This window comes from Salvelinus namaycush, chromosome 26 (assembly GCF_016432855.1).
Source record: "Salvelinus namaycush isolate Seneca chromosome 26, SaNama_1.0, whole genome shotgun sequence".
In the NCBI taxonomy this organism is placed as follows: Eukaryota; Metazoa; Chordata; class Actinopteri; order Salmoniformes; family Salmonidae; genus Salvelinus; species Salvelinus namaycush.
Window position 1 is genome coordinate 22,590,518 of NC_052332.1, and position 59,398 is coordinate 22,649,915.

General features: G+C 44.2%; 1 protein-coding gene across 4 annotated transcripts; it reads left to right on the top strand.

The window, feature by feature from the left end:
- The first annotated feature begins 652 nt into the window (after nucleotides 1-652).
- Nucleotides 653-44,489, top strand: LOC120021260 (protein PRRC2B-like). Of its 4 annotated transcripts, none has more exons than XM_038964930.1 (30): nucleotides 653-829; nucleotides 13,125-13,301; nucleotides 18,311-18,488; nucleotides 27,181-27,283; nucleotides 27,392-27,455; nucleotides 27,655-27,798; nucleotides 28,015-28,337; nucleotides 28,436-28,572; nucleotides 28,745-28,914; nucleotides 29,048-29,135; nucleotides 29,252-29,411; nucleotides 30,900-31,245; nucleotides 31,581-31,726; nucleotides 33,552-33,756; nucleotides 34,120-36,469; nucleotides 36,644-36,807; nucleotides 36,971-37,116; nucleotides 37,587-37,728; nucleotides 37,899-38,254; nucleotides 38,431-38,532; nucleotides 38,726-38,909; nucleotides 39,044-39,141; nucleotides 39,314-39,679; nucleotides 39,819-39,986; nucleotides 40,189-40,227; nucleotides 40,358-40,437; nucleotides 40,748-40,811; nucleotides 41,087-41,218; nucleotides 41,558-41,791; nucleotides 43,653-44,489. In XM_038964930.1, the coding sequence occupies exons 2-29, from the start codon at nucleotides 13,187-13,189 to the stop codon at nucleotides 41,783-41,785; spliced, it is 6,798 nt and encodes a 2,265-aa protein (XP_038820858.1). In that variant the 5' UTR covers nucleotides 653-829; nucleotides 13,125-13,186; the 3' UTR covers nucleotides 41,786-41,791; nucleotides 43,653-44,489. The 4 variants fall into 4 exon arrangements, with proteins under 4 accessions (XP_038820858.1, XP_038820860.1, XP_038820859.1 ...); XM_038964932.1 differs by having other exon boundaries at nucleotides 37,004-37,116; XM_038964931.1 differs by having other exon boundaries at nucleotides 18,314-18,488.
- The last annotated feature ends 14,909 nt before the right edge of the window (nucleotides 44,490-59,398 follow it).

Genomic DNA, 59,398 nt, shown 5'->3' on the forward strand with positions numbered 1-59,398 from the left:
ATATTTGTGTCATTCTCAAAACTTTTGTCCACGACTGTACTGTAAGTGAATGTCTATAATTCTCAAAGTCGGTCTAACGCTGTTAAATATATGGCTCTGGACACCAGGTATCGCTGTTACATTCGTCACGTCATATCCGTGTACAGCCACACCAGAGTCGACGAGAGCAAGGACGAAGATGTTTATAACTAACCCAAGACAGTTAATCTGTGTCGTTTATAGTGGGAGCAAATGAAGCATAGTGGGTTGAACAAGCAAGGAGGTGGCCAAAGCCATGCACAAGCTAGTTAGATCCTATTGGCGCGTTGTAGGATATATTTGCATATTTCGGTTAGGGAACGTCTACTCTGTGAAGTGCGCGTGTGCACAAACTCAATTCGACCTTGCACTCCTTCTGAACAAAAAGTGTGAAGTCTATACCTAGTGCCCTGTATTCATAACACATTCTAGTTTTGAGAACAGAAAATCTATTGAGAGCAAATGTTTTATCGATTAGAAAATTAGCAGAATGTCGTTCCAGTTTCAACTAGTTCCGCCCTCTCCCACTACCCGCGACTGCACTTCCTCTCACTACCATATTTGGTGATGAGAAAACGTTCTAAACGGATGCTTCAGCTTTATAGCCCCTGTGGCGTGTCTGGGTTACCGCTTCTGTCTGTGGCAAGGAATTTCATTTTCAGGCCGGGTAGGTTGCCCACCAACAACATAAGTAAACGGGAAAATAGAATAAGAATAGGCAGCACAATCGCCAGCCATCCTTTGAAGCAACGTAATCTTTCGGAAATAAATCGCCATTATTGATCACAATAAATAATAACAAGTAAAATCGGTGAGTTATGAATGTATGTGTGAACTGTTTTGCAGGGACTTTACCAACTGCCCAGTTTTATTGTTGCTTTGTTCTGTGCAGCAGCCATTTTTAATCGCCTTGTTCTGTAGTCATCGCCGCCTTCCGTGGTTCTGAAATTTGGCAAACTGCTAAAATAATGTTTCGTTTGTGCACTACTGTCACCTGAAAGTGAAGGGTTTCGTGTGTTCTCTAAAACGCCAAATTGCTGCTTTTTCTGGGATTTGTTTTTGGAATTCCAGACAGGAACTTCAGTTGATTGGCCGTCTCGAAATCTTAGCTAGCTAACGTTAGTTGCTAGACTAGCTAACTTGACATCTAGCTAAACCAGTTTAGTCTCAATGTTATTATTTAGACTAAAATGTGAGTTATTATATCAATACTTAATCATGGTGGTTTTGATTAAGAACTAATGGCCATTTCAATTTGGCCGTGAACTCGCAGACAAAATACGCAATCAATGTTTACATACTCAGTGATACTAGGCAGACTACCAAGCGGGTACTATTAGCTAGCTAATTCAGCAGAGATGGCTACTGTCAATGACTTGTCCGTGGTTTAAAACCCTCTGAACTAATATTGCGTAGGTAACGTGTATCAACGAGGTTTTGCAATAGCTAGTTAGAATACGCAGAAAATGGTTAGCTAGCAAACGAATAATGGTTAGCCAGTTAACACAGAAAACAGGCCTTTGTGGTTAGGTAGCTGTGTTCCTACGTTTTTATTCTTAAATTCTGTTGCGATTAACCCGTTTGTTTCTAATTTATTTTTATTCCCTTTAAAATATTTGACTGCTAGCTCTTCTTGCACAACCACTTTAGTGCACAAACAACAGCTAGCTAGCAGCTAGGCTATAGAAATGTCTGTCTGTTTGTAGGCTAACTCAGGGGTTCTCCAACTTTCTGGGATCGGGGACACCTTTTGTGATAACAAATTCATCCAATACCCCCTCATAATCAAGTTGATAGAAAAATAGCATACAATAAGGAACATTTTTAAGGCCAGCCACTTGAGTCTTGGCATTAGAGAATGTTGCTGTTTTCAAGCGAAGTTCCTGCAATTAAAAAATAATAATAATCATGGGGCAGGTTGTTATTGTTGCCGTTTCTAAGTTAATATCCGGCAATACTACACATTTTGTCATGGGGCAGAGGGATTCTTTGTTGCAGCTTTAAAGCGAATATCCTGCAATACTACACATTTTGCTACGAGGTAGAGAACCTTTAACTTAAATTACACTGCATTTATGTGAAGAGGGGGGTATTGAGTTGAAAAACTGAATTGGTGGAGTACTGTAGATACCAATATCCCTGTAATCCTACCAAGCCCATGTTGTCCAGGGTTAAGAAATTGGAGATTCATATTAGGGGCGTTTCACCAATTCTGTGCCCTTTTCAGAAGTGTAACTTGCTATAAAAAAAAACAACAACCTGCATTTCACTTAATTTTAACATTCTTTCATGAAGAGCATGTTCAACTTAATAAACGTGTTCCTACATAGAGGTTATTTAAAATAAAAAACACTATAGTAAGTGCCAAATAAAATAACAGGGTTGATTTCTTAAATCAGCCATAGATCATCTTGTGACAGGGGGAATGGAAGTTTTTGTGCAACAGGGAGTGGTGGCAATTGAATGGAAGCTACACAAAAAAGTTAAATTAAAACATTTCTAGTCTGTCTATGGGTAACAGGGTTGACTTATGCTCGACCTGCTCATTTTTCCTCCGCAGCAATTTTTTTTTTAACAAAGTTCAGGTGTCCCGACTAAAAATCTTTGTCCACCAAGAGTCGTCTGTTCTTTTGACCAATCTAGCACCCGTTGTATCTCTCTCCTCCCTGCTGCAGCGACCACCACAGAACATCAGTGTTTATCGTCCTGACCGTGTTGCTAAAGCTGCAACATAATTACAGCCATTTCTGACTGAAAAGTCTTGCTACCGAAATCCCTAATTTGTTTCTGAAAAACTTCCCCTATTCCCTCAACACTTGCTCTCATCGCATGCACGTGACCAAAGACCTATTCGCACGGGACTAGAGAACGCTGGTTATGTAATTATTACTAAAATGTCCATTAAGGGCCTCCCGGGTGGCGCAGTGGTCTAGGGCACTGCATCGCAGTGCTAACTGCGCCACCAGAGTCTCTGGGTTCGCGCCCAGGCTCTGTCGCAGCCGGCCGCGACCGGGAGGTCCGTGGGGCGACGCACAATTGGCATAGCGTCGTCCGGGTTAGGGAGGGTTTGACCGGTAGGGATATCCTTGTCTCATCGCGCTCCAGCGACTCCTGTGGCGGGCCGGGCGCAGTGCGCGCTAACCAAGGGGGCCAGGTACACGGTGTTTCCTCCGACACATTGGTGCGGCTGGCTTCCGGGTTGGAGGCGCGCTGTGTTAAGAAGCAGTGCGGCTTGGTTGGGTTGTGCTTCGGAGGACGCATGGCTTTCGACCTTCGTCTCTCCCGAGCCCGTACGGGAGTTGTAGCGATGAGACAAGATAGTAATTACTAGCGATTGGATACCACGAAAATTGGGGAGAAAAGGGGGTAAAATAAAATAAAAAATATATATAAAAAAAAGTCCATTATTCCAGAAGATGTTTCGGGTGGGATTAGGTTTATCCAAACTGCCCGCTGTAATTCTTATTTTTGTTCAATAAATTTACAGTTATGACAGAAGGTTTTTATTCTAGGTGTGAAGATACAGTATTTCAACATGTCCAGGTGATAGGGCCACTGATAAGTCGAGCTTGGTTTCGTTGCCATTATATTTTAATTGAGGTAGTGTGATCCGCAGTACGTCCTAAATGCCCCCCAGCCTTCAAATGTCAGCTAAACAGTGCAGTTGCGCTTGAGATGCGTTTTAAGACTTATAATTGCCAAAGGTTTATGCTTTCGACTCTGTCAATCACCACATCCTCATCGTCAGACTCGATAGCCTTGGTTTCTCAAATGACTGCCTAGCCTGGTTCACCAACTACTTCTCTGATAGAGTTCAGTGTGTCAAATCGGAGGGCCTGTTGTCCGGGCCTCTGGCAGTCTCTATGGGGGTGCCACAGGGTTCAATTCTTGGGCCGACTTTTCTCTGTATACATCAATGATGTCGCTCTTGCTGCTGGTGAGTCTCTGATCCACCTCTACGCAGACGACACCATTCTGTATACTTCTGGCCCTTCTTTGGACACTGTGTTAACAACCCTCCAGACGAGCTTCAATGCCATACAACTCTCATTCCGTGGCCTCCAACTACTCTTAAATACAAGTAAAACTAAATGCATGCTATTCAACCGATCGCTGCCTGCCTGTCCATCACTACTCTGGACGGTTCTGACTTAGAATATGTCGACAACTACAAATACCTAGGTGTCTGGTTAGACTGTAAACTCTCCTTCCAGACTCACATCAAACATCTCCAATCCAAAGTTAAATCTAGAATTGGCTTCCTATTTCGCAACAAAGCATCCTTCACTCATGCTGCCAAACATACCCTCGTAAAACTGACCATCCTACCGATCCTCGACTTCGGCGATGTCATTTACAAAATAGCCTCCAACACCCTACTCAATAAATTGGATGCAGTCTATCACAGTGCCATCTGTTTTATCACCAAAGCCCCATATACTACTCACCACTGCGACCTGTACGCTCTCATTGGCTGGCCCTCGCTTCATACTCGTCGACAAGCCCACTGGCTCCAGGTCATCTACAAGACCATGCTAGGTAAAGTCCCCCCTTATCTCAGCTCGCTGGTCACCATAGCAGCACCCACCTGTAGCACGCGCTCCAGCAGGTATATCTCTCTGGTCACCCCCAAAACCAATTCCTCTTTTGGCCGCCTCTCCTTCCAGTTCTCTGCTGCCAATGACTGGAACGAACTACAAAAATCTCTGAAACTGGAAACACTTTTCTCCCTCACCAGCTTTAAGCACCAGCTGTCAGAGCAGCTCACAGATTACTGCACCTGTACATAGCCTATCTATAATTTAGCCCAAACAACTACCTCTTCCCCTACTGTATTTATTTATTTATTTATTTTGCACCCCATTATTTCTACTTTGCACATTCTTCCACTGCAAATCTACCATTCCAGTGTTTTACTTGCTATATTGTATTTACTTCGCCACCATGGCCTCACGTCATTTGCTCACATTGTATATAGACTTATTTTTTTACTGTATTATTGACTGTATGTTTGTTTTACTCCATGTGTAACTGTGTTGTTGTATGTGTCGAACTGCTTTGCTTTATCTTGGCCAGGTCGCATTTGTAATTGAGAACTTGTTCTCAACTTGCCTACCTGGTTAAATAAAGGTAAAATAAATAAAGGTCAGTTGTATGCTGCTTTGCGATCTATTAACAGCAAGGGTTGCATTAAATAGGCTCAATATTTTTTACTGATGTATTTGGCAATATTCAATTCATACGCACAAAACATGTAAACAAAAGCATTCACTGAAAGTTGATAAGCTACATGTAGACCATTCATATAGCTTATGTGCAGCATTTAGTTCAATTTATCGAATCAGTTATTCTTGCGCAAACCACAAGCAACACCTGTCAAATGTATACATAATCTCTCAAAACAGGGATGTCGATTTAGCAAAGGACTAGTTTTATCAGAGGACCTTGGAGTTCACCAAAAAAACGTAGGTTATTCTGGCTGGAATTGTTACTCTCCTGCCGTGTAAAAATTACAGATGTGGTGTTTTGTGCTTGTGCACAGAATTACATTACTCGACCTCCCCCAGTGAAACTAATCCTGTCCAAATAGGGCCTGACCTATAGCATATCATAGTCACATCGACAAACTCTGAACACCGTGACAGCAAAATGGATGCAGAGGATGTGACAAATAAACCCAAAACGGGGGGCTGTTTACTGGTAAAGGGAAATTTAGATGAGTGGAATAAATGTGACTAGTTGTGGGAAATACTAGGGATCAAGAAAAGGAACGTAAGGGACATGCGCTGCGTGCATATTATGTGTGCCAAACAGGTGCTGAAAAGATTACAATAACATTTCTGACCGTTTGGAACAATGTAAAAAATGCAATGAATTATGAGTGTACCAGAGAGTCTGGTAAAGTTTTTTGTTAAGCCTTTGTTACACCAATAACTAAAAACAGTCGCTTTCATTCGGGAATACAATTTCTGTAATGGAATGGTTTATTTGTTTCAGCTAATTATTCAAGGCTCGCTTTACTTTTATTTAAAAACTAAAATGCTTGATTGCATTTCAAATAATGAGTGACTCGTGTGATGACATGAACGAATTAATGATACAGTAGCCTATATAAGTATTGAAATATAGGCCTGATTTAAGTTGCGGTATTAAGACTTAAAAAGCTCTTACGGGCTCTTATGCCTACACCTCAATGGTGGTTATACAAGGCTGCTAATGATAGCCTACTAATGATAATGACATTACTTATGATCATAACAGTAAAATAACAATAAGGAGATCAAGAAAAAGGAGCATTATTAAAAATAGTTTTCTGAATTTGGAAGTGTAAACAGCACACAAATGTATAATAGCAGAGAGGCAGTTCCAATGGGGGGAAAAAAAGTGTAATGCATTTTTTACAGCAAAGCAAAGATTTTTAAAACACCGGAATTTGTGAAATTGTTTACTTGATATGTTGCGTCAGGCTTGGTGCTCACGAAATCAGTAGGCCATTAACTTCTCTGGGATATGTGGGACGGTAGCGTCCCACTTGGCCAAAAGCCAGAAAAAATGTAGCGTGCCAAATTCAAATATATTACTATAAAAATCTATCTTTCATGAAATCACACATGAAAGACACCAAATTAAAGCTACACATGTTGTGAATCCAGCCAACATGTCTGATTTCAAAAAGGTTTTACAGGGAAAGCACACCAAACAATTATGTTAGCTCAGTACATAGCCACAGAAAAACAGCCATTTTCCCAGCAAAAGATAGTAGTCACAAAAAGCAGAAATAGAGATAAAATTAATCACTAACCTTTGATGATCTTCATCAGATGACACTCATAGGACATCATGTTACACAATACATTTATGTTTTGTTCGATAATGTGCATATTTATATCCACAAATCTCGGTTTACATTGGCGCCATGTTCAGAAATGCCTCCAAAATATCTGGAGGAATTGCAGAGAGCCACGTCAAATAACAGAAATACTCATAAACTTTGATGAAAGATACATGTTTTACATATAATTAAAGATACACTTGTTCTTAATGCAACTGCTATGTCAGATTTCGAAAACTTTACATAAAAAGCACACCATGCAATAATCTGAGACGGCGCTCAGATAAAAACAACATTTCTCCGCAATGTTGGAGTCAACAGAAATACGAAATTACATCATAAATATTCCCTTACCTTTGATCATCTTCATCAGAATGCACTCCCAGGAATCCTAGTTCCACAATAAGTTGTTGTTTTGTTCGATAATGTCCATTACTTATGTCTAAGTAGCTACTTTTGCTAGCATGTTTAGTGCACATGTCCAAACGCTTGCGCAGATGCAGGAGAACTCGGACGAAAACTTCAAAAAGTTATATAATAGGTCGAATAAACTGGTCAAACTAAGTAGAGACTCAATCTTCAGGATGTTGTTATCATATATATCCAATAACGTTCCAACCGGAGCATTCCTTCATGTCTGTAGAAGTTATGGAACGCAAGGCGATATCATGAGGAAAGCGCGTGACCAGGAACTGGCATTCTGCCAGACCAATGACTGAAACGCCTCCCATCCGGCCCCACATCACACTAGAGGCTTCATTCCAGACTGTTGACGTTCTACAGACTGTTGACATCTAGTGGAAGGCGTAGGAAGTGCAAACAGATCCATATCTTACAGGGAATTGAATCGGTGATGAGTTGAACATTGACCAGTCTCAGAATTCTTACTTCCTGTTTGGATTTTTTCTCAGGATTTTGCCTGCCATATGAGTTCTGTTATACTCACAGACATCATTCAGACATCATTCAAACAGTTTTAGAAACTAATAATAATACACATATATTAGCATCTGGGACAGAGTAGGAGGCAGTTCACTATGGGCACGCAATTCATCCAAAAGTGAAAATGCTGCCCCTATCATAAAGAAGTTAAACAAAACTCAAACAGGCAACAGAAACAGGATCTGTCTTATTTCTGTAAATACAGTGCCTTCGGAAAGTATTCAGACCCCTTTAACTTTTTCAGATTTTTTTTGTTGTTGGAGTTACAGCCTAATTCTAAAATGGATTAAATAAAAACAATTTGACAGCAATCTATGCACTACCCCATAACGACAAAATGAAAAACAGGTTTTTGCAAAGTTATTAAAAATGAAAAACATAATAGTAAGAATAATAAAAATAAGTATTCAGGCCCTTTGCTTGGAGACTCGAAATTGAGCTCAGGTGCATACTGTTTCCATTGATCATCCTTGAGAGATGTTTCTACAACTTGATTGGAGTCCACTTGTGGTAATTTCAATTGATTGGACATTATTTTGAAAGGCACACGCCTGTCTATATAAGGTCCCACAGTTGACACTGCATGTCAGAGCAAAAACCAAGCCATCAGGTCGAAGGAATTGTTCGTAGTGCTCTGAGACAGGGTTGGCACAGATCTGGGGAAGGGTACAAATCATATTTTCTTAGTCACATGCGCCGAATACAACAGGTGTAGACCTTACAGTGAAATGCTTACTTACGAGCCCCTAACCGACAGTGCAGTTTCAAAAAATACAGATAAGAATAAGAGAGAAAAGTAACAAGTAATTAAAGAGCAGCAGTAAAAAATAACTATATATACAGGGGGGTGCCGGTACAGAGTCAATGTGCGGGGGCACCCGTTAGTTGAGGTAGTATGTACATGTAGGTAGAGTTAATTAAAGTGACTATGCATAGATGACAACAGAGAGTGGCAGTGGTGTGGGGGGGCAGGCAGGCAATGCGAGTAGTCTGGATAGCCATTTGACTAGATGTTCAGGAGTCTTATTGCTTGGGGGTAGAAGCTGTTTAGAAGTCTCTTGGACCTAGACTTAGCGCCCCAGTACCGCTTGCCATGTGGTAGCAAAGAGAACAGTCTACGACTAGGGTGGCTAGAGTCTTTGACAGTTTTTAGGGCCTTCCTCTGACACCACCTGGTATAGAGGTTCTGGATGGCAGGAAGCTTGGCCCCAGTGATGTACTGTGCGGTCAGGCCGAGCAGTTGCCATACCAGGCAGTGATGCAACCAGTCAGGATGCTCTCGATAGTGCAACTGTAGAACCTTTTGAGGATCTGAGGACCCATACCAAATCTTTTCAGTCTTCTGAGGGGGAATAGGTTTGGTCGTGCCCGCTTCACGACTGTCATGGTGTGCTTGGACTATGTTAGTTCGTTGGTGATGTGGACACCAAGGAACTTGAAGCCCTCAACCTGCTCCACTGCAACCCCCGGGTGTGCTCAGTCCTTTTTTTCCTGTAGTCCACAATCATCACCTTTGTCTTGATCAGGGTTAGGGAGAGGTTGTTGTCCTGGCACCACACGGCCAGGTCTCTGACCTCCTCCCTATAGGCTGTCTCGTTGTTGTCGTTAATCAGGCCTACCACTGTTGTCATCGGCAAATTTAATGGTGGTGTTGGAGTCATGACTGGCCGTGCAGTCATGAGTGAACATGGAGTACAGGAGGCGGCTGAGCACGCACCCCTGAGGGGCCCTTGTGTTGAGGATCAGCGTGGCAGATGTGTTGTTACCTACCCTTACCACCTGGGGGTGGCCCGTCAGGATCCAGTTGCAGAGGGAGGTGTTTAGTCTCATGGTCCTTAGCTTATTGATGAGCTTTGAGGGAACTATGGTGTTGAACACTGAGCTGTAGTCAATGAATAGCCTTCTCACGTAGGTGTTCCTTTTGTTCAGGTGTGAAAGGGCAGTGTGGAGTGCAATAGAGATGGCATCATCTGTGGCTCTGTTGGGGCAGTATGCCAATTGGAGTGGGTCTAGGGTTTCTGGGATGATGGTGTTGATGTGAGCCATGACCAGCCTTTCAAAGCACTTCATGGCTACAGATGTGAGTGCTACGGGTCGGTAGTCATTTAGGCCGGTTACCTTAGTGTTCTTGTGCACAGGCACTATGGTGGTCTGCTATAAACATGTTGGTATTACAGACTCGGACAGGGAGAGGTTGAAAATGTCAGTGAAGACACTTGCTAGTTGGTTAGTGCATGATTGCAGTACACGTCCTAGTAATCCATCTGGCCCTGCGGCCTTGTAAATGTTGACCTGTCTGAAGATCTTATTCACATCAGCTGCGGAGAACGTGATCACACAGTCTTCCTGTACAGCTGGTGCTCTCATGCATGTTTTAGTGTTATTTGCCTCGAAGCGAGCATATAAGTAGTTTAGCTTGTCTGGTAGGCTCGTGTCACTGGGCAGCTCTTGGCTGTGCTTCCCTTTGTAGTCTGTAATGGTTTGCAGGCCCTGCCACATCCGACAAGCGTCGGAGCCAGTGTAGTACGACTCGATCTTAGGCCTGTATTGATGTTTTGCCTGTTTGATGGTTCTTCAGAGGGCATAGCGGGATTTCTTATAAGCTTCCGGGTTAGAGTCCTGCTCCTTGAAAGCGGCAGCTCTAGGTTTTTAGCTTATTGCAGATGCTGCCTGTAATCCAGGTCTTCTGGTTGGGGTATGTACATACGGTCACTGGCGGGGTGTCATCAATGCACATATTGATGAAGCCAATGACAGATGTGGTGTACTCCTCAATGCCATTGGAGGATTCCCGGAACATTTTCCAGTCTGTGCTAGCAAAACAATCCTGTAGCTTAGCATCTGCTTCATCTGACCAGTTTTTTTTATTGATCTGGTCACTGGTGCTTCCTGCTTTAATTTTTGCTTGTAAGCAGGAATCAGGAGGATGGAATTATGGTCAGATTTGCCAAATGGAGGGCGAGGGAGAGGTTTGAATGCATCTCTGTGTGTAGAGTATAGGTGGTCCAGAGTTCTTTTCCCTCTGGTTGCACATTTTAACATTTATGCAGTATTGAAGGTACCCAAGAACACAGTGGCCTCCATCATTCTTAAATGGAAGAAGTTTGGAACTACCAAGACTTTTCCTAGAGCTGGTTGCCTGGCCAAACTGAGCAATCTTGGGGAGAAGGGCCTTGGTCAGGGAGGTGACCAAGAACCCGATAGTCACTCTGGTAGAGCTCTGGAGTTGCTCTGTGGAGATGGGAGAACCTTCCAGAAGGACAACCTTCTCTGCATTATTCAGGCTTTTATGGTAGTGGCCAGGCAGAAGCCACTCCTCAGTAAAAGGCACAAGAAAGCCCGCTTGGAGTTTGCCAAAAGGCACCTAAAGACTCTCAGTCAATGAGAAACAATATTATCTGGTCTGATGAAACCAATATTGAACTCTTTGGCCTGGATGCCATGTGTCAACGTCTGGAGGAAACCTGGCACCATCCCTACGGTGAAGCATGGTGGTGGCAGAATCATGCTGTGGCGATGTTTTTCAGCAGCAGGGACTAGGAGACTAGTCAGGATCGAGGCAAAGATGCGCAGAGTACAGAGATCCTTGATGAAAACCTGCTCCAGAGCTCTCAGGAACTCAGACTGGGACGAAGGTTCACCTTCCAACAGGACAACGACCCTAAGCACACCGCCAAGACAACACAGGCGTGGCTTCGGGACAAGTCTCAATGTCCTTGAGTGGCCCAGACTTAAACCTGATCGAACATCTCTGGGGAGACCTGAAAATAGCTGTGCAGCAATGCTCTCCATCCAACCTGACGGCTTGAGAGGATCTGCAGAGAACAATGGGAGAAACTCCCCAAATACAGGTGTGCCAAGCTTGTAGCGTCATTCCCAAGAAGACTTGAGGCTTTAATCGCTCCCAAAGGTGCTTCAACAAAGTACTGAGTGAAGAGTCTGAATACTTATGTAAATGTCATGTTCCAGTTTATTTTTAATAAATTTGCAAAAATGTCTAAACCTGTTTTTGCTTTGTCTTTATGGGGTAATCCATTTTAGAACAAGGCTTTAACCTAACATGTGGAGAAAGTCAAGGTGGTCTGAATACTTTGATTTATAAAGCCAGGCACATTTTCCAGTTAGGCTATTGATTATAGGCCTAATTAGGTTGGTTTCCTCTCTCCTTGCTTTTCTTAGACAATAGGGCAAGGGTGGTTTTCTCATCTCTTCATTCTGCTGCTGCCTCGGTGCATTGTTCTCAACACAAGGTTAACTTTGTTTCTGAACAGCACACATTGACCACTATCCAACACGGGAGAAACACTCTTGTTATAAAAGATATATGTTTATTAGTGTTGCTTCATTGTTCTTATGTAATATAACCATATACAATTTCAGTAGCATATGTCTTAGACTGATGGACTGTGCCTCCATAATGGATCAGTCAACTCAGACCAAAGCCAATCAGACGGGTGTCTTGTACACCATGATACTTTTTAGTATTTAAAAAAATATATAAAAAAATTAGCTACTCCTCGGCTAAAGAAATCTTGGTCGACCAAACAATCGACCAGTCAACTAATGGGTCAGCCCTTGTAGGAAGGAATGGGGTAGATCAGACACATTTCTCAAATGTTCAGAAAATGTTAGCTATGTCCGCTCATTGCAAAAATGTCACCGTAAATGCAGTGCACTCGTTGAGCACTGTATTGAGATGATGTGACGTCAGTGTTTTCCCTATATTCATTTAGCAGCTGCAAAAAATATGTATTTTAAGACCCTAGTAGCAATGCTGAATCCTGAAGTGGGATTCATGTAATGTTAAGCCTACTAAGTTACTTTTAATAAGAGGTAGTAGCATCAATGTCTGGTTCATCAGTCAGACCACTCAGCAGGCCTACCGGTATCTATTTTTGTAGATTCATGTTCTTTCACATCGGGTAACACAGTTTCCAGATCACAATTTACAATAGGCCTCATCACAGTTAGGGCCAGCGATACTCGTTAGTATCGTGTCAAGGAAACAACAAAGGGGATTTGGCTTCTTTCAGGGGGGAAAAAAGCCAGAAGACTGCTAAACAACTAAACTGATCAAATTTCCACCTTACTATTTGCATTGAACCCCCCCCCTTTGTTTTTATACTGCTGCTACTCGCTGTTTATCTATGCATAGATACTTTACAAATTACCTCGATTAACCTAAACATTGCATTTGGGTAATTGAATTAAGATTGGTATGTTGACTTTTTTGTCACACTTTAGAATAGATTGAATAGTAATATATTACGTTCTTTCCAATTCTAAGCTGGTGTGGCTTGTGCGCTAACAGTTTCCTCTTTTCTCTCTTCAGTAAAAGAAGGCACAGCAAGAGGCGCATAGAAACATTTCCATACTCGATGACATTACATCGCAATGTCCGATCGTTTGGGGCAAATAACCAAGTCCAAGGATGGGAAAAGCAAGTATTCCTCACTCAGCCTATTTGATAAGTACAAGGGAAAGTCTATAGAAACTCAGAAAACCGCAGGTAAGTCATTGTCCATTCTTTTTCAAGTACTTGTGTGCAGACCTGGGTTCAAATATTTCTTACTTAAAGGCCCCCATCATAGGGCAATGCCTCCTCTATTTCAACTTAATTTCTGTCCTATAGCGGAAATTCTCGTTTAAGTTCCACCTCCCAAGAAGGATGCAGGCTGCTAAAAATATATTCACGAATTGGGGGTGGGAACGCTGTGGTGATTTCCACATGGCGTGGAGAAATAACAACAAATAGAGCACTGACTTCTGTCAGTGTAGCTAGCTAGCATGCTAACCTTATCTAGCAAGCAAGTATATTTTGTTGCTACACCCTATTCAAAGAATTCGCTGTCTAGGCTGTGGCTGATTCTGGAGCTGGATTTGTCATAAGCAATCAAGGGAAAACTTAGCCACAGATGGCTAGTGGAAACCAGTATCTTTGACTTTGCAATCTAAGTTTTGGCATCTTCCATAAATTGTGGGTGCGAAACCGCCATAGAAATAGAAAGAATAAGATGACGCTCTGGTAATATGGATAGCCGAACTGTTGAATGGTTTGGACTACACGTCTTTCTACATTGTAATGGACATGGTGCAACCTTGGCTGCTGGCAGGCTATCCGGCTGCGCTACAGCAATACCAAGTCAGCCCTGGCTCTTGCCATGGTTCTCACAGTTAGGAGGAAGTGAAATGATGGGCTACAATGGCTTTGCTCATGATGAATGCCGCAAATGATATGTAACAACACCCTGAGCACATCAGATACGAAAAGAAACACCAATACAAATGTAACAACAGTTATGAGATAGACACTTGTGTTTTCTAGCTGCACCAGTCCAGTGGTCAAAACCATTCATCTAGGGGGAGTGGGGTTCCAAAATGCAATCATTGCACATGCAATTTTACAATGTTAAAATGGTTATATATATATGTATATATTATTATTTTATTTTTCTCCATACAGACTAGCTTAAAAATAAGTGAAGCTTGACTAATTATCCAATGCCTTATGATAATTTGATGGTTAAAAGTGGGGGTTCAGCAAGTTTCACGGCTATGAGACAGACGATACTTTTACATACAAGAACAAAATATTTCATTTGACATTTATTTATCCCATCTGCACTTGATCTACTGACCACTACGATCTACCTTCTGAGCAGGTCCTACAACGTGGGTCCTAGCCCTACAGTCAGGGCGGTGTCTGCTACCCATATTGCCTGGGAGCAGGGCTCGGGGCCACCCTCATAAGAGATGTTCCTGTCTCCTTGGTCGACTTCCTACTGTTCACCCACCTCCACTGGCTGGGCCAGCCCTCTCGAGATGAATCGGCACCCTTTTATTGGGCCTTGCTCGTTGTCTGGCTGGCTCTACTGCAGCTGTGACAGTCAATCCTTGTGATGTTGTGAAAACAAGATTGCAATCTCTGAGCAAAGGGGAGGAGAGTTACAACAGTGTGGTTGACTGTCAGTAAGATCATATGTAAGGAGGGTCCCTTCTGCCTTCCTGAAGGGAACAGGGCGCTGGTCTTCGCTCCTCTCTTCAGCATTGCCCAGGTCATGTATGTTATTGGCATCGGAGGGTTCATCCTGGACCATTCATCTTTCAACTATTTGTCTGCATGAGACGACCAACCCTGCCTGGCTGTGCATGGGACTCTCGCATGTCGGATGATGTATCTCCACAAATGACTGGCAGCTTTACACCAATATATGTTACAGATTAAAATACACAAAATTGTTGACATGTCAGAGCTTTGGAGCCTAGAAAAGACAGAAAAAAACGTTATGTAGTATGGTCTTCCTGTAAGGTCTAACGGCTGCACTGCGCTTTCTCCAAGTGGGTTGCTAGCTTATTTCGTGGTCTGGGGCCAATGTTTGCGCAGATGTCAGTTTTCAGAACTGGGGATGGAGAAGTGTAGCAGTAATGCTGGCTGGGGAGTCCCCCTGGTTTCCTCTGTGGGAGAGGTGGGGAACACTTTAACTAACAACTGAAGTCTTTTTCACACTGTTATTTAATTAATTAATTAATTAGCTGGAATTATTTTTTTTCTCCATTTAATCTGATTCGCACATGTGAATTGTTAATTTCACTGTGGACGACTGAGGCCAAAGGGCAGTCTCTGCTGTAACCAAGAAGCTTGCTCTTGCAGACTAGCCACTTAGATAGCAAGTTGGCAAATGAAGTGCCAAAATATTTTTTTCTTCTAAGCAGTGGCGTAGTCATGTGCACCCCCCACAAAAAAAGTGTGTTTAAAATCTTACCACTGAAGCCTAATTGTGTTATATCCTAAATACTCAATTCATATTATGCAGTATACAGTGGGGCAAAAAAGTATTTAGTCAGCCACCAATTGTGCAAGTTCTCCCACTTAAAAAGATGAGAGGCCTGTAATGTTCATCATAGGTACACTTCAACTATGACAGACAAAATGAGAAAAGAAATTCCAGAAAATCACATTGTAGGATTTTTAATGAATTTATTTGCAAATTATGGTGGAAAATAAGTATTTGGTCAATAACAAAAGTTTATCTCAATACTCTGTTATATACCCTTTGTTGGCAATGACAGAGATCAAACGTTTTCTGTAAGTCTTCACAAGGTTTTCACACACTGTTGCTGCTATTTTGGCCCATTCCTCCATGCAGATCTCCTCTAGAGCAGTGATGTTTTGTGGCTGTTGCTTCTCAACACAGACTTTCAACTCCCTCCAAAGATTTTCTATGGGGTTGAGATCTGGAGACAGGCTAGGCCACTCCAGGACCTTGAAATGCTTCTTACGAAGCCACTCCTTCGTTGCCCGGGCAGTGTGTTTGGGATCATTGTCATGCTGAAAGACCCAGCCACGTTTCATCTTCAATGCCCTTGCTGATGGAAGGAGGTTTTCACTCAAAATCTCACGATACATGGACCCATTCATTCTTTCCTTTACACGGATCAGGCGTCCTGGTCCCTTTGAAGAAAAACAGCCCCAAAGCATGATGTTTCCACCCCCATGCTTCACAGTAGGTATGGTGTTCTTTGGATGCAACTCAGCATTCTTTGTCCTCCAAACACGACGAGTTGAGTTTTTACCAAAAAGTTCTATTTTGGTTTCATCTGACCATATGACATTCTCCCAATCTTCTTCTGGATCATCCAAATGCTCTCTAGCAAACTTCAGACGGGCCTGGACATGTACTGGCTTAAGCAGGGGGACACGTCTGGCACTGCAGGATTTGAGTCCCTGGCGGCGTAGTGTGTTACTGATGGTAGGCTTTGTTACTTTGGTCCCAGCTCTCTGCAGGTCATTCACTAGGTCCCCCCATGTGGTTCTGGGATTTTTGCTCACCGTTCTTGTGATCATTTTGACCCCACGGGGTGAGATCTTGCGTGGAGCCCCAGATCGAGGGAGATTATCAGTGGTCTTGTATGTCTTCCATTTCCTAATAATTGCTCCCACAGTTGATTTCTTCAAACCAAGCTGCTTACCTATTGCAGATTCAGTCTTCCCAGCCTGGTGCAGGTCTACAATTTTGTTTCTGGTGTCCTTTGACAGCTCTTTGGTCTTGGCCATAGTGGAGTTTGGAGTGTGACTGTTTGAGGTTGTGGACAGGTGTCTTTTATACTGATAACAAGTTCAAACAGGTGCCATTAATACAGGTAACGAGTGGAGGACAGAGGAGCCTCTTAAAGAAGAAGTTACAGGTCTGTGAGAGCCAGAAATCTTGCTTGTTTGTAGGTGACCAAATACTTATTTTCCACCATAATTTGCAATTAAATTCATTAAAAATCCTACAATGGGATTTTCTGGGTTTTTTTCCCCTCATTTTGTCTTTCATAGTTGAAGTGTACCTATGATGAACATTACAGGCCTCATCTTTTTAAGTGGGAGAACTTGCACAATTGGTGGCTGACTAAATACTTTTTTGCCCCACTGTATATACAGTAGGGTTATGGAGTGTTCTCATTGTCCACTTTACTTGAGGGCTAAAGACAGTAGGTCAAGACTTAGATTAGTTTATGGTCATTATTTAGTTTCTTTGTATTAATGACATGCCCCTAAATGTAATGCAAATTGTTTTGTATTAGCCTTAACTGAGTGGATTGGCAGTTCTCACACTACGGCGAGATCAGGACTGACTGAGCCTGCCAAATAGCATCACTGATACTGTCTGCACCAGGTCATTGAACATAGGAAATTACTTGCATCACTTTGTATGTTATGTCTAGTTTTGTATATGTTCATATAATGAAATGTATAGCTTTCTGCTATAAACAAAAAAGTGCAAAAACACAAGTTTGCCCCCCATTTTAATTAGCTTGATGGCTCAGGTGGCCAAGTGGATGCTACCGCGAAAAGCTGTTTGGCTCAGCCAAAGATGATCTATTATATTGCTCAGTTGTAACTCACAAAGACTAACTTTGCAGGTGTTTCTGATTTTAATAAACAATGCCATGCTGGTGGATGGTAACGTTCAATTAAAACCCAGCCCTGAAAAGAAACGCAGACTGAAAAGTATTAGCACGTGATATCATAGGTGAGAAATGCTGCATTGGCACGGAAAATATCTGAAGTTACCACTTTGGATTTTCCAATTCAACCCCAAATATATCATACTTTGACTAAAATGATGACTTATTGACTTAAATTGTTGAGTAAGCTATAGGCATAGTTTTTCACCGAGAGAGGGAAATGTGTATTTGAGAACTTTCAAATATGTCCCGAATCAACTACTAACATGGGAATGTATTTCCAAATGCATTCCAATATTCAACTACTTGTCTTTTTAAATAAAATATGTTTTAATACTTCGAAATGTATGTTCAAGTAATTAAGATATTTGAACCCAGGTCTGCTTCTGTGTTTTAAACTCATATGTGCAAGGATTTGATTTGGCTTGGCTCATGAAAGTTGACCAATACAAAAAATTTGCAAAGAGCTTTATTCCCACCTCTGTCCTCCCCTCTGTCTGTGTCCACTCTTACTCCCACTATCCATCTTTCTCTCGCCTCTTTCTCCTCCCCTCTTCCTCCCAGCAGTTCCACGACATGGCTTACAGAGTCTTGGCAAAGTGGCCGCAGCCCGGCGCATGCCCCCACCCGCTCACCTGCCGAGCCTGAAGTCCGAGAACAAAGGAAACGACCCCAACGTGATTATCGTGCCCAAAGACGGAACAGGATGGGCAAACAAGCAGGAACAACCCGATCAAAAGAGGTGGGTGAGAGAGCCCGGGATGGACACTGGGAAAGGTGGTCTGAATAACAGATTAATTCAGTTACATCCAACTGTTTCTTGGAGATTGAACATCTCTAGACAGCAATTTTGCCATTTCAATCAGCAACTGATGTACACTGAACAAAAATATAAACGCAACAATTTCTAACATTTTACTCAGTTACAATTCATATAAGCAAACCAGTCAATTTAAATGAATTCAATAGGCACTAATCTATAGATTTTACATGGCTGGGTATACAGATATGCATCTGTTGGTCACCGATACCTTTTTATAAAAAGGTAGTGGCGTGGATCAGGAAACCAGTCAGTATCTGGTTTGATGACAATTTGCCTCATGTAGCGCAGCAGAACCTCCTTCACATAGAGTTGATCAGGCTGTTGACTGTGGCCCGTGGAATGTTGTCCGACTCTTCAATGGCTTTACGACGTTGCTGGATATTAGTGGGAAGTGGAACACGTTATTGTACACCATCGATCCAGAGCATCCAAAACATGCTCATTGGGTGACATGTCTGCTGAGCATGCAGGCCATGGAAGAACTAGGACATTTTCAGCTTCCAGGAATTGGCCGTCGAAGATGAGCATTTGCCCACTGAAGTCAGTTACGACGCCGAACTGCAATCAGGTCAAGACCCTAGTGAGGATGACGAGCACTCAGATGAGCTTCCCTGAGACTGTTTCTGACAAATTCTTTGGTTGTGCAAGACCAGAGTTTCATCAGCTGTCCGAGTGGCTGGTCTCAGATGATACCGCAGGTGAAGAAGCCAGATGTGGAAGTCTTGGGTTGGCATGATTACACGTGGTGTGCGGTTGTGACACCGGTTGTGGCTGGTGAAAGACATTCTTACCCAGCAATGCCAAAATCTACCCAAATTTGGCGGGTGTTCATTTCCCACCGTGGTCTATTTTACTAACCTATTCCTCATTTTGTAGGCTAAGAATGAGCCTAAAAAAATGTGGCGTCATAATGCGGTCATTTAAGATCTAGCTTTAAAGTGAAGTTACTTACAATATGTCGGTTTTCAACATAGTTCACGGCCAAGAAGAAGCACAAAGCCAAGAAGTTACAACCGTTTTAATGTGAACTTCACGATTACAGGTTTTTAGATTTTTATTTTTTAGTTAATACATTTGCGCAGAGACCTTATTTACATAAGTATTCAGACCCTTTGCTGTGAGACTCAATTGAGCACAGGTGCATCCTGTTTCCATTGATCCTTGAAGTTTCTAAAACTTGATTGGAGTCCACCTGTGGTAAATTTCAATTTATTGGACGTGATTTGGAAAGGCACAAACCTGTAAGGTCCTACAGAGCAAAAACCAAGCAATGAGGTTGAAGGAATTGTCCGTAGAGCACCAAGACAGGATTGTGTCGAGGCACATATCTGGGGAAAGGTACCAAAACAGGTCTGCAGCATTGAAGGTCCATAAGAACACCGTGGTCTCCATCATTCTTAAATGGAAGAAGCTTGGAACCACCAAGACTCTTCCTAGAGCTGGCAGCCTGGCCAAACTGAGCAATCGGGGGAGAAGGTTCTTGGTCAGGGAGGTGACCAAGAACCCGGTGGTCACTGTGGCAGAGCTCTGGAGTTCCTCTGTGGACATGGGAGAACCTTCCAGAAGGACACCCATCTCTGCAGCACTCCACCAATTAGGTCTTTATGGTAAATTGGCCAGACGGAAGCCATTCCTCAGTAAAAGGCACAGGACAGCCCCCTTGTCAAAAGACACCTAAAGGACCATCAGAAACAAGATTATCTGGTCTGATGAAACCAAGATTGAACTCTTTGGCCTTAATGCCAAGCGTCACGTGTGAAGGAAACATGGCACCGTCCCTACAGTGAAGCATGGTGGTGGCAGCATCATGCTATGGGGATGTTTTTTAGCAGCAGGGACTATTCCGGATCGAGGAAAAAATTAACGGAGCAAAGTACAGAGATCCTTGATGAAAACTTGCTGCAAAGAGCTCGGAACCTCAGACTGGGGTGAAGGTTCACTTTCCAACAGGACAACGACCCTAAGCACACAGACAAGTCTCTGAATGTCCTTGAGTGGCCCAGCCAGAGCCTGGACTTGAATCCTATCAAACATCTCTGGAAGGACCTGAAAATAGCTGTGCAAAGTTGCTCCCCACCCACCTGACAGAACTTGGGAAGAATGGGAGAAACTCCCCAAATACAGGTGTGCAAAGCTTGTAGTGGCATACCCAAGAAGATTTGAGGCTGTAATCGCTGGCAAAGGTGCATCAACAAAGTTATTAAAGGGTCTGAATACTTATGTAAATATGATACTTCATATTTTTCTTTCCATCAATTTGCAAAAATTTCTAAACCAGTTTTTTGTCATTATGGGGTATTGGGGGGGGGGGGGGACGGGACAATTTAATACTTTCTAGAGTATGGCTGTAATGTATCAAAGTGGAAAGTGAAGGGGACTGAATACTTTCTGAATGCGCTGTATGTCTATCTTTCAACCACGCAGGTCTACAAAAATATATATTTAAAATTTTCAAAAAGTACTGGCTGGCAACGTTCAGTAAAAAAAACAACAACACCGTAATCTATTATAAAACACATAAAACGGCCTGTAACTAACAGGTTCTTACCGTCCTGTAGGTTCTCATTTTTTATATACAGTACCAGTCAACTTTGGACACACCTACTCATTCAAGGGTTTTTATTGATTTTTACAATTTTTCTACATTGTACAATAATAAAGACATCAAAACTATGAAGTAACACATGTAAGCAAAAAAGTGTTAAATCTAAATATATTTTAGATTCTTCAAAGTAGCCACCCTTTGCCTTGATGACAGCTTTGCATGATCTCAACCAGCTTCATGAGGTAGTCGACTGGAATGCATTTAAATTAACAGGTGTGGTGTGTTAAAAGTACATTTGTGGAATTTCTTTCTTTCTTAATATGTTTGAGCCAATCTGTTGTGTTGTGACAAGGTAGGGGTGGTATACAGAAGATGGCACTATTTGGTAAAAGACCAAGTCCATATTATGGCAAGTACAGCTCAAATAAGCAAAGAGAAACGACAGTCCATCATTACTTTAAGACATGAAAGTCAGTCAATAAGGAAAATTTCAAGAACTTTGAAAGTTTCTTCAAGTGCAGTCGCAAAAACCATTGAGCTATGATAACTGGCTTTCATGAGGACCGCCACAGGAAAGGAAGACCCAGAGTTACCCCTGCTGCAGAGGATTACGTTCTTTAGAGTTACCAGCCTCAGAAATAGCAGCCCAAATAAATGCTTCACAAAGTATAAGTAACAGACACATCTCAACATCAACTGTTCAGAGGAGACTGCGTGAATCAGGCCTTCGTGGTGGAATTGCTGCAAAGAAACCACTACTAAAGGACACCAATAATAAGAAGAGACTTGCTTGGGCCAAGAAACACGAGCAAAGGACATTAGACTGGTGGAAATCTGTCCTTTTGGTCTGGTAAGTCCAAATGTGATTTTTTTTTGTTCCAACCGCCGTGTGAGTAGGTGAACAGATGATCTCTGCATGTGTGGTTCTCACCGTGAAGCATGGAGGTGGGGGTGCTTTGCTGGTGACAGTGTCTGATTTATTTAGAATTCAAGACACTCTTAACCAGCATAGCTACCACAGCATTCTGCAGCGATACGCCATCCCATCTGGTTTGCGCTTAGTGGGAATATCATTTGTTTTTCAACAGGACAATGACCCAACACAACTCCAGGCTGTGTAAGGGTTATTTGACCAAGGAGAGTGATGGAGTGCTGCATCAGATGACCTGGCCTCCACAATCACCTGACCTCAACCCAATTGAGATGGTTTGGGATGAGTCAGACTGTAGAGTGAAGGAAAAGTAGCCAACAAGTGCTCAGCATATGTGGGAACTCCTTCAAGACTGTTGGAAAACCATTCCAGGTGAAGCTTGAGAGAATGCCAAGAGTGCAAAGCTGTCAAGGTAAAGGGTGGATATTTGAAGAATCTCAAATATAAAATATATTTGGATTTGTTTTTTAAAAAACTATTGGTTACTACATGACTCCATATGTGCTATTTAATAGTTTTGATGTCTTCACTATTATGGATTACTATTATGGATTATGGATTGCAGTGTGAAGGAAAAACAGCCAACAAGTGCTCAGCATATGTGGGAACTCCTTCAAGACTGTTGGAAAACCATTCCAGGTGAAGCTTGTTGAGAGAATGCCAAGAGTGCAAAGCTGTCAAGGCAAAGGGTGGCTACTTAGATCAAAATATATTTTATATTATATAACGTTTTTGCTTACTACATGATTCCATATGTGTTATTTCATGGTTTTGATGTCTTCACTATTATTCTACATTATGTAAAATGAAGAGAACTCCTTGATATAGTAGGTGTCCAAACTTTTGACTGGTACTGTATATCTTAAATTACCTTTTTTAATTTTCATATATTTGATGCTGTAATCTTGAAGCCAATTCAAAAGACCTGGGACATGACCCCGGAAGTATGACGTGGGAGGATGACACTTGCACATCGTATTGAGTGAACACTGGTCAAGCAGTGTTATTGATTCAGTTAAGGTCCAGGGAGAAGAGGAAGTCGGCAAACGGCGGCCAAAAGATTTAGGACACCATCACAATAATGTGAAGTGGCTGATCTTGTGTCATCACCTTCATCCTCAGTAACCAGGTTTACATCCAACCTTTTTTATGCGAGTATATGTCGGATACAAAATGTCACGACAGGCCTAAAGGAAACATCAAATGTAACTTTCCCAAATGTCGACAAAAGAAAATTACAGTAGACAAGGTGGGATCAATGGAGGTGAAAATGCCTTCATGCACAAATGTATTGTAACGACCCTGGGTTTATAAGCGCGGAAATCGACCCTGCCGCTCGAGCATGCTTTTGCGGCACAGTCGATAGCGCGCCGGACCTCGGGCTAGAATGGTGAGGGTTCGAGACCTGCTCCCTGCTGTTTCATTACATTGGTGTCAGAAGTGATCGGAACTTACATCCACGACAGTACGTGTGCTTGGCCGGTGAGTGCTTTCCTGTAAGATGTAGAGTCGCAAGCTAGCACGAGGACGCGCTCTTTGAAAGGAGGGAGTAGTGTAACGGCCCTGGGTTTATAAGCGCGGAAATCGACTCTGCCGCTCGAGCATGCTTTTGCGGCACAGTCGATAGCGCGCCGGACCTCGGGCTAGAAGGTCAAGGGTTCGAGACCTGCTCTCTGCCTGTTTCATTACAGTATAAAATAACCATATCGAAGTGAACTTGGAGTCATTTGATATGTTGTGGTCCTACCGCTATGACTCGGGAAAGCATGCACTTTATTAAGCTACAGAGGAAATAAGTTAGGGTTGTGAACATGCACAGGGATGAGCTTGATAAACTACTTCTGTGGTTTACTACTGGTACCACATGGCAAAAATACAACGCATGCGACACATTGCATGCAGTGCCACTCAACGCAAGCTAGTCCGGACAGATGAGTCGCGGCGGTGTGGATTGCCTCCCAATGAAATGAATGGTCTTCTGCCCGGAACGCATACAGTTTGATGCAACCACATTCTGGTGACATGATCGGTGCTTGGCTGCCGTTAAAAAATTCTTGCTTTTTTTGTCCTTAATTTTGGTAGCCGCACTGTATCTGCGAGCTGTTGGCTAGAGCGCAGTGGGGACATTCACTATAAAACACTTTTTTTGTGACAAAACTATCAGTACAGTTTTAAATTGTTTTCTATTGCATTTTAACTTAACTTTAATTCAGTACATTGGAATTTAACAGCAAATGTTTTGTGTACTATGTCATCCATCTCACACACAGCTTTTTATCCACAAGTCAATTTGAAGGAAATACAGTTGAAGTCGGAAGTTTGCATACACCTTAGCCAAAATACATTTAAACTCAGATTTTCACAATTCCTGACATTTAATCAGAGTAAGAATTCCTTGTCTTGGGTCTGTTAGGATCAGCACGTTATTTTAAGAATGTGAAATGTCAGAATAATAGTGGCGAAAAATGATTTATTTCAGCTTTATTTCAACACATTCCCAGTGGGTCAGAAGTTTACATACACTCAATTAGTATTTGGTAGCATTGCCTTTTAAATTGTTTAACTTGGGTCAAACGTTTTGGGTAGCCTTCCACAAGCTTCCCACAATAAGTTGGGTGAATTTTGGCCCATTCCTCCTGACAGAGCTGGTGTAACGGAGTCAGGTTTGTAGGCCTCCTTGCTCACAGATGCCTTTTCAGTTCTGCCCACAAATTTTCTATAGGAATTGAGGTCAGAGCTTTGTGATGGCCACTCCAATACCTTGACTTTTGTTGTCCTTGAGCCATTTTGCCACAACTTTGGAAGTATGCTTGGGGTCATTTGAGATATTTCTGAAAAAACATTTAAAGTATTGCTGCTTGCAATAATCCATTTGAAATTTAGATTTTACTCAATACAGGGTCTATTCTCGAGACACCCAAAGCCCTTGTGCCCGTTATTTCAGACGTATTTTAATGTTCTGTCAATTTACCGGAGCTCCCTGTTCCTTCCTCCTCCTGTCGTCTTCCACAGGAAGAATGGGCCAAAAAGACTAATTTGCGACCAAGCTTTAACTTCGTGACTGATGTCTTGAGATGTTGTTTCAATATATCCACATCATTTTCCTTCTTGATGATGCCATCTATTTTGTGAAGTGCACCAGCGGCTCCTGCAGCAAAGCACCCCCACAACATGATGCTGCCACTCCCGTGCTTCACGGTTGGGATGGTGTTCTTCGGCTTGCAAGCCTCCCCCTTTTTCCTCCAAACATAACAATGGTCATTATGGCCAAACAGTTCTATTTTTGTTTCATCAGACCAGAGGATATTTCTCCAAAAAGTATGATCTTTGTCCCCATGTGCAGTTGCAAACCGTAGTCTGGGTTTTTTATTGCTGTTTTGGAGCAGTGGCTTCTTCCTTTCTGAGCGGCCTTTCAGGTTATGTCGATATAGGACTCGTTTTACTGTGGATATAGATACTTTTGTACCTGTTTCCTCCAGCATCTTCACAATGTCTGTTGCAGCTGTTCTGGGATTGATTTTCACTTTTCGCACCAAAGTACGTTCATCTCTCGGAGAACGCATCTCCTTCCTGAGCGGTATGACGGCTGCGTGGTCCCATGGTGTTTATACTTGCGTACTATTGTTTGTACAGATGAACGTGGTACCTTCGGGCGTTTGGAAATTGCTCCCAAGCATGAACCAGACTTGTGGTGGTCTACAATTTTTTTCTGAGGTCTTGGCTGATTTCTTTAGATTTTCCCATGATGTCAAGCAAAGAGGCACTGAGTTTGAAGGTAGGCCTTGAAATACATCCACAGGAACACCTCCAATTGACTCATTATGTCAATTAGCCTATCAGAAGCTTCTAAAGCCATGACATAATTTTCTGGAATTGTCCAAGCTGTTTAAAGGCACAGTCAACTTAGTGTATGTGACCCACTGGAATTGTGATACAGTGAAATAATCTGTCTGTAAACAATTGTTTGAAACATTTCTTGTGTCATGCACAAAGTAGATGTCCTAACCGACTTGCCAAAACTATAGTTTGTTAACAAGAAATTTGTGGAGTGGTTGAAAAACTATTTTTAATGACTCCAACCTAAGTGTATGTGAACTTATGTCTTCAACTGTACATCTCTGGTGGGAATATGTGCATATTGTTTTTATGCAGATTATAGAACATTCGCATGAAACTGTCGCCAGTTGGATGGGAACCTAGCTACTGATCTGAAAAGTGTTTTGCATGAATTTCGGTCACCTATTCAGTTGTTCCAGTCCCGTGCAGGTAAATTAGTGGAGATGAGGAAAAGAAACCATAATAGACTGAGATGCACTCTTGGATTAATGTATTCCCATGATGCAACATCTTTCATGAAATCAATGTGTTTTGTATTCTGAGAACATAATCTCTTGCACAACCAATAGGTAACATTAGCTGGATGATGCAAGAATAGGGGGATAGTGGCATTGATGAGCAAGGAAATGGGTTTTTGTGCACCTGGTACACAATTTGTTGGGAGTTTGTTTCTGTACACTTTCCTGCAGAGTGTGTCTGTGCACTTTTTGTATGGATGCGTTCAAACACTTTGTCCCATGTGCAGTTGCAGGAAAGATAGTCTTTCGTTTTTGTGTCGCAGACTTGAGGGGCGTTTGTTTGCTACCTCAAGGTTAGCTGACATGCAGTCCGTAGAGCTGATTGTGTGGGAGTTGAGTGGTGGGAAGTGACCACTCTATTGTTTAGTGTGGGTGGCTGGAGGAGTGCGAGCAGGATGACTAATGTACAATGAGTATATGGAAATGTTGCATGAACACCAAACATATGGCAATTATAAAACCAGCATTAGGGTGCTACTTTTTATTTAGTGTCATTTGCATAGCAGGTACATCACATTTCTCACACTAGTCATTCGATTCCAGACAGCAGAAAAAAGTGAGTATTTTTGTAATGCTGCCTGGTACGCGAGAAGTGGGTGTACTATTTATTTCTAAATTCTCCAAGAGATTCTTGCTGGGTTATGTGTCCAAGTTCTGTAATGTGCCGAAGTGATACTGTGCACAGTATGTGTCTTGGCACAAGATGTGTATGCATCTAGTCTGCCTCTGTGTTCTGTCCTGAGCTGATGGAGTGATGGTTCCCTCTGTCTCCTCCCTCAGTTCCATTGCATCAACACAACAGCTGCCGGAGTTGCAGCCGCAGCTGGCTTTACAGAAATCTGTCTCCAATCTCCAGAAGACCACACCGGTAGCCAGTCAAGAGGTGGGTTTGGCCTCTACTTTTTATCTTCTACAGCTTGCGGTTTCACATTGTATTGTTTTTATTGGAATTGTGTTTTTCAAGTTAAATAAAATTCCTTCCTTTCTACAGAGCACAAACACAAGTGGACCAAAGCAATGGGCCCATCTAAATGGAAAGGCCGTAGAACTAGATGGTGAGTTGGAATCGGAAACCCAACTGCTTAAAATCACTGTGACTGTGATCAACTTTGATGGATTTGCTATCAGACCTCTGACATGCTCCAATTTACTGCATGTCTCCACCACACCTCATAATGATTCTCCAGCAGCCTCTGTTTTATTTTTTACTTATCTGACTGACAGCTGTGCCACTTGTTTTCATGGCAATGGTAGGTTTAAGGGCCTCAAACCGACTGCAGCCCTTCTCTCACGAGGAATTTCCAACGCTGAAGGCTGCTGGGGAACAGGACAAGGCTGGCAAGGAAAGAAGCACCTTCGATCCGTCGTATGGGCCCGGACCAAGCCTCCGCCCCCAGAGTGAGTCCAGTGAACAATGGCGGTGGTGGCACAAAAATTGACTGAAGTTCAAAAGTGGCCCAAATGCCTCGCAGCATATTTGCTAATAATCTAACAAGTGCCATGGGAAAATATTGTGCACATACTTTAAAACAACTGAATACGCTGCAATTTCACCACTTAACTCTTATGCCACGGCCTTCTTTTCTCAAATTCGTTTTCCTCTTGTCTCTCCAGATGTGACAAGTTGGAGGGAGGGTGGTGGGAGGAACCTTGTGCCCTCATCCCTGCCGGCCTGCCTGCCTTCAGAGACCGAGGGCAAGGCCAGCGGCGTGGCTGAGACTGGGAGCTCCCCCCCTCCTCTTCCCCCCTCTGCCTCCTCTATTCTCTCTGCCCCCATGGTCAGTCCCACCACTGCCACCATTGTCAGCGCCCCTCCAGCCCCGGAGCCCAAGGAGATCTCTCTGCGCCCCGCCCAGCCACTCCGCAGGCCCGCCCCCCCTGCCCTGAGCCATCACCACCCTACCACCACCACCTACCACGACATGCTGCCTGCCTTTGTATGTAGCGCAGTACTACTCTCCATTTGTTTTCACTTTATGACACCATAATGCAAGATTCTGTTCTGACTGTATGCTTTTTGGCCATTGGTTTTCAGATGTGCCCCAAAGAGACTTGTGATGCTCCCGGCACTGCTGAACACACTGGCCCTGTCACTGTGGTCGCCCCAGTCCGCTTTGACAACAGGCCCACCTTCAGGCAGCCCTACCCCAATAACAACCAAGAGCCTGTCAAGTAAGTAGTCACCTGCATATGCCCACTGTCTGGAAGTGTGAGCAATGCTCAGTTAAAATGATCATGAACGATTTTAAAAAGGATAATACAAATGATGGGAATTATTTATTTTACTTAGCAAAAAAAATAAATGCAGACCTCTCACCTCCCCATGTTCCTATTCTCCTTGTAGTGGCGAGGTGGGGAGAGGAGAAAACCGCTTCATCCGCGGGCCCCTGCGCAACCCCTCCTCCCGACCCATCCGTCGACCTGGCGACAGACCCCCTCGTCCGGCAATCATCAACCCAGATGACCTGAAGGATCTGGATGAGCTAGACAACGACTGTGAAGACGGCTGGGCAGGTAGGGGGGTTCCCGTTATTATCGTCATCATACAAAGACTGAAACAACATGCATCAAAGGCAACATTTCTGTACATGTGCCCCAACGGAACTAGTTTGACCTTAATTAAAATGTTGCTCCCTTGCTGTTCCAGGTATCCATGAAGAAGTCGATTACGGCGAGAAACTCAAGTTCAGTGATGATGAGGAGGAGCATGCCGCTGGTGAAAAGAACAAGATGTGGTGAGATTACCCCCACTCCCTTTGTGTTTGTGACTAAATTAATATTGTCGGTGCAATTTCTGTCATTTTAAGTGCAGTGACTGATGGTGAGATTTCTGGGTCCATCTCTGATCCAGGGCTGAATGGGAGAACCAACGTCGTGAGCGCCAGTTATCCCTGAGCTCAGGAGAGGGGCCATACCCCCAGGAGGGCCCTGAGGAGGAGGCTTACCTTGCCTACCAGGAGCAGATGGCCCACAATAACACCAATGGCAGGTTCCCCTCTGGAGAAGCACAGGTAAGATCATACCGGGGTCCACTATGCCTCAGACTGCTACCTTGCCTGGTCCCCCTAGCCTCTTCAATACCACTGATCTCTGACTTTGAGTTGAAAGCAATATGGCAGGAACCCGTTCAGTCATTTCACATATCACTGCTCATAAAATAGAGGAGACCAGGGAAAGGAAGGCAATATAAAGTTGAGGCAATGGACGAGAGAGATTCACTTTTTGTTACGTTACAGCCTTATTTTAAAATTGATGACGAAAAACATTGATTAATCTACACACAATACCCCATAATGACAATTTTTGTAAATGTATTTAAAGTAAAAAAACAGATACCATATTTACATAAGTATTCAGACCCTTTGCTATGAGACTCGAAATAGAGATCAGGTGCATACTGTTTCCATTGATCATCCTTGAGATGTTTCTACAACTTGATTGGAATCCACCTCTGATAAATTAAATTGATTGGACATGATTTGGAAAGGCACACACCTGTCTATGTAAGGTCCCACAGTTGACAGTCCACGTCAGAGCAAAAACCAAGTCATGAGGTCGAAGGAATTGTCCATAGAGCTCCGAGACAGGATTGTGTCGAGACACAGATCTAGGGAATTGTACCAAAACATTTCTGGTGCATTGAAGGTCCCCAAGAACACAGTGGCCTCCATCATTCTCAAATGGAAGAAGTTTGGAACCACCAAGACTCTTCCTAGAGCTGGCCTCCCGGCCAAACTGCGCAATCGGGGGAGAACGGCCTTAGTCAGGGAGGTGACCAAGAACCCGTTGGTCACTCTGGTAGAGCTCCAGAGTTCCTCTGTGGAGATGAGGTGAACCTTCCAGAAGGACAACCCTCCCTACAGCACTCCACCAATCAGGCCTTTAGGGTAGTGGCCAGAGGGTAGCAACTCCTCAGTAAAAAGGCACAGGACAGCCCGCTTGGAGTTTGCCAAAAGGTACCTAAATACTCTCAGACCATGAGAAACAAGATTCTGGTCTGATGAAGCCAAGATTGAACTCTTTGGCCTGAATGCCAAGCCTCACGTCTGGGGGAAACCTGACACCATCCCTACTGTGAAGCATGTAGGGGATGTTTTCAGCTGCAGGGACTTGGAGACTAGTCATGATTGAGGGAAATATGAATGGCCCAAAGTACAGAGGGATCCTTGATGAAAACCTGCTCCAGAGTGCCCAAAGTTGCCTCAACAAAGTACTGATTAAAGGGTCTGAATACTTTTGTAAATGCGATTTATAATACAGTTGCAAAAAATTAGAACCTGTTTTTTCTTTGTCAAAATGGGGTATTGTGTGTAGATGAACAATTTAATCAATTTTAGAAGGCTTTAACGTAGCAAAATATTCGGTGTCTGAATATTTTCCCAGTGCGCTGTATATACTGTACACCTGTAGCTCAGAGAAGACTATTCATGAGTCCATTGAGCACAGAACCCAAATCATGGAGAGTCCTTCCCATGGTAACACCTTTGTGCCGTCCACAGGCACAGCAGAAGAGCTCCGGGCTGGGCATGGCCCAACAGGGTGAGCCCCTGGAAGACCAGGAGGAGCGCCAGGTCCCAGCCCGGGGCAAGTTTGTTTCCCCTGAGCTCTCAGAGGCTGTGGAGAGAGCACGCCGACGCAGGGAGGAGGAGGAGAGACGTGCCCGCGAGGAAAGACTGGCCGCATGTGCCGAGAAGCTCAAGAGGCTAGATGAGAAGTTTGGGAAGATGGAGAGGCAGTTGTCGAGGTCTGAGGAGGAAGCAAAGGACGGTGAGAGCAAGGAGGCAGCACTGTCCCCTGGAAGAGAGAGCAAAAACCACCCAGAGAGCTGGCAGTACGGCACCAAAGGTAACACCAATCTGCTATTACTGTTTGTTTAATAAACATTTATCCAGGTTGGTCAGATGAGAAAATACTCATTTGCAATTGCAACAATAACCTTCTCAGAGTTATTTATTTATTCATTTATTTATATATATATATATATATATATATATATATATATATATATATATATATATATATATATATATATATATGTGTGTATATATATGTGTGTATATATATGTGTATATGTGTGTGTGTTCACTTATTGTTGAAATGGAGCATTTTACTGAATGGTTTACAGAGGTAGTTAAGTAAAAGTAGGATTATATCCCGCTCCCTCTCCTCTCCTGTCCCAGACGCTGAGTGTCTCTTGGAGCACTCCCCCAGACAGCAGGACTACAGGGACAAGGCCACCTCGGGCTTCGCCTCCTACCGCAGCGAGGACGATGCCGGGGCCGAATCCAACTCTCCCCTACCGCCCCGCTTCCAAAAGCAGCTGCAGGTGAGCCGCCCGGCCGACGCAACAGCCCGTTCCCTCGAGCCCCTAATCCCCCTCCCTAATTCCTGCCAGGATTAGCGCCCAGCGGCACTAGAAAGGCCCGTCAGAGTTCACATGAGCAGGTGTTTTCCGTAGCGACTGTCCTTCTTGACTGGAAAGGGGAGGGTATTATGAAGGGTGTGCTTGTGTCATTTTCTATTTAGTTCAGTGGTGGATACGTAGCAATAAGATACACAACAAAACAGGAATAAAAGACCCACTCACTGCTTATAGTACAGTTCCAAAAGGTCTTTAACCTTTCTAGCGCAGGCGTTCCGCTAGTGGAACCCCTCGACAACATTCCGCTGAAAAGGCAGCGCAGGAAATTCAAAAATATTTTTTTGTTTTGAAATATGTAACTTTCACACATTAACAAGTTCAATACAGCAAATGAAAGATAAACATCTTGTTAATCTACCCATCGTGTCCGATTTCAAAAAGGTTTTACAGCGAAAGCACAACATATGATTGTTAGTTGAGCCAAGTCAAAAAAACAGCCATTTTCCAGCCAAAGATAGGAGTCACAAAAAGCAGAAATATAGATCAAATTAATTACTAACCTTTGATCTTCATCAGATGACACTCATAGGACATCATGTTACACAATACATGTATGTTTTGCTCGATAATGTGAATATTTATATCCAAAAATCTCAGTTTACATTGGCGCGTTACTTACGTGCAGTAATGTTTTGATTCCAAAACATCCGGTGATCTTGCAGATAGCCACAGAAATCTCAGAAATACTCATAATAAACATCGATAAAAGATACAAGTGTTATTCACAGAATTAAAGATAGACTTCTCCTTAATGCAACCGCTGTGTCAGATTTCAAAAAATCTTTACGGAAAAAGCATAATTTGAGTACGGCGCTCAGCCCAATCCAGTCAAATCCAGCCAAATATATTTCCGCCGTGTTGGAGTCAACAGAAGTTAGAAATAACATGATAAATATTCACTTACCTTTGATGATCTTCATCAAAATGCACTCCCAGGAATCCCAGTTTGACAATAAATGACTGATTTGTTCCATAAAGTCCATCATTTGTCCAAATAGCCACTAGTTGTTAGCGTGTTCAGCCCAGTAATCCATCTTCATGAGCACTAGGTCCAGACAAACACTCAAAAAGTTCCGTTACAGGTCGTAGAAACATATCAAACGATGTATGGAATCAATCTTTAGGATGTTAACATAAATCAACAATAATGTTCCAACCGGAGAATTCCATCGTCTGTAGCAAAGCACTGGAACGAGAGGTAACTCTGTCGGGAGCGTGCGTCACGAGCCTGAGACACTCTGCCAGACCACTGACTCAAACAGGTCTCATGAGCCCCTCCTTTATAGCAGAAGCCTGAAACAAGTTTCTAAAGATGGTTGACATCTAGTGGAAGCCTTAGGAAGTGAAACTTAACCCCATAGACACTGTGTATTCGGTAGGCCAAGCTTTGAAAAACTACAAACCTCAGATTTCCCACTTCCTGGTTGGATTTTTCTCAGGTTTTTGCCTGCCATATGAGTTCTGTTATACTCAGACATCATTCAAACAGTTTTAGAAACTTCAGAGTGTTTTTTTTATCCAGTACTACTAATAATATGCATATATTAGCATCTCGGACAGAGTAGCAGGCAGTTTACTCTGGGCACACATTTCATGCAAAAGTGAAAATGCTGCCCCCTATCCCAAACAGGTTTACTGCATCTAGTCACTTTTTTTTATTTATTTATGTGAGGTGAATAATTGTACCAGTGCTAAATGAGTTTCTGCTCTGTGTCCCTCCCACTCTCAGGAGCAAGTGTATAAGATGCAGCACTGGCAGCAGCAGTCTGGCCACCCCGCCCCCTCCGGCTCCAGCCACCCCCAGAGGGGCTACTACCCCCCACACGTGCTGGGCTTTGACCCCCGCTGGATGATGATGCCCCCCTTCATGGACCCCCGCATGGCCCAGGGCCGCTCCCCTGTGGACTACTACCCTAACGCTGTCCACTCTTCAGGTTAGACCTGAGAAAATAGTCTTGTTGTACTAAAGCAGGGTTTCCCAACCCTCTCCTTAGCCCCCCCTAGACGTTTCACATTTTTGTTTAACTGTCACACCTAATTCAATTAGTCAACTAATCGTCAAACCTTTGACTAATTGAATCAAGTGTGCCAGTTTAGGGTTAAAACAAAAATTTGAAATAGTTTGTTGAGTCCTGAGGAGAGGGTTGGGAAACCCTATACTGAAGGGAATGGTAAGGGGATCCCTTTAAAAGGATCTATCTTTTTAGTGTGACAGCATTATCGAACTTTATAGACTGATATAGATTCCTAAACAATCCCGTATCTCTTACTGTAAAAAACACTCTGTTTTTGTGTAGGAATGATGAAACCGCTGATGCAGCCAGACCACCTGAACAGCCCAGGGTCCACCTCTGACGAGGGCTGCCACCCCAGCATGCATCACGAGAGGAGGGCCCCCTCCACCGAGCCCTACCCCGTTTGGAACCAAGATGGCTACCCCCCTCGCAGTTTCACCCCACCCTACCAGAGACAGCACGAGAGCTCAGACAGGAGCCAGCCAGACGACCGGATTGACAGGACCTGCTCCCAGCAGGACTTGTATGAAGAGAGGGGAAACGAGTGCCTAGACAACCCCTCTCACGACCTCTCCCATCCGGCCTACCACCAGAGCAGAGGCACCGACAGGGACCACCAGTCGCACAACCAAGGCCTGCTCTCCACAGCCCTGAGCCGGCCCCAGCAGCAGAACACAGACGGCGACTACCCCAAACAGGAGCCCAAAGACGGGCACCTGAAGGACAGCACTGACCACCACGACGATGTCTTCGACACCGCCAAGGAAAAGGGCTTTGACTCAGACTTCTGGAGGCGAGATGGAGGCCAGAAGAAGGAAGGTGGTGTTGGTGTTCAGAACCAGTGGTTTGATCCTGGCTCCACCACCTCCGCCAGCAGTGTAAGCCAGCCATCTGAGACCAGTGGTAGGACCCTGACCCGCAGGACCGGACCCATTAAGAAGCCTGTGCTCAAGGCCCTCAAAGTGGAAGACAAGGAGAACGAGAAGCCCAAAGTGGAGCCCGGGGAGAAGGTAGTCCCTTACCGCCTGGAGAAAGAAGTGCTCACCAATGTATATGACCTGAAGAAAGACAACCAGCCCCTAGTAAGTAACAGACGCTCCGCCTCACCTGCTATCGAGAAGCAGCCAGAAGGGAAGCAACACCAACCACCAGCCCCTGCTAAAGTAGAGCAGCCATCCAGTCCCCACAGTGAGGATTTGCCCAAGGAGAGCAGCTGGGACAGTGGGAAGAGCCAGTCCTCTAGAGACGACCAGGAGAGCAGGGAGCCTGCCGCACCACGACGCAACAACTGGATCTTCGTCGATGAGGAGCAGGCCTTTGCCGGAGCCAGGGGAACGGGTAGAGGTCGAAGCCGTGGTGGCTTCAGGGAGTTCAGCTCCAGAGGAGACCGGGGAGGCCGAGGCGGAGAGAACCCCAGAGGAAGCTACAACAACAATAACAGCAGGGACGCCGTTGGAGCCCAAAGACCAGGCAGAGGCAGAGGGCTGCCCAGGGACTTTGTCAAGGTGGAAGACCTGCAGAGGGGGAAGCCAAGGAGGCGCAACGTCAGCGAGACTCTGAGCGAGACCTCCGAGTACGAGGAGCTGCCCAAGCGGCGGCGCCAGAAGGGCTCTGAAAACGGAGAGGGTGTCAGCTACCCAGAGCAGGGAGAGACCAGGAAGGCTGACCGAGACTCGTGGAGGTCGAACAAGGTGTACACTGAAGACCAGGCGGCTAGCGACGCCCGAGACGACAAAGCCAAGGCCAGCAGCAGGGTGTTCGGCGGCCGCTCTCTGCCTCCCAGACTCGACACTGGCAGGGGCTACAACACCGGCCGGGGGTTCAACAACAGCTCCAGAGACACCTCCACCTGGAGGGGCCGGGGGACACAGTTCGGCAGCGGCGGTGGGCCAATGCAGGAGAACGGCTATGGCCCGGGCACCGAAACCTTCTCCAGAAGACCACCACCTGCAGAGCGCGAGCCCCTCAAATACACCCCCAAGTTTACCGGCTCTACCGGTTCCTTCATGGAGAATGGCACAGAGGACCGTGGCTTGGAGGGAGAGTACTACATAGACAACGACAACCCTGGACAACAGCAGTTAAGAAGACGGCGGCCGCCACGCCAGGACAAGCCCCCGCGCTTCCGCCGACTACGTCAAGAGAGGGAGCCCGGCAGCGGCCAGTGGACCAGTGACGAGTATATCAACGGATCGGACGGATTCGCCAACCCCTGGCCAGGTCGCTCCAAGGAGGGAAGTAGAGAAGACGGCTGGCCCAGTGGCCACTACTCCGGAGGGGGAGGGAGGTCCGGTGGTCAGCATGGCCAGGCTGAGGACTGGGAGACTGGCTCGGAGAACAGCGACTTCAACGACTGGAGGGAGAAGCGAGGTGGAGGGCAGCAGCAGCAAGCCCACGGTGGAGATGTGCACTCAGACTCTGGCCACGGGGAGCTTGGCTCTGTGGAGAAGAGGGAGCTGGCCAAGAGAAGCTTCTCCAGCCAGCGCCCCCTGATGGACCGGCAGAACAGGAAGGGAGAGCCGGCTCTACTGGAAGGGAACAAGATGACACGTTCCTCAGAGAACCCCAACGCACTGCCCTCCTGCAACAGGAACGACGGCTGGCAGAACGGAGGGGCCTCCAACCATAGGAGGTGAGTACTGTGCTAACTTAGGCTTACGCTAACTCGGTGTGAGAATGTTCAACAACACTGTGGATATTTTATTTTTTTCAAAACATCCTCATGGCATCATGATACTGTAGCTTTTAAAAGCAACACCCTTTAATGGGAACACCTGACTCATGGAATGTCTCTGCCTTTCTGCAGGAACAAAGAGGATTCAGGCCTAGTCTACTGTGTCGAGCAGTCTGAGGAGGGCCACCAGTCCAACGAACACTCAGGGAAGAAGCTGGACAAGGAGCTGAAGACTCGGTCTGTAAAGGGAGACCTGGCCGAGCCATTGTCTCAGTACGACCTCACCAGCTACCACAGTGAGTGCCAGGCACCAACCTCATAGTAAAGCACGGCTCAAATGTAACCAGGGTTCTCAAACTTGTGACCCATGGACCAGATGCGGCCCACAGACTGATTTAATGTGCTCCATGGTTGTCTTTTTGTAAATTCTATTTTCTATTTTCATATTTCCTATCACAGTGTGTTGTAATGGCATAAGTGTATGTCTTCCAGTTGAGGGGGATGCTGGGGGTTCCAGTCCAGATGGGTTCCAGGACCTGTCCAAGAAACAGCAGCGTCATCTTCCACAGGAAGACGACAGGAGGAGGAAGGAACATGGAGCTCCGGTAAATTGACAGAACATTTAAAATAATCCCGAAACATTTAAATACGTCTGAAATAATGGGCACGTCTGAAATAATGGGCACAAGGGCTTTGGGTGTCTCGAGAATAGAACCTGTATTGAGTAAAATCTAAATTTCAAATGGATTATTGCAAGCAGCAATACTTTTAACTAAATGTTTTTTCAGAAATATCTCAATTGTATAGTTGTACATGCCTTTTATTTTACTTTTATTTAACTAGACAAGTCAGTTACTTTCAGTCACTTATTTTCAATGACGGCCTAGGAGCAGTGGGTTAACTGCCTTGTTCAGGGGCAGAACGAAAGATTTTTACCTTGTCAGCTCCGGGATTCGATCTTGCAACTTTTCAGTTACTAGTCCCACGCTCTAACCACTAGGCTACCTGCCGCCACTTGAGCAGCTATGTTGTACTTCATCTATGAAAAAATTTCTTCCTCTACCTCACACTACAGGTGCCGGTGAAGAACAGACCGATCACCTCCAAGATGCCCCCACGGTTTGCCAAGAAGCAGGGTGGCATGACCATGGATCAGCCAGAGGAGGGCCTCTCTGCCAACAACCTGGGCACTGAGATCTGGGAGACCAACAGCTCCGGTAGGAGTAACACCCCAGTGCTCACAACTCATCTTCCACCCCATCTGATAAGAGTAACTCACTCTGTTGCCCATACTCTGCTTTTCTTTCCAGATGAACATTGTGTTGTCAACTGTGTTAAAGAGAATCTTTGACTCCAGTGGTTCTTACATTATTTTCATACCCTTTAGCTCTGTCAGTCCAGTCATCTGGAGGAGACTCGTGGACCAAGCAGGTGTCTTATACAGGCAGCGAGCCCAACTCTGAGGACTCTGACGCGGGGCCTGAGCAGAGCAAGGAGCAGCACAAGCCCGGCCCCATCGGCAACGAGCGCTCGCTCAAGCACCGCAAGGGCTCGGAGGGTCTGGAGGGCGGGCCCATTACGCCCGTCAACGGCGTGAACCTCCACGTGGACACAGTGCTGCCTGTGCCGCCCATAGAGTTTGGTGTTAGCGCCAAGGACTCTGACTTCAGCCTACCGCCCAGGTCCACCCCAGTGCCTGTGTCCAACCCCGTCACCAAGCTACAGGTCACCCTTGCCAGCAACGTGAGTACAAATACACTGAGTACTACCAGATGTCACCTCATGATTATAGGGTGGTGTATTGAAAGGAATCCTTGAAATTGCTTCACCATGAAGTGGCTTGATTAAATAAATATAAATTAGATGTAAAATGGACAAAAGATGTAATTGACTAGTTGTTAACTTCTGTCTGTGTGTAGCCGGCCCTGACCCAGGCCATCCCCATGCTGCGTAGAGACCACCTGCAGCCTGGCATCAACCTCAACCCCATCTCTTTCCCCAGCGCTGACCTCACACTCAAGGTACACCACCCCCACCACACTACCTCTCACTTTCCACAAATCAGACCTCTCTAAACATTAGTCTTGTTAGAGATTTAATTCTCAATAACCTACCTGGCTAAATGTCAGATCAGATAAACATTAGTAAACTCCAAAATGTTTTTTTGGTGTACTTTCACTAAACAGTTGCCTCCCTTCGTCCCCTCTTCCTCAGATGGAGTCAGCCCGTAAGGCGTGGGAGAACTCCCAGTCTCTCCCTGAGCAGGGCTCTCCTGGTGGGGTTGCCGCTGGTGCCCAGCCCCCCTGCACTGTAGGCTCCTCCAGTGGGGTCAGCTACAGCTCCTTTGGAGGGGTGCCCATGCCCGTGGCCTCTGTGGCGCCTTCCATGTCCATGCAGGGTAAAGGGACACTCAGACACATTAACAGACATTATTGGTATATTTGGCCAAGGACTATGCATTGTATGAAATCTACGTTTGTGTGTTGTTATTACAACTTTTGAAATAACATAATTGTATTTCCCTCTCTGTAGGTAACCATATCCCCCCGCTGTATCTGGACGGCCATGTTTTTCCCAGCCAGCCTCGTCTGGTGCCCCCAACCATGACCCAGCAGCAGAGCTACCAACAGGTACTTCACTCACAAGTATAGGGTCTTACAGGATTTTATTCCATTTTTCTTTTTAATAAAAAACACATTTATTGGGGGGGTTTTCTTTTTGGCAATGATCAACAAAACTACACTGTGCAGCGGAACACCAACTGTAATATTATAATTCACTCCTTCCCATGTGTGTACGCAGGCAGCTCCCCAGCAGATCCCCATCTCCCTGCACACCTCTCTGCAGGCCCAGGCCCAGCTTGGTCTCCGGGGGGGCCTGCCCGTCTCACAGTCCCAGGAGATGTTCAACTCCATTCCCTCCTTCAGGTCCCAGGTATACATGCACCCCAATCTGTCCCAGCCCAGCCCCATGGTGCTGTCAGGTGGTGGCCCCCTCAAGGGGCCCTACTCGGCCTTCCCGGGCATGCAGCCGTCGGATATGGTCAAGCCCCAGTCTGGCTCCCACTACCAGCCAATGAATGGCAGCCAGGCCATGGTCTACGACGGCCAGATGAACCAGGGCCCTGGCATGGGCTCCTCCCAGCTCATGGACTCCCAGCTCATCCAGGTAAGAGGAGCCACTCTGTGGCACACTTGTATTAGTTTGAAGGAAAACAGTTAGTTTGGCTTTTAATGGAAACATACTCTCATAATTCAATGTTTCAAAGTCCAATGCATTGATCATCCCTCTCTCTCTCTCTCTCCAGGTGACCATGCCCTTGCCGGGCTCTCAGCTGCGTTATGGCTCTGCCCAGCAGCACCTCATCCTGCCCCAGTCCATCCAGCTCCAGCAGGGCCAGAACCTCTCCGTGGGAGCTGCCCGCAGAATGCTCCCCCCTGGCTCCCAGCCCCCAGTCATGACCGGCAGCAGAGAGGTGAGAGCCAGAGACCCACCAAGTGTCCCTTCCAACAATGATACAGCCCAACTACCTTGATTGGTCAATGTTAGCTTTAGGTTGGATTTGGAAACATTTCATGTGTAAACAGAAAAAATGCACATTGAATTAAGTGAAACCCATCCCTTTGAAATAGAGGGGAAAGTTCACCTAAATCACAATTACTTGAATGTTTTTGCAGAATTTCCCAATCTCTACTGGTCCATATACTACTTACAAGGTAAGGAAAAACGTATGAGTGAATTTGTCATTTGGGTGAACTATGACATTTCATAGATGGCATTGAGATGTTCTTACATGTACATTTAATGGGGATGTTTGTTTGTGTGGTTTGTTTGTTTATCCTCTAGACCTCCCAGATGGAAATGAAAGGTTTCCAGTTCTCTGACAAGCCCAATCACTCCCAGGGCATGCCTGGAGGATACAACAGGTGAGCTGGAACAGCTAAATGTCACCCTGAAGCTGTTAGACCGCAACACGGCTACTCTTAGTTTGTATCCTTATAAACACGTGTTCATGTTATTGTAACATGGCAAAGGATTCTACATGGTTCGCTGTCAGTAACATTTTTAGACTTAGAAACTGACAGCATATCCGCCTATGCTTTTTGTTTTCTTCTAGTTAGTTCAACAGTTAATTTAAGAAACATTTAGTGATCATTTAATGGTATTCAAGTGATTTTTAAATAGATGTTATTGAAAGCTAATGGTAAATCAATCTCTGTTCCTCTCTCCCCTCAGACCAGGGTCTGCCAGCCCCAGTGGGAAGCCGTCTGGCCCCGTGCCTGGACATTACACCCAGCAGGTATGACCCAACACATAGTCATACACACATTAGGTACATACACACACCTTGGTCGTACTAGTTATTGCTCACACTCCACAATCAATCGAGGTCCTCCAGAGCACTTCACAAACTTTCATATGAACAAACACAATTTTACAGGCACTGCACACTGCTCTGACACTAGCAGGCATGACACACACACACACACACACAAACGGTCATGACTCAAACAATCCCAGCTGCCTATACACACACACTCATATAGCCTCCCCCTCCCATTTCATTGGAAACAGAAGACGACCTCCATGCAGGCTGTTCAGCAACGAGGCTGGGCCTGCAGTGGCCCTGGCCTGACCTGTAGTTGCTGCTACAGAGACCCGGCCACCGGCTGGTTTGAGGCCCCGCTGTGCCCCCTCCACGGCAAGGTTATAGAAACCTCACACTCAATCATTCTGCTTGTTCAAATCACTGATGTTGTTGCACCATTTTAAATGACTGATCAGTGTTGTCATGCAGCTACTTTGAACTGCTCTCACACAATGGTAAAACGGCCACTCAAGACCTTGGTGTACTTTTGAGTCATGGCATAAAGCAATATTATTAAATTATTTTGGTATTCTTTCTGTGGAAAATATTTGCGGCCTTGCACAAGTCTCCACTATCTCCAAGGTTTGCCTAAAGAAAGATAACCATGCAGATATACTGAGCCATGTTGCCATGCTAACAGTGTGTGTATTTCCCTGCCTGCTGCCTCCGCCCTCTAGGTCCCTCCTCCTCAGGGCAGCATGGTTATGCACATGCGTCCCCCCACCACCGGCCCCTTCCCCACCCCCATCCAGAGACCTGTCATGCAGGTCAACAAGACCGTCATCATCCGCTCCCCCCCTTATCCCAACCCCGGGCGCGAGCCCCTCCACTCCACCCCCCCCTTGGCCTCCGAGCCCTCTGTCAAGGGGCCGGAGGATGGCATGAAGTTGAGCCACCCACTGTAAATACAGGTAATTTGATTTGAATCCATTTTGTTTTTTTGTTTTTCTCCAATCCAATGTATGTAATAAGAGCCATATGTGGAGAGTTTGGTCCTTGTCGTTTGTCAGATTGTAGGTTTCTGTGGATTATCACCTAAACATAATTTGATTGGTTAAAAGGGTGTCATGTGACTTCAATCGCCACTGGCAGCACCTCAACTCTCCATGTTCGTTGCCAAGTGACTAGTAGTTTTCCAAGTTGGCCTGAACTCTCTTTATAGATGGCTTTGAATGAACTCCTCTGGATGTACTGCTATGAACTATTGTAGTTATTAATGATCATATTATATTGAGTCATAACCAGTAATGTGGTGCCTGAAGTATGATTTCTCATCACAAGATGAATTTGTCATTGAGCTTACCTAGGGAACTGCTTTTGACTGAATGATGCTCATAGACATAGAAAGCCTAATCATGTAGGCACATGCTTGCTGGAACATAATAGCATTTACTGGCATATGCGTTGTTTGGTTATCTGGATTTATAGTCGTCAGAAGACATCAAAATATATGTTTCAGTGCGTAATACTTGTTGCTAACAATACATTGGACTGATGCTTGATAATAGCAATTTTTTTTGCTATTAGACCTTTTTAAAACAATGTTTTAACTCTATTTCCCTTGATATTGCATAAAAATCATATCAAATAAAAGGCAAACTTATGGGCGATTCACGATATATCTTTTTATTTCTCTAAGCTTTGTTGTACAACTAAAGGTCAATACACTTCATTTCAAATAGTCTAATGATTTCAGGGCTTGTAAAAGTCTACCTAGGCTAAATATAAACAGTCCACAACCATAAGACCCACTAATAATTACATTATTTTATAAAAATAGTTTAACCTGCCCTTTTGCAATAATCACATCTGGCTGTCATGTCAGTCTATGAAAATGCCATTTTTGTTAGAAATTTTAACAGAACCGTGCACATCCACTAATAATGACCAACTTCTTGTAGCAGGTGATTGCATTATAGAAAATCAACACAATCTCTCAACCCACGTGTTCGTGAGAAGTCAGCTAATCTTTATATTTGAAGTCTAGCGAACTTGGATTTATTTGCTAGGTATCAAGGTAGAACAGTTGAACTGTTATGAACACAGCCTTCTGTCTGTTTCCACCTGTTTGAACAGCATGCTAGCCTGTCCACTTTGTTTAGATGTTGAAATGAAGTGGTCTACCTGGATAAGATGCTTATTTCTCAGAATGAGAACGAGTTGACAATTCCTTGTATAAATGCCTCTTTATGCACATTGCAAATGTATTAAACACAGACTAGACTGCTAGCACAACACTCTGGCTAAAATGCTGCTAGCGGTACATAGTACCATAATGCCGTGCTCAACAAACTGAGCATTTAATTTTCCAGAATCAATGTTAATTGATACTCCCGTTTTAGTAGGGTCTGCTCTGCGCTCAATTTTGAGAATTCAGACACAAACATTTTACGTTTTCCAGTCAAATGTCTGTTTCGGTGTCCATATGACTGATTCTGTTGGACCAAACCTCAAATTCAAATAGAGTTGAAACTGTCAGAGGGAGAAGTGGTCTTTCATCCTTGTTGTGAGTGGGACTGTGTGTGTGTGTGTGAGAACTGGGAAAGGTACATAGCACACAGGGGGTGAAGGAGACCACACCAAAAAGACATGAGAACAAACTCATCAAAACTAAATAATAAAAAACGTAATACTTGTGGTACTGGCCTTCGATGAACATTCATTTGAATTCATTTGATATCGCCACTGCCCTAGTTGTAACAGTGTTTTGTTGCCCATTTGAAAACCATATGAAATGTTAACCTTGCATTTCTTGTGTGTGTTCGAGTAAAGCCCTGCGGGATAGGCGCCAGCTGGTGAGTGAGGGGAAGGCACTGTCGGGGGGCCTGATGACCAGCAACCTCCAGGAGCCCCTTCCCGGCTGGCAGGGCAAACCAGCACCATGCACCAGAACCATCAAAGTGGAAGAGGGCAAGGCATAGCAACGGACCTTAAACCTCCTTTTAACCTTCACAAAGCCTGCTTCTGGAAGACGCAAACCCCTGCCTTCTCCCTCGGCCCACCTCTCAGCCTTCTCTCACGAAACCCCAGGTCGGGCGCCAGACTGAAGGGCAGACATACTGTATCAACTCCCAGAACCTGACACCAACTTTCAGAACCGGACATTATTATTATTGTTAAACACCACATATAGAGATATATAAATATATATAAATATATACATAGACAATAGTTTGGGACACTCTTCTAAGCAGACTCTTCAAGGTCCTCTTTATTTATTAATGTTAATGTCCATTTTGAGAGAAGAATAATGGTAACAAAAAAGAGAATAGAAATTCACATTTTCTGTGTTGCTCGCCATCAGAGTCCGAAAAAGGAAACGGCCAGCTCCTGCAGATAGTTCACTGTCGTAATTCACCCCTTTTTTGCCAAACTGTACTTAACTTTTTGGTCTGTAGCCTTGTAGATGAGGCAGACACTTGACATGTCACCACAAGAAAGCAAATCTATAAGTGTTTAAAAAATGAATTGCAGAGCGGCACCTTTTTGTCCCCCCCAACTCTTTGTCATTTTTCGCTGATAACTCGAGTTTTAATAAAATTTTAGTCGTCATCGCCTATTTGCTCTATTCAAGGACTCCTTTTATTCAATAAAAATCCTTCAACCCCAGATTTGAGGACATTGTGTGTAGACGTGGAAAGGCATGACCTGGGGTGTCACCCTCCCAGGGTACTTCACACAGCTCGTGAACTGTGACGAAACTGCTTAGATTGTTAGAAAATGTTTCCGTTATTTTTAAAAGGCAGTTTTTTTGCTTTTATGTTGCTCTCTCGCCTTTATGTATTTCCTATTTTAGAGAACTCATGTTGCCTCATTTGAAGCTTCCCTGGCTTTGATGCAGTGTGTGCATGTGATGTGCTGAACATGGGTTAACCGCAGGGCCTGATCCAGGATTACGTCACAACATTTCAAAAGGCTCTGAAGTCAGTGGACATGTGCCGCTGCAGTGTGTGTGTGTGTGTGGTTTTAATCAACCAAGCTGGCAAATAATGTGGAGTTATCCTTTAGTATTGGGGAGTGAGGGTGGGCTTCATTGACTTACTGTACGATCCCAATAGCTGATTCAAATTCTTTCTATCGCTATCCTTTTAGTTGTAATGAGTTGAAATCCGAATCACATCTGATACATGTCAAGTGATTTTATATCCCTCTCCTGGAGTGTTTTTGCTTTTTCTCCTAGAGCTATTATAAACACGACTTGATGGAGGTTAGTGAAGAAATTAGTAGGCATACCTCCCTAGTGAACGTTCAGCACCATGTAAGGTCTCCGGTTAATAAACGCAGCCTAACTAGAACTCTCAATCAGGGTCCAAATATCTATTTCTATGTTACGATTTGATGATAACGGAGGGGGATTAGATGCTAGATGAATTAATGTACTATCTTCGTGTAACATTTTTTTGTGAACGTTGCAGTTGCTTTGGGGTCTCAGAAGGAATATTAAAGCATTTATTTTTTGTTAGAAAAATGTGATCTGTTTGCTTTTTTTTTTGTCACATTTTGAAAGTCATATTTACTATTCCAATGTCATAACGGTTTAGAGATGTTACTGCTTATTATAATGCTCCATGACACTACAAAATGTTCACTCATCTTTGTCACTGATGTCTGTACATTATGCATACCTGTTCATTATATTCCGAGTTGTGGTCAGTCGGGGAGGGTGGGAGTCAAACATGTTTGATTTATATATTGTATCACTAATAAAATGATAAATGTTTAAAAGGTCACTTATGTTCTCACAGGGTGGACTACTTTAACTTTTGGATTGGCTTATTGGACGTTATGGCTTTCCTGCTTTTTGCAGTGACAGGACCCTGTCAGTTTTTGGATGGAAAAGGTGGACACTGAAACCTCTTATACACACCTGAGAAACTGCATTTGGTTTCCGCGCTCGACTTCTAATACTGTACCTACACCAAGATATCGCCATGACGCTTTTTTTTTTTTTTTTTTTTTACTTTTAAGAGTCATATTTGTTTTGTCAGAGGACCCGTACACTCTGGAACTGATCCAACAGTCTATCCTTCCTGATATGTGATCATATTCGCCCTTTCCTTGTTAAGAGCTTGATTGAAATAAAGCCGTTGTGCTTTTTCAAAACCGTTGTCCTTTTTAAATGTGTTTTGTGTTCAAGGCTGTCAGTTGGATAAAGGTATTAGAATATTTTTTTACTAATAAAATGTATTGAACCTGTGCGGCTGCAACAGAAATACGAACTGGTTATTGTACCATACTTGGTTCCAAGGCCTATCGTATCAAATAACCGACATGTGGTGGTTTTCACCTGCGGAAAAATAAGCCAAGTGAATGTCATGACGTCATAAGTGTCGAATTCCACGAATTTTTCTCAGACAAAGGGGGCTTTCTACACTGAAGATAATTGTTCAGCACTTGTACTCAACAGGACATCTTGACGGAATAAATCAAGTAGAAGGTAAACATTTGAACTCAAACTTTGTGTACGTCAACTTGTAGAGATAAATGAGGTGGTCTAGAATGTTGTCAACTGATGTCTTGTCGGTAAATTACGTTTGAAAACTTTTGTCGTGCAACGCTCTTCTCAAAGTAAGCTACCTCAGTCACTTTACGTTGCTTGTACAAAGTGTACTGATGGACTGCATTATAAATGGGGTAAATGTATTTACATTTTATGGGGAATAAAGTTGAATGTCACGAATGTGTCTATGTTCTAAAACACTCGCGAATTTCGAACACTTGAACGTGGCAGTCGGCCCTTTATCGTCCAGGGAGAATGTACCCCAAAAGGCCGGCAGAAAGCGATATCGAGTCATTTAATTTTACAGTCCAAAGAGCATGCATGCATGCTGCCGGCTATACACATTTTTCCCCGTGGACGAGTTTGTACATAAAACATTCAAAGGCGTCGATTTCCTCCTTAACTAGATGTAACGGCGAGGCGGGGAAAATATACATACTTTCTTTATGAAACACCATTTTCCACCACCACGCTAGAGTGGCTAATTCCTAATGTTAACGCCCAGCGTTCAACCAGGGCAAAGATATGGATATAGTGATTAGATACTTACTTGTATTGTCTCCATCCTAACAATGGATTTGAAATGGTGGGCTGTCCAGCTCCCGTTCTGTCTTTGGATTGGTAGATACGTCTCATTATTTGAATACTTTAAAAAAATATTCGATGAGGGGTGTTGCGTTAATCGCCTGTATTCAATGGAGAGTTAGATGCTATGCTAGCCTAATACATATACATAGACTGTCTCGAATTTCAACGGGGACAACTGCGATAGTGTTTTTTCTCAGTCACGTGCATCACACATATCACTCATAAAAACCTACGCATTACAAAACGTGTATTAAATAAGCATCACAAATCAAAATAGCAGTTATTGTTCATCTTGACTCAGTTCGACACTGTCTCATTGCCCCCATACAAAAACCTCGTCCATTGATTTATAGGCTGACCACACCGCTCGCGTCTCAAAAAAAATCCTTTGTGCAAGGAGGAGTACTGCCAGAGCCCTGCAAAATGACCTCCAGCAGGCCACAAATGTGCATGTGTCTGCTCAAACGGTCAGAAACAGACTCCATGAGGGTGGTATGAGGGCCCGACGTCCACAGGTGGGGGTTGTGCTTACAGCCCAACACCGTGCAGGACGTTTGGCATTTGCCAGAGAACACCAAGATTGGCAAATTCGCCACTGGCGCCCTGTGCTCTTCACAGATGAAAGCAGGTTCACACTGAGCACATGTGACAGACGTGACAGAGTCTGGAGACGCCGTGGAGAACGTTCTGCTGCCTGCAACATCCTCCAGCATGACCGGTTTGGCGGTGGGTCAGTCATGGTGTGGGGTGGCATTTCTTTCTGGGGCCGCACAGCCCTCGATGTGCTCGCCAGAGGTAGCCTGACTGCCATTAGATACCGAGATGAGATCCTCAGACCCCTTGTGAGACCATATGCTGACACATGCACATTTGTGGCCTGCTGGAGGTCATTTTGCAGGGCTCTGGCAGTGCTCCTCCTTGCACAAAGGCGGAGGTAGCGGTCCTGCTGCTGGGTTGTTGCCCTCCTACGGCCTCCTCCACATCTCCTGATGTACTGGCCTGTCTCCTGGTAGCGCCTCCATGCTCTGGACACTACGCTGACAGACACAGCAAACCTTCTTGCCACAGCTCGCATTGATGTGCCATCCTGGATGAGCTGCACTACCTGAGCCACTTGTGTGGGTTGTAGACTCCGTCTCATGCTACCACTAGAGTGAAAGCACCGCCAGCATTCAAAAGTGACCAAAACATCAGCCAGGAAGCATAGGAACTGAGAAGTGGTCTGTGGTCACCACCTGCAGAACCACTCCTTTTTTGGGGGTGTCTTGCTAATTGCCTAGAATTTCCACCTTTTGTCTATTCCATTTGCACAACAGCATGTGAAATTTATTGTCAATCGGTGTTGCTTCCTAAGTGGACAGTTTGATTTCACAGAAGTGTGATTGACTTGGAGTTACATTGTGTTGTTTAAGTGTTCCCTTTATTTTTTTGAGCAGTGTATATATATATATATTTTTTTTTTTAAATCCATTTTGAATTCAGGCTGTAACACAACAAAATGTGGAATAAGTCAAGGGGTATGAATCTTTCTGAAGGCACTGTACGTGTATGCACGGTTTATAAATGAGGCCCCAGACCACTTGGCAGAGGCAGTAGTACATTTGTAGGGTCCAGGGAGTCAACACTCATGATGGAATTTGATACGTGTCTTCATTATATTTTGTTGTGCTTTGTCTCAGGATGTCAGGTAGAGCAGTCAGGCCAGACGAGGGTCTGATGATGATGCAGGAGCTTGAAGACCGTCTGAAGGAGCAGATTGATAAACTAGAGCACGTCCGCCTCTCTGCTACTGAGCTCAAAGACAACCTTTCTGGGGTTTGTTTGCACTATTTATTTTCTCACTCAACTACTATAGCCTATAGGCCTATTTCCCCCTTTTCTGATCTGAATACTGATCCACTACATACAGTGCATTCAGGAAGTATTCAGACCCCTTGAATTTTTCCACATTTTGTTACGTTACAGCCTTAATCTAAAATGGATTAAATAATTTTTTTACTCATCAATCTACACAAAATACCCTATAATGACAAAGCGAAAACAGGTTTTTAGAAATTTCTGTAAATGGATTAAAAATAAAAAACATACCTTATTTACGTAAGTATTCAAACCCTTTGCTATGAGACTCGAAATTGAGCTCAGGTGCATCCTGTTTCCATTGATCATCCTTGAGATGTTTCTACAACTTGATTGGAGTCCACCTGTGGTAAATTAAATTGATTGGACATGATTTGGAAAGGCACACACCTGTCTATATAAGGTCCCACGGTTGACAGTGCATGTCAGAGCAAAAACCAAGCCATGAGGTTGTCCGTAGAGCTCCGAGGCAGGATTGTGTCGAGGCATATATCTGGAGAAGTGTACAAAAACATTTCTGCAGCATTGAAAGTCCCCAAGAACACAATGGCCTCCATTCTTAAATGGAAGAAGTCAGGGAGGTTACCAAGAACCCAGTGGTCAGACTTCCAGAGTTCCTCTGTGGAGATGGGATAACCTTCTGTGCAGCACTCCACCAATCAGATCTTTATGGTAATGGCCAGAGGGTAGCCACTCCTCAGTAAAAAGGCACATGACAGCCCACTTGGAGTTTGCCAAAAGACACCGAAAGACTCTCAGACCATGAGAAACAAGATACTATTGTCTGATGAAACAACATTGAACTCTTGGCCTGAATGCAAAGCATCATGTCTGGAGTAAACCTGGCACCATCCCTATGGTGAAGCATGGTGGTGGCAGCATCATGCTGTGGGAATGTTTTTCAACGGCATGGACTGGGAGACTAGTCAGGATTGAGGGAAAGATGAACGGAGCAAAGTACAGAGAGATCCTTGATAAAAACCTGGACCTCAGACTGGGGCAAAGGTTCCCCTTCCAACTGGACAGCAACCGTAAGCACACAGCCAAGACAACGCAGGAGGGGCTTCGGGACAAGACTCTGAATGTCCTTGAGTGGCCCAGCCAGAGCCCAGACTTGAACCCGATCAAACATCTCTGAAGAGACCTGAAAATAGCTGTGCAGCGACGCTCCTCATCCAACCTGACAGAGCTTGAGAGGATCTGCAGAGAAGAATGGGAGAAACTCCCCAAATACAGGTGTGGCAAGCTTGTAGTGTCATACCCAAGAAGACACAAGGCAGTAATCGCTGCCAAAAGTGCTTCAACAAAATACTGTGTAAAGGGTCTGAATACTAATGTAAATGTGATATTTTACTTTTTTATTTGTAATAAACTTCAAAAAAATTCTAAACCTGTTTTTACTTTGTCATTATGGGGTATTGTGTGTAGATTGACAAGAAAAAGACAACAATGTAATCAATTTGAGAATAAGGCTGTAATGTAACAAAATGTGGAAAAAGTCAAATGGTCTGAATACTTTCGAATGCACTGTACTTGTCCATGGAAGCCCCATTGAGCTCAGAGTGGGATTTAGACTGAACTATAACTGTATCTGTTTCTACACCATTGCAGATCAATGGTGATCTGAACCAATCTATTGCTGACCATCTGGACTGGCTGGGTCAGCTGTCAGAGCGAGTGGAGACCCTTCAGATGAACACATCCGTCTTTGTTCAGGTGAGAGACCGGAGACATGGTAAAGGGACAGTTTAACTGACAACTGCTTCTGTCTGTGTTAAGAAGAGGTGCATGGTTTTCTATAATATCATGGCTTTTGTGTGCAGATGAACCCGAAGCCTCGTACCTGGGGAGGGAAGCAGGGCTCCAGGCACGCTCCACGCTGGGGCCGACTCCACAGTCTGGCTGATGATGCCCAGTCTGAGTATGGCTGGTCCCCTATCCGCACACGACGCAACAGCGACGCTGCCTCCGAGATGTCCTGCGCCTGGTGACCTGGTAGCTCAGATGGATCAGTTGGTTGGACTTGGATCAGGGTGCTGGCAATACCAGGGTTGTGTGTTTGAATTGCGTGGGACACATACTACACTGACTGTGTTAACTGCAAGTTGCTTTGGAAAAATTAGTCTGCTAAATGACCATACTAAAAGACATGATTACAACTAACTAACTAAGCTGCAGACAAACATACATTTTATATGATTTCACTGCCACAATATTAGTCACTATCCACTCACATTGCTGTAATTGTATCGAATAGTTGAACATTTCACTGCAGTGTGTTATTTGAGAAATTGACTTGTATTATGCAATATAGTTATTGTTTGTATTTTGTGTACTTCTGTGGTGCTTTTCTGTCTCTTGTAAAATGTTTGTTGATATTACTCAATGTTGCTATTATTCAAAGTTATTTGATTTTGTTTTGGTCTTCTCATTGTTGGGATCTTTTGCAGCTGCCAGCTATAACCAATGATGAAGCCACAGCGCCTCCATCTTGGCACTCTCCCTACCATTATACATTTATTTTTAGTGGAAGCTATAGAAATGTATTTATTAATGTCTACATTTGTTTTTGCCACATTTATTCTATTACAGACACTGAACCAAAATATAAATGCAACATGCAACAATTTCAAAAATTTTACTGAGTTAAAGTTCATATAAGGAAATCAGTCAATATAAATAAATTCTTTGGGCCCTAATCTATGGATTTCACGACTGGGAATACAAATATGCATCTGTTGGTCGCAGATACCTTAAAAAAACAAAAGGAAAGGGGCGGAGATCAGAGAACCGGTTTGTATCTGGTGTGACCACCATTTGCCTCATGCAACGTGACACATCTCCTTCGCATAGAGTTGCATAGAGTTGTTCAGGCTGTTGATTGTGGCCTGTGGAATGTTGTCCCACTCTTCAATGGCTGTGCAGAGTTGCTGGATATTGGCAGGAACTGGAACACGCTGTCGTATACGTCGATCCATAGCATTCCAAACATGCGCAATGGGTGACATGTCTGGGTAGTATGCAGGCCATGGAAGAACTAGGACATTTCCAGCTTCCAGTGATGTAAAGTACCTAAGTAATAAATACTTTAAAGTACTACTTATGTAGTTTTTTTGGTGTATCTGTACTTTATTTTTATTTTTTTAAATGTTTTTAAAAAACTTTTACTTCACTACATTCTTAAAGAAAAGAATGTACTTTTTACTCCATATATTTTCCCTGACTCCCAAAAGTACTTGTTACATTTTGACAGGAAAATGGTCCAATTCACACACTTATCAAGAGAACATCCTTGGTCATCCCTACTGCCTCTGATCAGGCGGACTCACTAAACACAAATGTTTGTAAATTATGTCTTGAGTGTTGAAGTGTGCCCCTGGCTATCTGCTAATTAATAAAAAATAAATAAAATTATGCCTTCTGGTTTGCTTAATATAAGGAATTTTAAATGGATTATACTTTTACTTTTGATACTTGAAGTACATTTTAGCAATTCCATTTACTTTTGATACTTAAGTATATTTAAAACAAAATACTTTTAGATTTTTACTCAGGTAGTATTTTACTGGGTGACTTTTACTTGAGTCATTTTCTATTAAGGCATCTTTACTTTTACTCAAGTAAGACAATTGAGTACCTTTTCCACCACTGCCAGCTTCCAGGAATTGTGTACAGATCCTTGCGACAACGGCTGTGCATGATCATGCTGAAACATGAGCTGATGGCGACACATGCTGAAACATGAGCTGATGGCGACAGATGAATGGCATGACAATGGGCCTCAGGATCTCGTCACGGTATATCTGTGCATTGAAATTACCATTGATGAAATGCAATTGTGTTCGTTGTCTGTAGCTTATGCTTGCCCATACCATAACCCCACCGCCACCGTGGGGCACTGTTCACAACGTTGACATCGGCACACTGTCTTCCATCACCTGAGTGGCTACTGCTGGCTAACACCTCTGTCCCGAAGCAAGCGCCAGTTAGCCTCGAGCTAGGCCCATCTCCCGGCTAGCCGAAGAAGTCTACCAGCTAATTCTTGGGCTACAATACCTCTTTTGCCAATTGGCCTGGACCCTTTATTGCCGACACGGAGCCCCTGTGATCCATCACGACTGGTCTGCCGACATAATCGTCCAAGGAGGTTTCAACAGGCTTTTCCGTTGCAACATTGCCGAAGACCCATCTGCTATCCCCGGCCGGCTAGCTTTCTGAATCGTCGTGTCTCCAGCTCGCCTAGCGTAGTAGCGACTACCGAACGGCTCCCTGACTCACTTAATTGCTGCTCATTGGACCCTATGATCACTCGGCTACACATGCCTCTCACTAATGTCAATATGCCTTGTCTACTGCTGTTTAGGTTAGTTATTATTGTTTTATTTCACTATAGAGCCCCCAGCCCCGCTCAACTTGCCTTTGATAGCTCTTTTGTCCCACCTCCCACACATGCGGAGACCTCACCTGGCTTAACTGGTGCCTCCAGAGACACCGCTCTCATCGTCACTCAATGCCTAAGTTTACCTCCACTGTACTCACATCCTACCATACCCTTGTCTGTACATTATGCCCTGAATCTATTCTACCACGCCCAGAAATCTGCTCCTTTTATTCTCTGTTCCCAACGCACTAGACGACCAGATCTTATAGCCTTTAGCCGTACCCTTATCCTACTCCTCCTCTGTTCCTCTGGTGATGTAGAGGTTAACCCAGGCCATGTAGCCTCCAGCACCACACCTATTCCCCAGGCGCTCTCATTTGTTGACTTCTGTAACCGTAAAAGCCTTGGTTTCATGCATGTTAACATCAGAAGCCTCCTCCCTAAGTTTGTTTTATTCACTGCTTTAGCACACTCCGCCAACCCTGATGTCCTAGCCATGTCTGAATCCTGGTTTAGGAAGGCCACCAAAAATGCAGAAATTTCCATCCCCAACTACAACATTTTCCGACAAGATAGAACTGCCAAATGGGGCGGAGTTGCAATCCACTGCAGAGATAGCCTGCAGAGTTCTGTCATACTATCCAGGTCCGTGCCAAAGCAGTTCGAGCTTCTACTTCTAAAAATCCACCTTTCCAGAAACAAGTCTCTCACCGTTTCCGCTTGTTATAGACCCCCCTCATCCCCCAGCTGTGTCCTGGACACCATATGTGAATTGATTGCCCCCCATCTATCTTCAGAGTTCGTACTGTTAGGTGACCTAAACTGGGATATGCTTAACACCCCGGCCATCCTACAATCTAAGCTAGATGCCCTTAATCTCACACAAATTATCAAGGAACCTACCAGGTACAACCCTAAATCCGTAACCATGGGCACCCTCATAGATATCATCCTGACAAACTTGCCCTCTAAATACACCTCTGCTGTCTTCAACCAGGATCTCAGCGATCACAGCCTCATTGCCTGCGTCTGTAATGGGTCCGTGGTCAAACGACCACCCCTCATCACTGTCAAACTCGAGCAGGCCTTTCTAATCAACCTGGCCCGGGTATCCTGGAAGGATATTGACCGCATCCCGTCAGTAGAGGATGCCTGGTTGCTCTTTAAAAGTGCTTTCCTCTCCATCTTAAATAAGCATGCCCCATTCAAAAAAATGTAGAACTAAGAACAGATATAGCCCTTGGTTCACCCCAGACTTGAATGCCCTTGACCAGCACAAAAACATCCTATGGCATACTGCATTATTATCTGCAATATGCAACTTTTCAGGGAAGTTAGGAACCAATATACACAGTCAGTTAGGAAAGCTAAGGCTAGCTTTTTCAAACAGAAATATGCATCCTATAGCACTGATTCCCCAAAGTTTTGGGACACTGTAAAGTCCATGGAGAATAAGAGCACCTCCTCCCAGCTGCCCACTGCACTGATGCTAGGAAACACTGTCACCACCGATAAATCTACGATAATCGATAATTTCAATAAGCATTTTTCTACAGCTGGCCATGCTTTCCACCTGGCTACCCCTACCCCGGCCAACAGCTCTGCACCCCCCGCAGAAACTTGCCCAAGTCCCCCCCGCTTCTCCTTCACCCAAATCAAGACAGCTGATGTTCTGAAAGAGCTGCAAAATCTGGATCCCTACAAATCAGCAGGGCTAGACAATCTGGACCCTCTCTTTCTGAAATTATCTGACGAAATTGTTGCAACCCCTATTACTAGCCTCTTCAACCTCTCTTTCGTATCATCTGAGATCCCCAAAGATTGGAAAGCTGACGCGGTCATACCCCTCTTCAAAAGGGGAGACACTCTAGACCCAAACTGTTATAGACCTATATCCATCCTGCCCTGCCTTTCTAAAATCTTCAAAAGCCAAGTTAATAAACAAATCACCGACCATTTCGAATCCCACCGTACCTTCTCCACTATGCAATCTCGTTTCCGAGCTGGTCATGGGTGCAGCTCAGCCACACTCAAGGTGCTAAACGATATCATAACCACCATCAATAAAAGACAGTACTGTGCAGCCGTCTTCATCGACCTGCCCAAGGCTTTCGACTCTGTCAATCACGCATTCTTATCGGCAGACTCAATGGCCTTGGTTTCTCAAATGACTGCCTCGCCTGGTTCACCAACTTCTCGGACAGAGTTCAGTGTGTCAAATCGGAGGGCCTGTTGTCCGAACCTCTGGCAATCTCTATGGGGGTGCCACAGGGTTCAATTCTCGGGCTGGTGACTCTCTGATCCACCTCTACGCAGACGACATTATGTATACATCTGGCCCTTCTTTGGACACTGTGTTAACAAACCTCCAAACAAGCTTCAATGCCATACAACACTCCTTCCGTGGCCTCCAACTGCTTTTAAATGCTAGTAAAACTACATGCATGCTCTTCAACCGATTGCTGCCTGCACCCGCCCGCCCGACTAGCATCACTACTCTGGGCGGCTTTGACTTAGAATATGTGGACAACTACAAATACCTAGGTGTCTGATTAGACTGTAAACTCTCCTTCCAGACTCACTTTAAGCATCTCCAATCCAAAATTAAATCTAGAATCGGCTTCCTATTTTGCAACAAAGCCTCCTTCACTCATGCTGCCAAACATACCCTCGTAAAACTGACTATCCTACCGATCCCTGACTTCGGCGATGTCATTTACAAAATAGCCTCCAACACTTTACTCAGCAAATTGGATGCAGTCTATCACAGTGCCATCCGTTTCGTCACCAAAGCCCCATATACTACCCACCACTGCAACCTGTATGCTCTCATTGGCTGGCCCTGGCTACATATTCGTCGCCAAACCCACTGGCTCCAGGTCATCTATAAGTCTTTGCCAGGTATAGCCCCGCCTTATCTCAGCTCACTGGTCACCATAGCAACACCCACACGTAGCATGCGCACCAGCAGGTATATTTCACTGGTCATCCCTAAAGCCAACACTTACTTTGGCCGCCTTTCCTTCCAGTTCTCTGCTGCCAATGACTGGAACGAATTGCCAAAATCACTGAAGCTGGAGACTTATATCTCCCTCTCTAACTTTAAGCATCAGCTGTCAGAGCAGTTTACCGATCACTGTACCAATACACAGCCCATCTGTAAATAGCACACCCAACTACCTCGTCCCCATATTGTTATTTATTATATTTTTCAATTTTGCACCCCAGTATCTCTACTTGCACATCATCATCTGCACATCTATCATTCCAGTGTTAATGCTAAATTGTAATTATTTCACCTCTATGGCCTATTTATTGCGTTACCTCCCTAATCTTACTACATTTGCACACACTGTACAGTCGTGGCCAAAAGTTTTGAGAATGACACAAATATTAATTTTCACAAAGTCTGCTGCCTGTTTGTATGATAGCAATTTGCATATACTCCAGAATGTTATGAAGAGTGATCAGATGAATTGCAATTAATTGCAAAGTCCCTCTTTGCCATGCAAATTAACTGAATCCCCCAAAAACATTTCCACTGCATTTCAGCCCTGCCACAAAAGGACCAGCTGACATCACGTCAGTGATTCTCTCGTTAACACAGGTGTGAGTGTTGACGAGGACAAGGCTGGAGATCACGCTATCATGCTGATTGAGTTCAAATAACAGACTGGAAGCTTCAAAAGGAGGGTGGTGCTTGGAATCATTATTCTTCCTCTGTCAACCACGGTTACCTGCAAGGAAACATGTGCCGTCATCATTGCTTTGCACAAAAAGGGCTTCACAGGCAAGGATATTGCGGCCAGTACGATTGCACCTAAATCAACCATTTATCGGATCATCAAGAACTTCAAGGAGAGCGGTTCAATTGTTGTGAAGAAGGCTTCAGGGCGCCCAAGAAAGTCCAGCAAGCGCCAGGACCGTCTCCTAAAGTTGATTCAGCTGCGGGATCAGGGCACCACCAGTCCAAGATTGCTCAGGAATGGCAGCAGGCAGGTGTGAGTCCATCTGCACTCATAGTGAGGCAAAGACTTTTGGAGGATGGCCTGATGGCAAGAAGGGCAGCTTAGAAGCCACTTCTCTCCAGGAAAAACATCAGGGACAGACTGATATTCTGCAAAAGGTACAGGGATTGGACTGCTGAGGACTGGGGTAAAGTAATTTTCTCTGATGAATCCCCTTTCCGATTGTTTGAGGCATCCGGAAAAAATCTTGTCCGGAGAAGACAAGGTGAGCGCTACCATCAGTCCTGTGTCATGCCAACAGTAAAGCATCCTGAGACCATTCATGTGTGGGGTTGCTTCTCAGCCAAAGGAGTGGGCTCACTCACAATTTTGCCTAAGAACACAGCCATGAATAAAGAATGGTACCAACACATCCTCAGAGAGCAACTTCTCCCAACCATCCAGGAACAGTTTGGTGATGAGCAATGTCTTTTCCAGCATGATGGAGCACCTTGCCATAAGGCAAAAGTGATAACTAAGTGGCTCGGGGAACAAACATCGATATTTTGGGTCCATGGCCAGGAAACTCCCCAGACCTTAATCCCATTGAGAACTTGTGGTCAATCCTCAAGAGGCGGGTGGACAAACAAAAACCCACAAATTCTGACAAACTCCAAGCATTGATTATGCAAGAATAGGCTGCCATCAGTCAGGATGTGGCCCAGAAGTTAACTGACAGCATGCCAGGGCGGATTGCAGAGGTCTTGAAAAAGAAGGGTCAACACTGCAAATATTGACTCTTTGCATCAACTTAATTTAATTGTCAATAAAAGCCTTTGACACTTATGAAATGCTTGTAATTATACTTCAGTATTCCATAGTAACATCTGACAAAAATATCTAAAGACACTGAAGCAGCAAACTTTGTGGAAATTAATATTTGTGTAATTCTCAAAAGTTTTGGCCACGACTGTACATAGATTTTTCTATTGTGTTATTGATTGTACGTTTGTTTATCCCACGTGTAACTCTGTGTTGTTGTTTTCGTCGCACTGCTTTGCTTAATCTAGGCCAGGTCGCAGTTGTAAATGAGAACTTGTTCTTAACTGGCCTACCTGGTTAAATAAAGGTGAAATAAAAATGTTAAAATATCTGCCCGGTACAGTTGAAAGCAGGATTCATCCGTGAAGAGGACCCTTCTCCAGCGTGCCAGTGGCCATGGAACGTGAGCATTTTCCTTCTGAAGCCGGTTATGACACCAAACTGCAGTCAGGTCAAGACCTTGGTGAGGAGAAATTCTTCGGTTGTGCAAACCCACAGTTTAGTCAGCTGTCCGGGTGGCTGGTCTCAGACAATCCTGCAGGTGATGAAGCCAAATGTGGAGGTCCTGGGCTGGTTTCACGTAGTCTGCGTTCTGAGGCTGGTTGGATGTACAGCCAAATTCTCTAAAACAATGTTAGGAGGCGGCTTATGGTAGAGAAATTAACATTCAATTCTTTGGCAACAGCTCTGGTGGACATTCTTGCTGTCAGCATGCCAATTGCATGCTACCTCAGAACTTGAGATATCTGTTGCATTGTGACAAAACTGCACATTTTAGAGTGGCCTTTTATTGCCCCCAGCACAAGGTGCACCTGTGTCATGATCATGCTGTTTAATCAGCTTCTTGATATGCCACACCTGTCAGGTGGATGGGTTACCATGACAAAGGAGAAGTGCTCACTAACAGGGATATAAACTAATTTGTGCACAACATTTGAGAGAAATAAGCTTTTTGTGCATATGGAACATTTCTGGGATCTTTCATTTCAGCTCATGAAACTTGGGACCAACACTTTACATTCTGCGTTTATATTTTTGTTCAGTGTAAATACATGGAATTTTGTCCTTGAAACATTTAATTGAAATACTGTAGAATTCCATTCATTCCTATGGAGGACTGCTCATACTGAGGAGTGGCTATATGGGCGACCGGTGGCTTCAAAGTCTCTCTCAAGGGCCAATACATAGCATCAGCAATACATCATTGGCTAAACTTACCTAAAAAGTATACACCTTGTTATGTAGTTATCTCAGTGTATAATAAAGAAAATACCCTCAACACAATCTGCATATGCATGTTGAACTATTTTTAAACCTGTTCCACAACAATAATAGGCAAATTCCATCAAATACTAAATTAAATCATCAGGAGTTAAAGGCTACAGAGAAAAATAACTAAGTTCATTCCAGTGTGTATTTGTAA

What these genes read in the sequence shown, in the direction of transcription:
- LOC120021260 (XM_038964930.1), top strand. Translation starts at nt 13,187, where the DNA reads ATGTCCGATCGTTTGGGGCAAATAACCAAGTCCAAGGATGGGAAAAGC. An exon ending in CTGGCAGTACGGCACCAAAG is followed by an intron (nt 31,246 to 31,580) that starts GTAACACCAATC and finishes CTCCTGTCCCAG; the next exon opens with ACGCTGAGTGTCTCTTGGAG. An exon ending in CGACCTCACCAGCTACCACA is followed by an intron (nt 36,808 to 36,970) that starts GTGAGTGCCAGG and finishes TTCCTATCACAG; the next exon opens with TGTGTTGTAATGGCATAAGT.